The following is a 72,089-nucleotide window of genomic DNA, read 5'->3' on the forward strand; positions in this document are numbered from 1 at the left end:
AAAATCAGTCCAATCAATTATTTCACTTAAGATGCTTCCTGTCCCTGCTCAGCCGCAGCCACTTTCTCATGGTCATCTCTACGTCAGCCTCAGTGGAATTTTGTTGGGCAGGATTTCTTAACACAGCACCTAAAAAAAATTAAATAAATAAAGCAACAGGGGGGAAAAATAAGACAGTAGCACAAAGTCTATATCTTCGTTTGATTGTTTCTATAAAGACAATTCAGAAAAGGCACAAAAAAAACTTAAAAGACATTTGGTTGAGAATAGTGTGAGGACAGTATAAATATCGAGAACAACTGATATACATACAGACACCACATATGGGTTGAATAGTGACAGAATGTTGCTTCAACACATTGTAGGACTTATTCAGGAGTACCTGATGAATAGGCCGTGATTTAAGGCCTGTCTTCTAACCCCTATCGCACCAGTTTATGAATGCTGCCCGCATATTAATGAAGCTGGCATCCAATTGTTCGTTCGTAAGCTAAATGCGCCCGGCCAATAAACACAAGCCATTAAGCGTAATCCTCCTGTCGTCAAGTGGATGAAATGAGGACTCAAGTTGCGGTGAAAATGAAAAATGTATTCAGGGCCAACCTGAGACACCAAAAACAAAACAACGTGACTGGTGACAGTTTGAGGAAACTGTATGGTGGCTCCCGCTGTATCTGCACACACAACTGCAGACACACTGGTTGGAGTGTTTCAATGACTAAACACTCCAATTTCATTTATTAGATGTATGCAGAGATGCTCACAAGTCTCTGAGCTAGAGTCCAAGTCAAGTCTCAAGTCTCTGGGCTCGAGTCCAAGTCAAGACTCAAGTCTCTGGGCTCGAGTCCAAGTCAAGTCTCAAGTCTCTGGGCTCGAGTCCAAGTCAAGTCTCAAGTCTCTGGGCTCGAGTCCAAGTCAAGTCTCAAGTCTCTTTATTATAATAAGTCTCTGGATGTATGTACATCCAAGTTCACTCAACTAGTACATACTCGTAACGTCATACATCCTCACACTATCAGTGAATCGGCACAAAATAAACTCATAACAGTAAAGGATAACAATAAAGGATAACATGACACATAAATAACACTCAGCATCACCAGCAAGCACCTTTATGCTAACCATGAGCTCAGAACCGATCATTAACGCTACAGATATAACACTCACATATGCATCTTAAATCAATTCATATAGTGAACATTCTTACTTATAAAAATTATTGCATGCACGTCTTTGTAAATTTCTTACCAGTTAAGGATGATATTAACAGTGATGGAAATGACCGAAATTCTCAAGGCGGACATTTATTTTTAATGTTTTTACTGTAAAGTTTTGCAGTTTAAGGGGGATTTGTTTTTTATGTATTATTATTTATTTGCCTCAATTTGTAATAATTTAAATATATGCATTTATATAAAATGGCAACATTTTATCTAAAATCCACATTTAAAAAAGATTTACATTTTTCATTTTCATGATGATAACATGAACATGTGGTTTGGTTTAGTGGATGATTGCTACCATCTACTGGGAAACAAACACTTAAAATTAATTTTACTTAAATGGCTACTTAAATTATAATTTATTTATATATATATATATATATATATATATATATATATATATATATATATATATATATATATATATATATATATATATATATATAATATTTATGTTTAGACATTTCTAAAATCATTAATATAACAATAAAAAATGACTCATTTTTGGGGTGCTTAGTGAGATATAAGTAGCTAAACATTTATTATTTGACAACTGTTTACGATAGATGTATTCAGCGACCCACAGTAATAATACAGTGATGTAAACTGCTCATATTTTTTATGGAATTTTGCCATATTTTATTAAAATATGTTATATGATACGTTTTGCATTTTCGACATATTAGTGAATAGTAAATGTGTGCATATTTTAAATAAAATACTATTTGCAAAGAGTCTAGCCTAAACTGATTACCTCACAACTAGGATACAATTAGACTAGAACTTCTTTTACTGTTCTTATTTCTTTCTTTATTCCATTAAATCCCTTTTAATCCTGATTTTATTTTTCAGGTATCATTACATGTGTAACGCACTGCTCTGAGACAGAAGGTAGAAGATCCAAATGCAGCTTTATTTAGAGGGTAATCCACACTCGTAGTCGTCAAACAGGCAACAGGTCATACACAGGTAATCAGTCCAATCAGGCAAACAAAACAGGAGAGACAGGCAAACGGGTAATCCACGGAATAGGCAAGAAATCCAAAACCAGAGACATGAAACCAGGGAAACGCTCAGAAATGCAGTGATACAACGTACAAGACTTCGCCATTAATGACGGAGTGAACATGGTTTATATAGGCTGGGGTAATGAGGTGATGAGACACAGGTGCAAACAATGAGTGAAGATGAGTCCGGGCAAAGGATTATGGGTAATGTAGTTTATGATGAAGTGACAAGTCTGGGGTGGAGTGCCCTCAGGTGGTAATCAGGGGCACTCTCACTGGTGATTGTGACAACATGCTTGGCCTGTGTTTTCATTGCATTTACAGTTTTGACCAGGGGCCCGTTCTTCGTACCTCGCTAACTCAGTTAGCCGGATTTGATTGTTGACGATTTGGCATGATCTTGGATTGTTTGGTTCTTCGACGCTCATCCTGGACTTGCTGTCATAGCAACAGGTCCGTTAACTTAAACCTGCTCGCGAGCAGGCTTATTTCATGTAAACAGGATTAGATTGCATCTTGAGGTGATACTTAAAATCTGTCCCAGCCACTGCTACTTTATTACAAGAGTTCTTTACTGAACCAGGGGCAATACTAATCATTTTAAATAATAATAATATACAATTTTTTTAATTGTATATGTATATGAGAATGAATATAATATTTATAATTTTATTGGAGGTTTGCACACATGTTGTACAGTTCATCTGAGCCGTGCATTAATTTAAGTGATGACGGATATTATGGGATGGCGTGATGCAGCGCAGGAGATGCGGAGAATTTGATCTTGACCCTTAAAAACGTTAATACTGTCACGTTACAAATCTGCTTCAAATTGATGAATTATTACAATTAAAAATTGAATTACAACATTGAAATAAAAATGTAAAGGGTGTACAAATACTGTATAAAATCGTGAATAATTGGTAATCATGTAACAAAAAAAACATTTATCATTGATCTATTATAACTTTTATGTTGGTTTGGTCGTTTAGCCATTTCCTTATAAAGCTCCAGATATTCGTGTTTTTTTTTTGTGTAATTTGCCAAGTTTTTTGCCAGGTGGCTTTTTTAATTATATGATGTCATTACGTTGCTGTCTTGACGCCAGCCAATCGCTGCATTGCTGATCGTGGTTTCTAGTATCGATGCATCTGCCCTCTTCAGGGAAAACAAGAACGCACAGTGATCTTAGATCATTCAATCCAGATATTTAAATCCAATCCGCAAATTCGTTTGAAGAACCAAATTATCCAGACATCAGTTATCACGATTAAAAGATCTGGGATCTGTCAAATCATCTCAGATGTATTAAGCGAGGTACGAAGAACGGGCCCCAGGGGCCCGTTCTTCGTACCTCGCTAACTCAGTTAGCTGGATTTGATTGTTGACGATTTGGCATGATCTTGGATTGTTTGGTTCTTCGAAGCTCATCCTGGACTTGCTGTCATAGTAACAGGTCCGTGAGCTTAAACCTGCTCGGGAGCAGGCTTACTTAATGTAAACAGGATTAGATTGCGGCTTTATAAGCGGAGGAGATAGGGAAGTCTGTCGCAGCCATGTCTTGTCCATTTTTACGACAGCAACCTGTTGCGGAAGGTGCAAGAATAATTCGCAGAGCTTTTCGAATTAATCGCGTATTGCGGGATAGACAGGATCCTTTAGCGCAGCGCGATAGTGCAATTGTTGAGAGATATCGTTTTTCTCGTGAGGGTGTGATTTACATCATTAATTTGTTGGAACCCCACATTAAGTGTTCGACACGGAGGAGCCGGGCTTTAACAACAGCACAGACTGTGTGCATCGCCCTGAGATTCTTTGCGAGTGGCACTTTCCTTTACACTATTGGAGATGCAGAGAACTTAGTGAAAAGTGCTGTCTGTCGTGCCATTCGCAAAGTTTACCTGGCACTCAAACAGTTTTTAGGGGTTTTTGTGATATTTCCAAGCCACTTAAGACCACAGGTTGTAAAGCAGAATTTTTTTGCTATTGCAGGTACATTTATAATTGTTAATAATGACATGCAATCATGACCATGCCAATAAGTATGACTAACAGTATATTTTCTTCAGGCTTCCCTAATGTGATTGGTGCTATAGACTGCACACACGTCCCCATCAAGGCCCCACCAGGCCCCAATGAAGGGGATTTTGTGAACCGAAAGGGGGTTCACAGTGTAAATGTGCAGGTAATTTACCATTACAATTTATAATATTCCAGATTAGTAAAATTACATTAAAAAAAAGGAATGGAATCAAAAAGTATGCAGTTGACTGACTAAAATCTCTTAGATGGTGTGTGACGCTATGTTCCATATCACAAATGTGGAAGCAAAATGGCCAGGATCAGTGCATGACTCAAGAATTTTCAGAGAGTCACATTTATGCACATTATTTGAACGTGGTAAGGGAACATAAAATGTCAAGCTCACAGTATTACACACACTTATGCTGAGTCTAACAGAACTGCATTTTTCCATTATACAGGGGATTTTGACGGGATCCTGCTTGGAGACAGGGGCTATGCCTGCAGGCAGTATTTTATGACGCCCTTCCCTGACCCAAACCCTGGACCACAAACCCGTTACAATGCAGCTCTAGCCAGGACAAGGGCACGCATTGAAATGACCTTTGGGCAACTAAAGGAAAGATTTCAGTGTTTGAAAAGTCTGAGGGTTGCACCTGACAGGGCCTGTGACATAATTGTTGCATGTGCCATATTGCATAACATTGCCACCATCAGAAAGGAGAGGACCCCTGTGGTGGGGGTGCAGCCTGATGATGACCTCCAGCCAGTGCACTTGGACCAACCTAGTGGCAGAGCTGCACGGGACAGAATTGTGGAACACCATTTTTGAATGTGTAATAAAAGACAAGACAAATATGCTTAGTTCCTTGAGTTTTATTCTTTATAGATAGATACAATTCTTTATAGAGAAAAACCAGCAAGTCATCTTTTGCCTGCAATAAGAGATATTTATGTAAAGTCAGCAATACTGCCATGTGTCAAATAGTGTATTAGCACTTACTCTGAAGGTCCTTTTGAAGCAACTCTATCTCTAGTGCAATTTTTCTCTTTTTCAAGTTGTCCAGTTCAATTTCTCCTCTTAATTTGTGTTTTTTCAGCTCAAAATACTCAATTTTTTGCTGAAGATGTCTTTTATATAGGGAACGGATGTCACCCTGTCATTTTGTTGGGGGGTTGGGGGGGGGGGGGAGAGAAAGGGTCAAAACATGCCTCATGCAACAAAAGTCAAAAGTAAAAGTACAACACTTCCCACCTCTGTATCAGTTCTTTGTGCAGACTCTTCTGCAGGCCCTTCTGTAGGCCTTTCTCTAGGTGTGGACTCCTGCAACTCATATTGCAGACAGAAAGAATAGGTACACAAGTATATACAAATTAGGTTAAAGTTATTTATGCACTTACAGGTTCTTCCTCCAAAGGACAGTCATCTGAGAGGGTTTCTTCACTGTCCTGTGCAATGGAAATAAATGGGTATTACAAAGTGTTGCACTTTCTTCCCTTTTGATGTAAAAGTTAGAAAAAGTACACAACTTACTGCATATGCTTCAGCCACCACTTGCATGGGAACAGGTAAAAGTGTTGGTGTATTATGTAAAACTGTACAAAAGGGGGGGGGGGGGATAATTACAAAAAACTACACTTAAAAAATGTTTTTATATATATATATATATATATATATATATATATATATATATATATATATATATATATATATATATATATATATATATATATATATAAATAACTCCATGCCAACATTTTATATCAACTAAAAGTTTAGAAGTTTCCACTTTGACAAACGGCTGAAATGACTGCACCAGCCGTTTGGATTATACTTAATTTAATGCAGCAACAAATAATTTTACAGTGTACTAAGAGAATTGAAAGCTCATTTAGCCTACCAGTAATGAAGGTGTTGCTGCTACTGGTCCCTGGCTTTGGGTCTGAGGAAGAGCTGCCCCCAGGGATACCCTCCACAATGGTTCGGTTTTTATTTAACCCAAGGGCCAGCTCTTCCGCTGGGGTATATTGTGGGGGTGCAGGACCACCACCTGTTTTTTTTTTTTTCAGCCTTTTTCTTGGTGGCTGTTATAAACAGACAAACACATCATTTAACAGTGGCTTTTAAAAAGAGGAAAAAAGTGGCTTTTTAAAATAAAGACAGTATAAGATGTAAAGGCTACCATTTTGTAGAATATTTTTGTACTTCACTTTTACTTGTTCCCATGTTCTAGTGGGTCCCGTGGTGGCTCTGACATAAAAGAACAAAGTAAATATGAAATTATTAAAGTGCAAAAATACATACTGTATAAAGTGATAGAAACATCTAACATGGACAGCACTTACGCATTTAATTTGTCTGCTACTTTTTGCCAGCCCTCTCTCCTGGCTTTTGCAGACTTTGAGGTGTTCCCTGTCGTTTTAATTAAACATTCAAATTCGGCATAACCTTCCATTAAAAGGTCTTGTTCTGCTTGCGTGAAAAACTGAGCGCGTTCTTTGGCCATGCTGAACAGCCAATAACAGCGTTGCTGATCATTGTTTCTACTATCGATACATATCCCCTTTTAAACCAACGCATGAACGCGCAATTATCTCAGATATCTCAATCCAGCGATACTAATCATAAACAACAGGTGTGTTCGAAGAACCCAATTAGCCGGATTATGATTAGCACGATGATATCATCTTGGATGAGTCATTTGATCTCGGATGTAATAAGCAACGTACGAAGAACGGGCCCCAGCATAGGTCGCATTTGTTTGTGTTTTGTGCATATCTCATGTATTTCTGGATTACATGCTTGGCTTGCTCAGTTGGGGAAACTAAATTTTCAACTAAATATTAAAATATATTTTCTACTACATTACTGATCTGCCCACATTGTCACTATATGATAATTGAAATGAGCTGATGACGCATTAAACCATCAGATCCTCCTATCAACACTCATGAAGATGGGCATCTCAGGAAGTGCACTCCAATGGTTCAAGTCGTATCTCTCAGGTAGGTCCTTCAGGGTGATGTGGAGGGGTGAGGTGTCTAAATCACAACATCTAGCTACTGGGGTTCCCCAGGGCTCAGTGCTTGGACCACTTCTCTTTTCCATCTACGTCATCCTTAGGATCTGTCATCCAGAAACATGGCTTTTCCTATCACTGCTATGCTGATGACACTCAACTTTACTTCTCATTTTAACCAGATGATCCTACAATCGCTGTTCGTATTGCTGCCTGCCAGACAGATTTCTGGCTGGACGAAGGACCATCACCATCAACTCATCCTTGCAAAAACCGCTTGTGGTCTCAACCAACCCAGCACTTTATAACAATTTCTCCATTCAGCTAGCTAGGCTCATCAACCATAACTCCTTCCAGGACAGCCAGGAACCTTGGAGTTGTGATTGATGACCAGTTAAACTTCATTGACTACATTAACGAAACAGCCCAGTCCTGCAGATTTGTGTTATGCAACATTAGTAAGATTAGACCCTTCCTATCAGAACAGGCCACACAACTCCTGGTCCAAGCTCTTGTTCACTCCAGACTGGACTACTTTAATGCTCTTCTAGCAGGCCTTCCGGCATGCACTATCAAACCCTTGCAACTGATCCAGAATGCAGCAGTGAGGGTGGTCTTCAAAGAGCCGAAGAAAGCGCACGTCATGCCTATCTTCATCAGTTTTCACTGGCTGCCAATAGCCACTCGCATCAAATTCCATCAAAAGGCACTAGTGCTTGCCTACAAATCAACCGCAGGCTCTGCACCAATATACCTAAACTAGCTTGTTCAGACTTACGCACCCTTCAGAAGTTTGCGTTCTGCAAGTGAACAATGCCTTGTTGAGCCATCCCAAAGAGGCATGAAATCTCTCTCATATTTATATATATAAATAAAAATGTGTGTTCTGTGCTGTACTAACTGAGACTTGTTTCAGTACTTGCATGTTGTTGCCCCTTGTTTGTCTGATTGCTTCTATTGCTCTCCTAATTTGTAAGTCGCTTTGGATAAAAGCATCTGCTAAATGATTAAATGTAAATGTAAATTGTTATCTCATTAAAGTACAATATCATTATGCTCACCTGATGCTCCCCAGATTTTCTGGAACAATTTGTCATATGACTGTCTGTTCTGCATCTTGTAATGGGATAAATGCGAGAACCTTTAGAGTCAATATTACAGGCCTTGCAGAGCTTTCGGACAACACCAACCTGTTGTATAATGCATGCACATCGTCAGAGCAATCCTTTTGTCTCAATTTTATGAAGATTTCTACCTTCTGTTTCGTCAGCTCATCCACAAGATGGTCTTTTGACACATTCGTCATTTGATTTTCAGTGTCATTACAACTTTTGCATATTCTGTATTCAATACAGTGTTATCCATCCTAGTCTTGTCTAGTCCATGGAGCCCACCTTTTACAACTAGGTTGCACGGCAAATGGATTTTTGGCCCGACCTGAGGCACATGCACACATTTATCAGTCTATATGAAAACAGACAAATTTCAAAGGAAAAAGAATTACATTAAAATGGAATAAATTACACCAAAAAAGACCCCAACAAAGTTGTGGGTTAAAAGAAATAACCCTGGAAACTGATACATGATTCTGGAATAGACATAATGGGAAAGGGTGAATAATTATTGGATAGTAAGTAAGTAAAATTAATTTTTATAGCACATTTAACACAGCGTGCACTGACCAAAGTGCTGCACATAGCGCAATAATCACAGAATAATAAAATAAGATCAAATAAATACACTTGCAGATCAATGATTTTAGCTAAGATGACATCAAAAGACAAACACTTAATTACAAACATAACCGGGTAAGACAATTAAAACACGGGAAAGGCCAATGCAAATAAGTGAGTTTTGAACCTGGTTTTGAATATTGTAGTTGAAGGGGCGTTTCTGATGTCAGGTGGCAGTTGGTTCCACAGCTGAGGGCCAGCAACAGAAAAGGCTGGACGATCTAAGGGACCTGGGAGCTACATGGGGATTGATGATATCAGCTATGTAGCTGGGGGCCAGGGCGTGAAGAGCTTTAAAATCCATCAGCTGTATTTTAAATTGAATCCTAAACTAGACTTGAAGCCAGTGCAATGAGGCCAGGACAGGTGTAATGTGTTCTTGCTTTTTTTGTGTTTGTGAGCATCTTAGCTGCTGCATTTTGGACCATCTGAAGCCGTGCCACCATAGTTAGAGGGAGACCAAAGTAAAGAGATAAGAGATAGATATGCATGTCTTTAAACACTATGCAATAAAGACAAACCTGTAAACTGTCTTAGGTACAGACAAAGTTCGAGACTGAGAAGTACATGATCATCAAAATTGTGACCGTCCTGCCATTCCTGGTATCTATAAATCATATTACACCCTGGGCATCTTCTGGTGTAAGTAGAGATGTCTAAAAAGACTAAGTGTAAGTAACATTCATGAATGATTATGATACAACCTAATATGACAAATGAACATTCGTATTTGAATGTTAAATTTACTGTCAATGACACTTTCCATGGGGACAATTTTAGCTTTTGTAGTCATCAGCAGTGCAGTTTCACCACTGAAGATCATACACGTTGTCTCAACTGGAAGATTAGCTGGAATTTTCTTCTTGATATATATAAATGAAGTGAAGATGTGCTCTTCTGAGTGCTAAGGACCCAAGGTTTCACTTGATTTAGAAGCTTTGTATGTAGTGAACAAGTTCTTATTTGTTTGGAGCAAGTGCCATTTGGCAATGTTTTTGTGAGGGCAAGACATTTGTGGTTTTGAACATCGGCAGTATCAAGTGCCAGCAGTTGAAATGCAAGAAAACAAAAAAAAATATTCAGCGAAATTAAAGGATTAGTTCACTTTTAAATAAACGTTTGCTGATAATTTACTCACCCCCATGTCATCCAAGATGTCCATGTCTTTCTTTCTGCAGTCGAAAATAAATTAAGGTTTTGGATGAAAACAGTGCAGGGTTTTTCTCCATATAATGGACTTCAATGGGCTACAAACGGTTCAAGGTCCAAATGACAGTTTCAGTGCAGCTTCAAAGGGCTTTAAACGATACCAGACGATGAATAAGGGTCTTATCTAGCGAAACGATCAGTTTCTGCGAGAAACCGAGCAGTAATTATGCTATTATTTTACCTCTTAACAGAGGAACGCGATCGTCTCTGAGCTCCGCCATAACTTCCGGAGAGTGAGGTCAAATTACATCGTGGTCATAGATGTATATGTAGATGCCTCATTAGCGACTGCACGGATCAGTAGAATGAGGCATCTACTATCGATATATCTATGACCACTATCTAATTTGACCTCACTCTCCGGAAGTTATGGCTGAGCTCAGAGATGAAAAGACTTTTTAAAAAAATGTGCACTTCCAATGAAAAAAGATGAAGCGTGATTCTAGCCTGACTTAAAATTTTATTCGCCAAATATTACAGTATATCAACTGTATAAATAATATTGTAGAGCAATATTTATGATTTAGGCATGTTATGCTGTAGTTATTATATTATTATACTATTTACATTATATTTAGATATTAATCATATCTGTATTCTAAATATTTTGTAATTACTTTACAAACATTTCAAGTTTTGCACAGATAGTATTTGGATATTTCTACAATTGCATAAAAAGGATGCAAGCACGTTGTTTCAACTACATTTTGGGTTGATGTTGATTATTTCTTGCTTAGAATAAAGTTAACAAGTTTAATATAAGCAATTCAATTTAGGAGAATAATACATTTGCAATACAATTTTTGATAATCATAATACCTACCAAGCACATATAATGCTCAACTTCGATCTTCCTGTTTGCAAAAAGTGGATTATTTATATTTGCAATACTGAGATCATGAGATGTATCAGGAGTTCAAATGCAGTCCATGTCGATATTACAAAAAACATCAATGAACTACTGTGCAATGTAAATCATAAACGGTTTCATGTTTATAATAGTTTATATGTGTTTGCAGGTAATTATGTTTTAAATGATAAAAGCAAATAATTTTCCTCATGTTTATTGAAGCTACTTAAAGGGATAGTTCACCCAAAAATGAAAATTAGCCCATTATTTACTAAACCTCAAGTCATCCTAGGTGTATATGACATTCTTCTTTAGGACAAATACAACCATATTGTCATATTGAAAAAAATGTCCTGGCTCAACCAAACTTTATAATGGCTGTTTCTGTTTTAAAGTCCATAAAAGTGCTCCATCATTGGGCAGGCAATTCAAATTTTTGGGTGAACTATCCCTTTAAGTTATTCAGTCAAGATCAGGGAGTGATTTTACTTAGTCATTTGTTGTTTGTTTATCATTAATGACAAACTGCAGTAGGTTTATTAGGTTTCTGTCACTTTAAAAGCTTATGCATGGATCCAATATACTGTTACACATGTGTTTTCTTTCTCAACTGTGTATGTTTACTTTAACATAACCCACTGTGTTTAAGTGAATACTACTAATACTAGGTATTTTGACATTTCTGTGTGTACCTGTTTAGGCATGTATCTGATGCTCATTTGCTTATCCACGTTCGACTTAACAGTCAGTACGTTTACATGGACAACTATACTCCGATATTAATCTGATTAAGACCATACTCTGATTAAGAAACTACCATGTAAACAGCAATTTCTAATTACCTTAATCCGGTTAAAGCCATACTCGAATTAAACAAAAATCGAATTAAGACATGTGGAGTATGCCTATTTTAGTCGCATTATAGACTAAGTGCATTGTAGACATGTACACACCTTAATCTAACTATTAACGTCGTGTAGAAGTTTTCGTCGCATTTTGTGACAGGACACACACGCACACACACACACACACACACACACACCAGGCAAGTGCAGAGGGGAGGGCTTTGGGGGCTCGTATCAAACGTATATAAAGTGCCCCTCTAAACAATCATCAATAATGTGACAAATAAAACATTTGAATTATAATTAATATAACCGTGCGTACAAAACAGTAACAATGCGCTCAAATTCCCGTTGACCTTTTTACGTATCTTTCAGTCTGAGATGTCGTTGCCATGACGTGTTGCTATGGTGCGTGACACTGCCCATCTTGCCTCCTTCTTGACAGCCTACATTTCGAATAATAGCTTTGATTAATGATGAAAATTAAGGTTTCAAAATCGTGATTGTTCTTTTCTGCCATCGAGCCACAAGCGCTCACTGAATGGCCATATGGCTCGCGAGCCTAGAGGTTCCCGACCGCTGTTGTAAGCAGACAATTATGAATCTGGGATTACAGATACAAACTTATTGTATTTTACTTTTACAATGAGCAGAATTATTACAACACATAGAAAAAAATTATAGAGGAGGTTGTGTCCGAGTGAGCAGTCAAGCAAGACACGCAGTCACGCACCATAGCAACACGTCATGGCAACGACATTTCAGACTGACAGATACGTAAAAGATAAACGGGAATTTGAGCGCATTGTTACTGTTTTGTACGCGCGGTTATATTAATTATAATCCAAATTCTGTTTTATTTGTCACAATATTATTGATGATTGTTTAGAGGGGCACTTTATATACTTTTGATACGAGCCCCCAAAGCCCTCCCCTCTGCACTTGCCTGCTGTGTGTGTGTGTGTCCTGTCACAAAATGCGGCGAAAACTCCTACACGACATTAATAGTTAGATTAAGGTGTGTACATGTCTACAATGCACTTAGATAATGCGACTAAAATAGGCACTCCACATGTCTTAATTCGATTTTTGTTTAATTCGAGTATGGCTTTAACCGGATTAAGGTAATTAGAAATTGCTGTTTACATGGTAGTTTCTTAATCAGAGTATGGTCTTAATCAGATTAATATCGGAGTATTGTTGTCCATGTAAACGTACTGAGTGTCTCTTTTGCGGCTTAATGTGCTTTTAATATCAGTTTAATATCAAACATGTCCCACAGTTTAGCAACAATAGACTGTATTTTACAACACTCACTTATTCGGCTGATTTGGATGCAAAGTTTGGGCTTTTAGGTAGGAATGAAGGAAAGGAAAGGAAGGTGCGCTGGACGGAATGCAGCAGCTGCACAATAATCGAAAATCAAGTACGATTATTCGCACAGTCCTTGCAATTAGATACTAAAGATTGACTAAACAAACAAAGTGCAATGTTCATTATTTTTATGTTTATGCCCTTTTATTTATAGTCTTCTAGTTACATTGTGGCACTCACAGCAAGACAGAAGTGTAATATTTTGATTCCAAGGTATCCATATATGAAATGGCGTGACACCTCTAACCAATAGAAATTTGGGAGTGAAATTTGAGGACCATCTCTCAATATTTTAATCTACAGCAAAGAAGATGGCCAGGTGTGTCCACAGGAGTTCATAGGCAAAAAAAGCAAAGCAAAAGCCTAAAGTCTAAAGGAGGTGAAGGATGCTAATAAAAGTGGTCATGAAGGTGGACAATCAGGGGTCCATTCTATTTGAATGTTGTCGATTTGGCATGATCTTTGATTGTTTGGTTCTTCGACGCTCATCCTGAACTTGATGTCATAGCAACAGGTCCGGAAGCTCAAACCTGCTCGGGAGTAGGCTTATTTCATGTAAACAGGATTAGATTGAACCTTTTTACGCAATGCCAGGTGGCTTTTTTAATTATATAATGTCATTACGTTGTCTTGACGCCCGCCAATCGCTGCATTACTGATCGTGGTTTCGAGTATCAATGCATCTGCCCTCTTCAGGGAACACAAGAACGCGCAGTAATCTTAGATAACTTAATCTAGATATTTTAATCCAATCTGCAAATTCGTTTGAAGAACCAAATTAGCCAGAGATCAGTTATCACGATTAGAAGATCTGGGATCTGTCAAATCATCTCAGATGTATTAAGCGACGTACGAAGAACGGACCCCAGATGTGGCTCACATTCAGTTGCAGTGTGAACATAGTCTCAAAGGTACAGTGAGCGATTTCTGAGAAACACTGTTGATATTTGAAATCGCCACCCAAACAAAGACACCCTTCCCATCTAGAAAATATTCACAAAAATAGTTTGTTTGGGTGTTGATTTAAATTTTTGAAAGCATTTCTTAAAAATCGCTTATTGCACCAGATACATAATTATCGGTCCCATATTCTCTCACAATGAACACAAACAGGGTCTCACATTTGCAAGACTTTTTATATACATCTTTAAGTGTGATTGCTAAGTGCTCTGTTTTTTTTTTTGTTTTTTTTATCTCCTGTCACACTGAGGAACACTACAATTTCTTTCCAGAATGAGTTTGCAAATTTCAGGTCTGTGTGATATGTGAAACTCTTCTCACACTGAAGGCTTCTCTTTAGTGTGAACTCTCATGTGAATGTTAAGGCGTGTTTTGTTTGAACAAGTCTTTCCACAGTGATGGCACATGAAAGGCTTCTCTCCGATGTGAATTTCGACATGATTCTTAAGGAGATTCCTGTCTGTGAAAGTATTTTCACACTGATGACATGTAAAACAGTTCTGTCTTGAGTGAATATTCGTATGGTTTTTAAGGTTTTCTCTAAATCTGAAACTTCTTCCACACTGACCACATACAAATGGCTTCTCTCCAGTGTGAACTCTCATGTGTGCAGTAAAACTTTGATTTCTTGAAAAGCTTTTCCCACACAGCTTGCATGTGTAAGGACTCTCTCCAGTGTGACCTCTCATGTGGTCGTTGAGGTTCTTTTTGTATGTAAAACTCTTTCCACACTGAGGGCATATGAACGGCTTCTCTCTTGTGTGAACTCTCATGTGAATCTTAAGGTTTCCTCTAACTGTGAAGCTCTTTCCACATTGAGGGCAGACGAAAGACTTCTCTCCCGTGTGAACTGTTCTATGATTCTTAAGATTTGTTTTGTTTGAACAAGTCTTTCCACAGTGATGGCACATGAAAGGCTTCTCTCCGATGTGAATTTCGACATGATTCTTAAGTTGATTGCTGTCTGTGAAAGTCTTTTCACACTGATGACATATAAAACAGTCCTGTCTTGAGTGAATACTCATATGGTTTTTAAGGTTTTCTCTAAATCTGAAACTTTTTCCACACTGGTCACATACAAATGGCTTCTCTCCAGTGTGAACTCTCACGTGAGTCTTAAAACTTTCCTTTCGTGAAAAGCTTTTCCCACACAGCTTGCATGTGTAAGGACTCTCTCCAGTGTGACCTCTCATGTGGTCGTTGAGGTTCTTTTTGTGTGTAAAACTCTTTCCACACTGAGGGCATATGAACGGCTTCTCCCCAGTGTGAATCCTCATGTGAGTCTTAAGATTTCCTTTTAGTGAAAAGCTCTTTCCACACAGCTTGCAGGTGTAAGGGCTTTCTCCAGTGTGGCTTCTCATGTGGTAAGTAAGGGTTCCTTTATGTGTAAAACTCTTTCCACACTGAGGGCATATGAACAGCTTCTCTCCTGTGTGAATTCTCATGTGAGCCTTAATACTTGCTTTATGTGAGAAGCTCTTCCCACACAGTTTGCATGTGAATGGCTTCTCTCCAGTATGACCTCTCATGTGGTCATCAAGGTTCTTTTTGTATGTGAAACACTTTCCACACTCTTGGCACATGTAAGGCTTCTCTCCAGTGTGAATTCTCATGTGAGTCTTAAGATTGCTTTTATGTGCAAAACTCTTTCCACACTGTTGGCAGGTGAAACCAGGCGAGAGGCTCTCTCCAGAGTGAATTCTCATGTGGATTTTAAGATTTCTAGGTTTTGTTTGTGAGGAAATCTTTTCAATCTGTGAGTCAAAAAAAGATTTTTCTTCAGTCCTGATCTCATGATGTTTCTCATACAGATCTTTTTCTTCCTTTTCATTCAGTTCTTGACTCTCTCCATTCAGTGCAATCAGGTCTGAGGTAAAAAAAAAAAGAAGAGACAAATACAAGTTAACAACAGTTTAACGGCACTAAGCAAAGGCAGGGTTCCTACGGATCCTTAAAAAATCCTTGAGAAATCTTACATTTTACATGACACTTTGACATATCTAAATACTTTACTAAATTAAAAGTATCTAACTAACGTTATATAATTTTTTATATTTTTAGGGCATTTCACAATTGAAATAGTTTAAACATTTAACGCCTAAAACCCTTCTAAATGGAATCCTGGTTTATCTTGCTTCATGTTTCACACTGGTCATAATTTACCCGAGGTTGACAATTAATCCTGGGTATTCATAAACTGACGTTTAAAAATGTACATCCCTAAACCCTGGGTTAACATTCTAATTTGCATATTTGTGGTGTCATTGTCATTGATTGGATGAACGCAGCACCTAGCCTGCTTTCATAAAACCTCAAGCATTGAGCATCTTCGTATTGCCGTCTGTACTGTACAGAATTTATACTGAATGGACATTTTGGAATATAAAGGTAAGAATGAAATTCGAGTCTCTACTTCACTCGAATTGTCGTGTTTTCTGTCAGAATTTGACATTTCAAATGCTGAATTTATTGTTTATATACAATACAAAGTGTTTCCTTGACTGTCCAAAACACGCAAATATGAGTATGCAATTAGTTGTCTGTTGCTAGTTGTAACATTCTAACACTGCATAGTTTCACACTGTACAAGTTTGGCAATGCAAAAGCAGTGAAAGAGAGAAGCAGGAAAAAAAATGGGTTAATGTCAGTTCAATTGTAAGTTCATTCTTTATGTGCGTAGCGGTGTGCGATTTGTAGGCTACTGTGTGTAATGATATTGTAATTGTTTTAACGGTGTGTGAGCAGACATTGAGTCTCGCACCTTCACTCCATGATGTATGCAGTTATATGTCTCTAAAATTCAAGATAAACAGGTATTTTTGCCCTGATAATTTGTTGTTGTATATTTATATCATATGATGTAGTTATATTACACTATCAAACAAGCAAGAGTGCCATTTTATCCAAATATCAGTATGATTGCAAATGTGATATTTATTTTATACAACAGTTAAATAAGTTAACATTACCCCTTCTCCACCGAAGCAGTGCTGGTGCTGGTTCGGAGCCAGAGCCTAGTTTCAAATCGGTTCTTTGTCTTTCCACACCCAAAGCACCAGCTCCGAACCAGGAAAAGGGGTTCTTAAGTAGCACCAAAACATTGCTGGTCTAGAAGTAAGAACCGTTTGCGCTGGGGGCAGGGTTACCGTGACCAAGAAGACCAACACAAACTTGTGACTATCGAGCTAAAAGCTGCTCGATTGTAATCTCCGTCTATACAAATTACGGCGAGCTGCACGAATGCGTTGGATTCGCTGTGTTTTGATGCCAGTGTAGGTTCGCAAAGTCATGTGCATCAATAGTAACGCAACGTTCGCCGTTGCTGATGGAGGTCTTGTTTGAGATACATACAGACCGATCAACGTATGACAACGAGTACAACAAGAGCATATGACTCCTTATGCTTTTGAATCGCTCATGCAGTGTTTTGATAACATACGCGGATCGGTCTGCGCAGCGCCGATGCATCTCGAACAAGCCTGGTGTATTTTAGTGTTTGTGTTTCCCGCTGCCTCACTAGCGTTGCTGAGAAAATGAGACGTATACAGTGACGTAAGTACTGGCTCTGTGGTGGCTTTCTAGCCCGTGGTAAGGCAAACCGGTTCTTAGAAGCCTCGTCAGTCGAACCAACTTCGAACTGCCACTAGCACTGGGTCTGAACTAGCACCCGGTTCATTCTGGTGGAAAAGGAGTAATTCTGAGACGCAATCATATATAGGCCTAGAACTATTTACATGCAAACAAGTCAAGCCAAGCATAAGAATACTTACCTATATACCATTTGACTATTACTTTTGAAAAAGGCGTAACTGGTGCGACGTATCATTAGAACGTAGCGTAAGCATTTTGAACTGTGAGAGGTGTTACACTTTCTGCGCAAGTTGAATATGGAAGGTGGTCTAGATATTGATATGGATATTTTTGGAGTAAGTTTATGATGGATGCATGCACTTTTTTGAGATTCAAACTCAATAGTAGACCCTTACACTGCCATTATAAAGCTTGGAAGAGCCAGGATATTTATTAATATAACTAAAGAAGAAAGTCATATATACCTTGAGGGTGAGTAAATCATGGGCTAATTTTTATTTTAAAGTTAACTACTGTTTTAACAACCATTTTTGATGATGCACGTGCACTTGGCTGATGCTTGATGTGTTCACAACAAAGTTGATTCTGCACTAATTTTATCTATCTAGCATATGGGATGCTAATTAACTGGTTAACCGTTAACCAACAGTAAGAATTTTAACCGATTTAAAGCCTACTATCGTTTGATGCATGCTTAAAAAATACACTACAAATATTTATAGTTTTTTTTTGAGAGAGAGAGAGAGAGAGAGAGAGAGAGAGAGAAAGAAAAAAAACAGGTACATACAAGTTGCATTCAGAAATAATACCAGCAAATAAAGTACAATGTTCTAAAGTACTTCAAACATTATAAACACTACAAAAGCAGCTATAGGCTATTTAAGTTCCCCTCACTCCACAACAAATCCTTTAAATTTAGCGGTATTCAGAACTGAACAAATAAAAAAATATAAGTAACTATAAACAAGCCGAAATTAAATCATTTAAAGGAGCACTTTATTTTAGCGGGATCTAGCGGTGAGGTTGTGCAACCGTCCACCGCTCACCCCTCCCTTTCGAAGCACATAGAAAATCTATGGACACAGGACAAAGATGTCGTCGTCTTGAAACAGCAGGGAGTAACTAACGCTCTGTAGAGCAGTTTGTCCGTTTAGGGCTACTGTAGAAACATGGTGGCGCAAAATGACGATTTCACTGTAAGAGGACCCACGGTGTATGTAGATAGAAATGGCTCATTCTAAGGTTATAAAAACATAATGGTTCATTATGTAAGGTCTTTATACACCACCGAAAACATAGTTATGTATATTATATAGTATGTATATTATGTATTTATGTCAATAGATCCTCATAAATATTACACACTGAACCTTTAACTACTCAAACTGAAAGTTATCGCCGTTGGGCAAACCATTTTTTACTACCCAGGGTTTGAAAAACTGTGCTGTAAATTACTCAAAATCTTATGATACTTCGATTATCTCCATTCAGTTTTCAAACAATATTTGTTTTCATGACTTTTGCATAACACACTATTTCATGCTTCATGAATGAAGTCTGGTTTCACTTTAGTGTTGCACAAAGTCGGATCATATGCACGGGTCGGCGAGAAACTTTCCCTCTGGCCGAGCTGTGACATAAATGTAACACTTTTGGCTATTTTAAAAAGGGGCTTCCATTTAAGTAGACCTGGCAAACTAATTAAAAAACCTGTCTGAGATTGATACCATTTGATCTAAAAGATATGGAGAGAAAAAAAAAGGGAAAAAAATAGGAATAATATAATAATTGCATAACAATTTGGAACGCAGTATAATTTGGATGCTCATTTGATCTAAAAGATATGGAGAAAAAAAATAGGAATAATATAATAATTGCATAACAATTTGGAACGCAGTATAATTTGGATGCTCATATGACAATCTTCAAAAATATCAAAAATTTCTGTAGAGCTGGACATTTCAATAAGGATCAAATGACTTCAGCTTTGAGAATGAAACCAACCTTTTTGTTCCTCAGTATCTTCTTGTTTCACACGGAATGTTTCTTCTTCTTCAATCTTCATTTCTTCACTCTCCTCTTTAATAAACTCCATAATAGTGTCTCACATGGATCTCAGTTCCTTCACCAGGAGTTTTTCTGTGTAATAATTTGATAGTGATAATTTATCATGTTTAAGTTTAAAATAATTAACAGAAAGAAAAATAAATCCTAACATATCTGGTCGATTAGCCCTCAGATCTAGTGCTACAAATGAATAACTGGGAAAAAGAATATTTAGCTATGATTTATATTTACATTTTATCATTTGAGCGCATCGAATCAGTTTACAACACATTTGATTCAGATGTTACATTCAAAAATAGTTATATAATTTACACCGCGTGTAAAAACAACACAATGGATTGAACAGTTTGTATTGATTTAAACACTTAAAACCACAAACCTTTGTTTAGCCTAGTCAGAGATGTAGGAGCGTGGCGCCTACTTATGACGTCACAACGTCAGAACAAAACAAAAGTCCTTTTCAAATGCTGAAATCACAGAATTGCATAGAAATGTACACACACAAAAAACACAACTACAAATTATATATACATTTGTTTGTAATTTTATTCCTCTTCTATCACCATTAGTATGATCAATACGTGTAGATTTGTAAACATTTGTCCTCCATGTAGGGTAATGTAGTAATTTCAGCATAATAGCAATTTTAGTAATAGCAATTTTGTAGTAATATGTTCAGTATGTGCAGCTTGAGCTCCTTCCAGCCTTTTGTAGTGACAAGCGTTGCTTCAGACAGACATATGAACATATATCCTATCCCACTACTTGTTGGGGCGAAAAATAAATAGCCAAAACGACAAATACATTTTATTAGTTTATTAACAATATATGACAGAGGGTGCATCTCAATCAGTTCCCTAGCTCCTGAGCTCGTGAATCAGTGTATTGTGTACACGAATTTGGGCACTGTTAAGGACATTAAAGGACTGGCTCACTACACATTGGGAAACTGATGACTATATTTCTGGCAATGTGAAAACGTCCTCATTGTACAACATCACTACTGGTATTTATGAACAACATCAGAGCGGATATCTTTTTGACATCATTTGTAATGTTATTTAAAATACTTTGCTTGTTATATATACCTGCAACATTTCAGATGTAAATAAATTATAAATGTTAGCTAGATTATGTTCATTACCTTTGTATATTTATCATAAATATTGTTATTGAGAACAATGTGTATTTATCCTGAAATATAATAAAATAATGCTTTCTATTTTTAAAAACATATTGCGTGTTGTTATCTGTTTTTATGTGTACTGAGTTGGCTCATATTATTTACGTTTCCCGCTTCAAAACTTCTGTTAAGGGAACATAGTGAGCAGTGTTGCACTCTGGGTTTTGTGGTGCATTGTAGGACTTTTTAGGGAGTGAACATTTCAGTGCACTGGAAGGATTCTGCGATTGAGACAGCCCCTTAAATGTCCGACTCCCTGATCAGTGCCCTGACTACTGAACTAGGGAGCTGATTGAGACACACCCAGAGACAGACAAATAGAAAGTTATTTAAAGTCCCCCTGTGGTGAAAATCAAGTTTTTAATGTTCATAAAGTGGTGTCAAAAATGTTTGCCCCCTTCCTGATTTCTAATTTTTTTGCATGTTTGTCATACTTAAATGTTTGAGATCATCAAACAAATCTAAATATTAGTCAAAGATTACACAAGTAAACACAAAATGCAGTTTTTAAATGAAGGTTGTTATTATTAAGGGAAAATAAAATCCAAACCTTCATGGCCCCCCACATGAAAAAATACTATAGTAAAATTACTCTAGTAAATACTATAGTGTTTTTGAACCATACTATAGTAAATATACTAAATTAACAAAGTGTGGTAAATACTACAATATACTACAATTTACTGTAGTATCTTTAATATAGTATGGTTCAAAAACACTATAGTATTTACTAGAGTAATTTTACTATAATATACTATAATAACAAGTAGCTGTTAACAAGTAGCGGTAAAGTCACTAGGAGTCATGTCAAGTCAAGTCAAGTCAACTTTATTTATATAGCGCTTTTAACAATGTAGATTGTTTCAAAGCAGCTTTACAGTGTTAAACAGGAAAATAATGCAGCATAATTTTAATCAGCTGTATAGCCATTCTGGAAACATTTCAAGTATCATACAGTGACAGTGTGGGCGTTAGATCAATAATTCGATCAGTAATTTAGTTTAAATGGTTAATTTAGTTTAAATTTTTCAACTAAACATCGAAATTAATCTAAATAATAATGTCCCCAACTGAGCACGCCAAGCCAGAGGCAACATCATCATTGGCAATTTTTTTTTCCATGGAACTGGGTTACTTGCAAACTGTTGTCGCGGGTTGTTTTTTTCCCAACGATATAAAGGTTTTGTATTGTATTGAAATATCTACCAATGATAAAACGGTTAGATTAGACATAAACATAAACTGTTATTTAAAATCTTAGATTATGTTGTGTGAGGGACAGGCCTCTGAGCTTATTTATGAAAACAGATGATTACTTATACTGATTTTGAAAGTGTATATAAAGTATAACGGTGACTAAAATGTGTGAATGGCATGTGTTCAGTTTTGATATTTGGAAAGGGTCAGTGGGCTTGTATAAATGTAAAAAGTAGAAAAAAATGCAACTTATTTTGATCAGTTAAAATATTGTAAACATATGCTGTCACGACTTAGCCTATTGATTGTGTATATATATATATATATATATATATATATATATATATATATATATATATATATATATATATATATATATATATATATATATATATATATATATATATAATGTAAATGTATATAAGTTTACAATGTAGAGCTCGTTTTTTACAATGTACTCCTGAGCTCTTGTGGAGTTGGGCCAGTGTAACGTTTGACTGTAAGTGTGTACACATGTAAGAGATAACTAAGAAATGATAAGAAATGATCTTAAATCCTGACTGCATAACAGCACAGTAGGAGGCGATATGCACACGCTGCAATGCGCTAAAAAAAACCGAGAATGACTTTTATTTTGGCGTGATAGTATGACGTCACAAATCGGCGCCGGGCTGCTGCCTTGAATGTAATTCGGCTGAAGAAAGGTTTGTATTTTAGCCATTTCAACTGTTTAAATCGATACAAACTGTTCAGTCAACTTTATAATCATGTTACAAGAGCTGTAAAATTAATTATCTATAATTGAATGTAACACTGTAATGCTTTATATATCATTAAAGAACATTAGTTTTGTTGATAAAACGCATCCGCACATGGCAAACAAAACAGGCGGATATCAATTCTCTCCCTATATCATGAATTGGTCACTGACCTGTAGAGATGAGAGAAACAGAGCTTTTGGAAACTCAGGAGTCATTTGAACCAAATGTTGTGCAGAATTCAGAATTGGGACACAGAGCTGTGAATCTCTGAAGATGAAAACACAAACATGTGCAATGAGAACTTTTAACCAACTGCAAATGTTTTCATAATGCTTTAATCTGGTAAATAAAATCTCCAAATCAATAAATCCCAAATCTTAACCATATATATAGTATGAACTTTCTGTATAATTGATATATTTTGTACATTACTTTGTAGTGCTTTTGATTTGTTGTTGTTGTTGTTGTTGTTTTTGTTTTTTTAATTGGGCCATTAACTCTCACACTGACTGATTCCCCTACCAGTGTGCTCATACTGAACACAGAGATTTAGTTTGGATTTATTTTTCTTTCCGTTAATTATTCTCATCTTAAACATGACAATTATGTCTATACACACAGAAAAATTCCTGGTGAAGAAACTGAGATCCACGTGACACACTATTAAAAAGATGGCGTTTATTAAAGAGGAGAGTGAAGAAATGAAGATTGAAGAAGAAGAAATATTCAGAGTGAAACAAGAAGATACTGAGGAACAAACAGGTTGGTTTCAGTAACTATGTCATTAAAACATCACTCTGTTTTTATTGGCATTTTGAAGTATTGCATGAGAAATGAGTGACGTAAATGGCAAATTTTGCAAAAAGAGCAATCTGCCAAGGAAAGAATTAGGACATGGTAATAATACACAGCAATCAGCCCAGTCACTATGAGAGGAACACACACACACACACACACACACAAAAAAAGAAACAAGACACAATAGCTACAAACAAAGATACATCCTAATATGCCAACAGTAATGTAGTTAGTAGTGATGATCAAATGTGGCTGACGTGATTGTATTTCTTTGATCTATTAAAGGGTTAGTTCACCCAAAAATGAAAATTCTGTCATTAATTACTCCCCCTCATGTCGTTCGACACCCGTGAGACCTCCGTTCATATTCGGAACACAAATGAAGATATTTTAGTTGAAAGCTGATGGCTGAGAAAGGCTTCAGATAGGCCTCCATTGGCATTCAGTACATTAATACTCCCAAGACCCATAAAAGGCACTTAAAACGTCGTTACAAAGTCCATCTCACCACAGTGACTCTACAATAATTTTACGATGCAACGACAATAGTTTTTGTGCGCAAAAAAAAATCAAAATAACACCTTTATCCAACTTGTTATTGTCTTCCGTGTGTGCCTCCACGACGCATGCGCGAGAATATGACGTAGCGTCAGCGTTCGGGAATCCATGAAATGCACACTTAAGCCCCATTTTGAGAACTACGCCGAGACCTAAAGCACAATCAATGTAGAATCCAACAGCTTAGATACGCGCGTCTTCCTCTGCTTGTAAACAAATTCCTTCTGGGTCATATGCCCGAACGCCGGATCTGCGTCATATTCTCGCGCATGCGTTGTGGAGGCACACACGGAAGACAATAACAAGTTGGATAAAGGTGTTATTTTGATTTTTTTTTGCGCACAAAAACTATTGTCGTCGCATCGTAAAATTATTGTATTGCCACTGTGGTGAGATGGACTTTGTAACGACGTTTTAAGTGCCTTTTATGGGTCTTGGGAGTGTAAATGGACTGAATGCCAATGGAGGCCTGTCTGAAGCCTTTCTCAGCCATCAGCTTTCAACAAAAATATCTTCATTTGTGTTCCGAATATGAACGGAGGTCTTACGGGTGTCGAACGACATGAGGGTGAGTAATTAATGACAGAATTTTCATTTTTGGGTGAACTAACCCTTTAAACTTTGAACCAACTAGATCTTAATTATTGACCTTCCAAGGTGGAAGAAAGCTGTTTTACAAACATAAACCGAAGAGTGAATATCAAAAGTAGAAAACAATGCACATGTACATGCATCGAGATATAGAATCTAATATGCAGAGGTTTTTGGTCAATGCTGCTGTCTTTTCAGAGTTTAATATAAGAAAATTTCTATCAAATCATTGATAATATTAAAACTCTGCTAACTTGGGGTTGTGAGGAAATATAAAACTGAATATAATCGTCATTACAATGAAAACTAATAAAAATGTCACTCGTGGAAATATATACAAGGAGGAAAGCAGAGGACCTAATATAGAGCCCTGTGGCACCCCATTCTTTTTGTTTAATGAGACATCTTTTTATTTACACAAGCATTAGCATGGTTCAGGTCCTACCTATCTGACCACTACCACTTTGTTTGTTCACAAATGCCAACATAAAGCTCAAGTTATGCAAGATAATCATGTGGTCAATGTTGTCGAAATATCTAATAGCACTAGAAAATAGATGTAGCCATGATTGGATGTCTAAAGCAGGTAATTTGTAACTTAAAAATGCACAGTTTCTCTGTTATGATGGGACCTGCATCCTGAAATTCTTTAACTACTTTTTATTTGAGAGAACATATGTTTCTAATATTTTAGACATAAATTGCAGATTTGAGATCGATCTATACCTGACTAGGTCTTCTGGGTCAAACTTGTTTTTTTATGAGAGTGGTTTGGTAGTTGCTAGCTTGAAAGAATTTGCGACATATCATAAACAAAGCTTAGATTTAACAAGATTGGGAAGAGTTAGATTAGTGAGTATTGAATGCAATGTCTAAATTGTGTCACTTTGTGACATTAAACTGCGATTATTTGTCTTTTTTGCCTTAGATCTCATGATACCGAAAGAGGAGCGTCAAGAGGACATTAAAAAAGAAGTCAAAGATCTGTATGTGAAACATGATTTAATAACTGGAGAAAAATCCTCGAGTTGCTCACAGAATGAAAAGACTTTGTCACGAAAAAGAGCTCAAAATACAAAAACTATTAGTAATCTCACCTGTGAATATTGTGGAAAATTTTTCAAAAAACACAAAAACCTTCAAATCCACAAGAGAATTCACACAGGAGAGAAGCCATTTACTTGCCAGCAGTGTGCAAAGAGTTTCACTCAAAAAGGTAGTCTTAAATCCCACATGAGAGTTCACACTAAAGAGAGTCCTTTCACCTGCGAACAATGTGGGAAAAGTTTCTCTCAAAAAGGAAACCTGAAAGTCCATATGAGAGTTCACACTAAAGAGAGTCCTTTCACCTGTCAACAGTGTGGAAAAAGTTTCACTCAAAAAGGAAGTCTTAAAGATCACATGAGAATTCACACTGGAGAGAACCCTTATACATGCCAACAGTGTGGAAAAAGTTTCATTCGAAAAGGAAACCTGAAAGTCCATATGAGAGTTCACACTGGAGAGAGCCCTTACACATGCCAACATTGTGGAAAATGTTTTTCTCAAAAAGCAAGCCTTACCTGCCACACAAGAATTCACACTGGAGAGAAGCCTTACAAATGCCCCCACTGTGAAAAGAGTTTTACACATAAAGGAACCCTTACTAACCACATGTCAATTCACACTGGAGAGAAGCCGTTCGTATGTGATCAGTGTGGAAAGAGTTTCAGATTTTCAATAACCCTGAAGGTTCACATGAAGATTCACTCAAAAGATAACGGTTTTAAATGTCATCAGTGTGGAAGAAGTTTCACAGACAAGAAGCACCTTAAGAATCATGTAGAAATTCACATTGGAGAAAAGCCTTTCATGTGCCATCACTGTGGAAAGACTTTCAAAAACAATGCTAACCTTGAGATTCACATTAGAATTCACACTGGAGAAAAGCCTTTTACCTGTCTTAAGTGTGGAAAGAGTTTCACGGCTAAAGGAAACCTTGACATTCACTCAAGGGTTCATACTGGAGAGAGGCCTTACAAGTGTCTTCAATGTGAGAGGACTTTCAAATATCACAGAGACCTGAAATGCCATTTGCAAACACATTCTAGAAAGAAACTACAAAGATCCAAGTGTGACAATAGGATTATGAAAAAGAGCAATTTAAGAAATGAACTTAAATGTAATTTGCAAACTCATTCTAAAAAGAAATTACAAAGATCTGAGTATGACGAGAGGTTTACAAAAAAGAGCAATTTAAGAAATGACCTGCACGGAGGAAGGCAATCTAATTGTGACCAGTGTAAAAAGACATTTGTTTTGCCATTACACTTAAAGATACACATGAAAAGTCACGCAGATATGAGACCCTATTCTTGTTCTTTTTGTGGAAAGCATTTTAAATGGCCCAGCAATTTAAAATGGCACCATAAACTATCTATCTGTGTGAAATCAAAAGCTACGTTTACGCCCCAGATGAATGTGGGCTAAATTGTATTTTCTTCTCAAATCTTTTTTTTTTTTTTTTTTTTGTGAGGCTGTTCACATGACCTTTAGAATGTGGCCTGTATCAGATACTCATCTGAACAGTTGACGTTCATACAAGACTCCACAATTTTCCCTGTTTTGTCCGTGTTCAATTCTTCTATTTTTATCTGTAATATTTTTATACTTTGCCTTGATTTTCTTTTGTTTTTATCATATATGAATGACTGTGGCAATTCTCATTTTGCTATAGTTTCACATATTGAGAGTTTGTGGTAGACGGTCTATAATTTAGATTGTATAGAATTGTTCATTTCAGTATAACACTTGGAAATAAATATATTGTAAAAAAATATTTTTTTTTACATTGCATTCAGAATGAAATGTAAAAAAATATTTTTTTTACATTGCATTCAGAATGAAATCAGAACTCTCTTTTTGTTGTTGTCATTCTGTGTGCCTTTTGCCTTACCCATCATAACCAGGGTTGGGAACTACCGCATTAGAGTAGGGATGCTCCGTTACTGCCCTTCTTTGCTGTATCAGGTATCGGACACAGGACCAATCCAAATCCAACATTGTGCGTTGTTATTTTTAAGCCTCACAAAAAGGCATAAACTCATTTTAAAGCACCATAATGTTTTCGTGCACTATTCCAAGTGTTCTGAAGCCATTTGATAGCTTAATGTGATGAATTAAATTGAAGTTCACGTAAACTCCAAGATCATTCAATCTTCCAATTTGTAGATAAAGGTCTATGATTTTTGCGTAAAAGTACTTAATCTTGCTGGAGTTTATTACCCTTTCTAAATCATGTTACTTGCTACCGGGTGTCAGTTCAATCGCAACACGGTAGTAGAAAGAACAATTGTTCTTCACGCGCACAGTAATTGAAAAATGAAACTGTTCATAGAAAATGCTGAATAAACGGTTGCATAAATATAATACTCTATGCATCAATATCTCTTCCCTTTTCAATGCAAGTGATGTGTGCTGTGACTCCATGTTTCTTCAAGGGGATGTATTGGAGTCTTTCATATTAGAATACTTTTGCACAATGAAAAGGTATTCATAGAGAGAGTAGAAGTGGTACACAGTACATTTTAGTTAAATAAATTAACTTACGTTATAGTGTTACATTTTCTGAGTAAAATTAACTATTTTAAACAAAAATACTTCATAGACTACGTTTACATGGACAGCAGTAATCTAATTGTTGACCTTACTCTGAATAAGACAATAATCTGATTAAGGCGTTTACATGAGTTGCTTTTAGAATATTACGTTCATGTTCCCATTTTACATGTTACAGAACATAGCTCGATTAATAGTACGTCATTACGTACCCATGCCACGCTACGCTGTCCGGCGTCCAATCATAGCGCGACTTTCGTAGGTCTGTTCAAATCAATGGGCTCAGGCAACCCGCTGTAACTTTACCTGTTGGACAGTGTGACTTTATAAAAACGAGTGACTTTTATACTTTTTAATGTAATATATATATATATATATATATATATATATATTTATATATATATATATATATATATATATATATATAGTTTTATTTTTTGTATATATTGTGTCTTTCAGTTTTTTTAAGAGACACTGCCCATCTTGCCTCCTTCTTGACAGCCTACATTTCGAATAATAGCTTTGATTAATGATGAAAATTAAGGTTTCAAAATCGTGATTGTTTGGATTGTTTTTTTCTGCCATCGAGCCACAAGCGCTCACTGAATGGCTATATGGCTCGCGAGCCTAGAGGTTCCCGACCGCTGTTGTAAGCAGACAATATGAATCTGGGATTACAGATACAAACGTATTGTATTTTACTTTTACAATGAGCAGAATTATTACAACACAAAGAAAAAAAATATAGAGGAGGCCATGTCCGAGTGAGCAGTCAAGCAAGACACGCAGTCACGCACCATAGCAACACGTCATGGCAACGACATTTCAGACTGAAAGATACGTAAAAGATAAACGGGAATGTGAGCGCATTGTTACTGTTTTGTACGCGCGGTTATATTAATTATAATCCAAATTCTGTTTTATTTGTCACAATATTATTGATGATTGTTTAGAGGGGCACTTTATATACTTTTGATACGAGCCCCCAAAGCCCTCCCCTCTGCACTTGCCTGGTGTGTGTGCCTGGTGTGTGTGTGTCCTGTCACAAAATGCGGCGAAAACTCATACACGACGTTAATAGTTAGATTAAGGTGTGTACATGTCTACAATGCACTTGGATAATGCGACTAAAATAGGCATACTCCACATGTCTTAATTCAATTTTTGTTTAATTCGAGTATGGCTTTAACCGGATTAAGGTAATTAGAAATTGCTGTTTACATGGTAGTTTCTTAATCAGAGTATGGTCTTAATCAGATTAATATCGGAGTATTGTTGTCCATGTAAACGTACTGATAGTTTAAAGGTCCCATGGCATGGCATTTTTCTATTCTTTTATAATGTTTCCTGAGGTGTACTTATATTGTTAGTATGATTTTTACATCATAAAATGTCATAATTTAGAAATAAAAGGCATTTTTTCTATACTGCTGTTTGCCCTGTGGCTGAATGCCCTGTTTCAAGAGGCGTGTCTGCTGTGAGACTTCAGTAAAAACGCCCACTGTTGTGATTGGCTGACATCTTTGCATTTGAAATGAGCGGAGGGGGCGTGGTTTAACGAGGTCTACGAGGCACGAGCAGGCACAAACCTGCCAGAGAGACACGGATGGACCGAAGTTCACTTCACATCAGTTCTCAGCACGTCTCAGTTCAGTGAACTGTTGTAGTTACTAGAATATACTTCAGGTTATTCGTTTATTTCTAGTCGGAGGGACTGTCACTCATGTCAGAAAGTTAGTAACTTTAGTAAATTATGGATCAGCGCTGACTCGAGACGCAAACCCTTTAGAACGATTCAGTCCGATTTGGTGAACTGATTCGGTTCACTAAAAAGAACCGGTTCAAAAGAATGATTAGTTCACGAACCGGACATCACTAATGTACCAGAGACGGAGCGATTGCTAACAAAGTTATTTATATTAACTACTAAGTTATGAGAGTGCTGTCAGCGCAAGTTTATTGTGTTTGTATCTGAGAGTTCTGAATAAACACGAGTCCCAGTCATGCCGACCCGTCTTCCTCCTTATTTTACCAACTTTGTAACACATGCAATGTACCATTACAGCTGTCAAGATGAACGAGTTACGAGTAAGGGTTGATTATAGCATTATTTTTAGATATGTTCCTATCATATGAAAAGCGTCAGTGCATTGAGTACACAGCACAAACAAAGACACAACAGCAGTAATCGAATGTAATCCAGTTTATTGTGGTGATAGCTGGCTAGCCTGGAGACCCTCACGCTTACCCCCCTTCTGCTTAATCTCGTTGCTTAATTTTCTCAAAGGCAGAGAGAGACAGCCAGAACTCGTTTTACACCGATCAACATTTCTATCCACTTGGGGACAATATTCAGGCTAAGGGAACTCATATTAATGTTGAAAAACCTCATAAAATGAAAATTTCATGCCATGGGACCTTTAAATTTTAATCTCAAGATCAAGTGAACAATGATCTCATTCAGTAAAATTAAAAAACCCATTCACCCGCAGTTTCACAGGCAAGGATTAAGCCTAGTCCCAGACTAGAATACATGTTTGAGCTGAAACCAGCTATTGTTTTGTCTCAAGATGCACACCAGTAATATTTTTTAAGGCATGTTTAGAACATGATTTAGAAAGAGTAATACAGTGCCACCGCTCCCATTATGCGCATTGGGCACCAAGTGCTCAGGGGGGCACCACAAGAAAATGCTCTTTCTATATAATTCACGAACGCTGCCACCGCGGGCATCATAAAGTGATCGCGCATAGGGCATCAAAACGGCGGCACGTTTTGTTTAAAAATTACTTCAATGTCCAAACTGAACTAAGGTTTAATCTTGGCTTAATCTAAGCCCTGTATGTGAAACCAGGCCTTGGTGTTATCAAAACAATAGAAAACAACTTGAACAAAATCATATTTGAATTTTTTTTTTAAAACACTGTGGGGCTCAAGAAACACATGAACGCAAAAATACATCACATTTGGATTAAAAGATAATGTCACTATATGCAGAGCAGAATCTGTTTTTCCACCTTGCTAAGCAGCCTTGCTATAACACAAAGACCCTTTCGCTTTGCCAATGTCTATGTTGTACATAGTGATCAGAATGAAAATGTTCATGTGTAGCATGGTGTTGTAATATCCTAAAGAGTGATTTATAATCAAGGTCTTAAAGGGTTAGTTCACCAAAAAATGAAAATTATCCCATGATTTACTCACCTTTAAGTCATCGTAGGTGTATATGACATTCTTTTTTCAGACAAATAAAATCGGAGTTATATAAAAAAAATCCTGGCTCTTTCAAGCTTTATAATGGCAGTGACTTGTTTCTTTCTTTTTTTCTTTTTTTTTGGCTTCCAGAGATGAAATGGGGAATTAAGGTTAGGGTTTTTCATTTGTTTCATTCCTTTTTACTGTAACACTAAAGTTAAAGAATTATATGTTGCTTTTATTTTTATATTTTGATCAAGAGATATGCTTCTGCTTCTGACTCTTGGTCTTCATTCCTCACATCTGGTCTTGAGTCCTAAACTGTTTTCTCCAACAAACCCTTCTTGAAGACAACTGCTTGAGAGGCAGACATCTTTCCTGGTCTTTTCGGACTGTTGTGAACTTCTGTTGTTTCTTGAAGTAAAGACCAGGAGACATCGGGATCAAAACAGAAGTGATTCTTTTAAAGAGAACTCTCTTACCCCTTTTCCACCAAGGCAGTGCTAGAGCTAATTCAGAGCCAGAGCTAGTCCCAGTTCATAGTTGGTTCGACTGAGGAGCCTTCTAAGAACCGTTTGCTTTTCCACGGGCTGAGAGCCACAACAGAGCCAGGTCTTATGTCACTGTATACATCTCATCTCTCTCAGCAACGCTAGCGAGGCAGCGGCAGTGTTGCCATGTCTGCGATAATGCCGCAGGCTTTTTTTCATGACCGCGGCTTGAAGCGACCCCAATTATGTAATATTTAGCCCCGGGAATGCAAATTTTAGTAGGCAACCATGCCAAAAAACACATATTTTACCCCCAAATGTGATTTTTACTGGGGAAGCCCCCCTGAAACACGATTGGGCTTGTTTTGAGTAGCAATTGGGCGGGTTTTGTTGTGAAAACCTGGCAACTCTGGGCAGCGGAAACACACACACACCAGGCTTGTTCGAGATGCATCGGCGCTGCGCAGACCGATCCACGTATGATAAAAAACGCATGAGTGAATCAAAAGCATAAGGAGTCGTATGCTCTCGCTGGACTCGTTATCATACGCCAATCGGTCTGCACACCACCGCTGCGAACAAGCCTTCCATCAACAATGCAAACGTTGCGTTACTGTTGATTCACATGGCTTTACGATCCTACATCGGCATCAAAACACAACGAAAACACGGCGAATCCAATGCATTCATGCAGTTCGCCGTAATTTGTATAGATAGAGATTACAAACGAGCAGCAGCTGTTAGCTCCATTAGCTGCTATTTCAACAATGGCGGATCTCAAGTTTGTGTTGGTCTTGTTGACCCCGCCCCCAGCGCCTGACGTAATCGGTTCTTACTTCTAGCCCTGTTCTAGCCCAGCAATGTTTTGGTGCTACTTAAGAACCACTTTTCCTGGCTCGGAGCTGGGGCTTTGTGTGTGGAAACACAAAGAACCAATTTGAAACTAGGCTCTGGCTCCGATCTAGCTCTAGCTCTGCCTTGGTGGAAAAGGGGTATCTGTGCTGCAGGTCGTCCGAAAACAGTCTGATTTAACAGTACAAAATAATGCAATTTATCTACATTTCAGGGGGAGGGGTTATACAGCAGAGGAGGAGACACTCTGAACAATACAATGCAAATGTTGTATAGGTAAAAAGGACACACCCCACATAACTGTGTCTCTCATCCAGATTCAATCAGCATAACAGTGCCATTCAAATGCATAGATGCTAATCCAATCACTCAGGCAGTATTGCTCTAAACTTGTCATGGTAAATAGTCAGGAAATGCATACAGACAAAAGACTTAATGTTTCAACCACTTACACAGCCTGACGTAATCTCCTTAGAATTTCCTCAAGTTTACTTCAAAATGTAAAACACAAATATAGATAATGTTTTCAGTTATATTCTATTACTTTGGAACCTAGGTATAACAATGTATAAATTTGTAATCCCACAGGACCTTGGGGAGATGGTGGGATCAGATGTAACACTATTATAGAAGAGAGGTCACTGTCCCAAACAGTTTAGACACATTAGTTATGTTAGCAAAACTTGGATGAATAATGACAATTGAATAAAGAATATGAAAAAATGTATGGGGACTAAGTATTTCCTCCCACCCTCAAATTCCTTAAAATATTAATAATACTTAAAGCTGCAAGCAGTGATGAAAGGGCCCTCGCACCCGGGGCCAGCAAATACATTTTGATGTGCCACACTTCCTTCTGCCAGCAGGTGTAGAAGATTTTATTAGTTCAAAATGAGCAGTTTAAGGCTAATGAAAAGACACTATTATGTTCAAATGTGTGCTGACATCTCAAGTGTGTTCAAATGTGTGCTGACTGTGTTTAAATGTATGCTGACTTTGAGAATGCCCTTTAGAAGGACAGGAACAGAATTAGAACTTAGAATGTGGTAATATGTGAGCCAGGGGGTTGTTACCATGTTAGGAAGACAACAGTGGTTACCAAAATAGGAAGACAACTATGGTATATATATGACAGAAAATTCAAGTAGCAGAGGGCCGGTGGCTGACGGCCCTCCGGCTTCATTGCTGTGTTTGGTGTGAATAAAGCCTCTTCTGGAATCACTAATCCTTTGTGAAGAAATTTTTATAAGAAGAGAATTCTTCAACATATTTGGCACCCCAGATGGGACTGGCTCAGGAGCTGATAAAGAACCGCGGCAGGGTGTTCCTGGACGAATCAGCACAAACAAGTGGCCACGGTAAGCAGTTTTTGCTTAAAGTTTGTGTTATTCGCCAGAAATGTACCTGTTGTGGTGAGACAGCTTCTCCAAATTTAAAGAACTGAAAAGGATTTTTGATTTCAGAATAAATGCATGCTGTATAATGTCTAACAAAAAGGCCTTGGGGATTTTAAGAAAATATGTAGAAGTGTAAATTAGGTTATGTGTATTCTTGTCAAGCCAGATAGTTTTGAAAAAAAAAAAGGTTTTAATTGAGCTTTATCATGTTGGGGAAGTGTATTGATAAGGTTTTAATTGTGTTTTATCATGTTGAGGAAGTGTATTGATAAAACTTGATAAAAAGGTTTTAATTGTGCTTTATCGTGTTGAGGAAGTGTATCGATAAGGTTTTAATTGTGTTTTATCGTGTTGAGGAAGTGTATCGATAAATTTGAAAAAAAAAAAGGTTTTAATTGAGCTTTATCATGTTGGGGAAGTGTATTGATAAGGTTTTAATTGTGTTTTATCATGTTGAGGAAGTGTATTGATAAAACTTGATAAAAAGGTTTTAATTGTGCTTTATCGTGTTGAGGAAGTGTATCGATAAATTTGAAAAAAAAAAGGTTTTAATTGAGCTTTATCATGTTGGGGAAGTGTATTGATAAGGTTTTAATTGTGTTTTATCATGTTGAGGAAGTGTATTGATAAAACTTGATAAAAAGGTTTTAATTGTGCTTTATCATGTTGGGGAAGTGTATTGATAAGGTTTTAATTGTGGTTTATCATGTTGAGGAAGTGTATTGATAAATTGGACAAAAAGAGTTTTAATTGTAAGTTATTGAGTTGAGGAAGTGTATCAATAGACTTGACAATAAGAATTAGTGCATTGATTTGATTAAATTAAAAAATAAGAAAAAACAAATCGTGTTGAGGAAGTGTATCGATTTGATTAAGTTAAATAAATAAGGAAAAAATTAAGAGTAAAACAATAATTATTTTCTTAAAAGTATAGAATAGAGTGTGTTTGCTGGACTGCCTGTGGCTAAGAATAGTGTGTGTGTATGTGTGTGCAAGTTTGAGTGTCAGTGGTTAAAAATAAGCTTTTCCTCTTGTGAGGGTGTCTTCCAGCATTCTGTGTTGGAGGTACACATTTCATTTGAGAAAGAGATAAAAGAATGTCTGAATGAGCCCGAGAGACATTCAGTTAGGAAGAGTGGTGTTGCAGAATTAGAACAAAATAAAGAAGCCATATGACAATTGGTGAATAATTTTATTAATGTAAAGTAAAGTTAAATAGTAAAATTAAAAATTGGAAAATTAAAAAGTAGCTGTTGATTAGCAGATATTGTATATGATGAAAGTAAAAAGGCAAAGGTAAATAAAATAAAAGAAATAAATAAGTGATTAATTTGAAAAATATATTTGAAAACAAGTTAAAGTTAAAGAAAGTAAAGTAAAGTAAGTTAAAGAAGTGAATCAGGTCTAGAAATTGTTTATTAAAATAGTTATTGATTAAAGGACAATTATGGCCACTCCGGTGGAAATGTTAGGCTCAAAATACCCACTGTGTAAAGAATTAATAGATGAGATGTCAAATAAATGGAAAAAAAGGATATGATAACCAAATGGCCAAAGGAAGGGACATTTGATGTAACATTATGCGAAGAAATGGAAACCTTGATAAAAAATTACAAAATCAAGAACAGTTTAAAGAAATTAGAAGAGAAATTAAAAGAGAAAAGGAAAAAGCAGTGCTGGCATTGTTCAGAAAAGAAGGAGAAGAATTATTAAAAAACATAAGACAGGCAAGGAAAATTTTAAAAGAAGTAGAAAGAAAAAAGAACACATGTTTTCTAACACTCTGACAAATGTAACTCCAGAAGGGCAGTTCCCAATCCTAAATGCAAATGGAAGGACAGATGGAGTTAGAAAACGAAAAACAAACAAGACAAGATGTGAGACAAAAAGAGAAAAGTAAAACATAAGAGAAAAATGTACCGTTAGGTTATGTATTAGAGCAACTAAAAACTAAGAATGAGGTTAAACAGGCAGAAAGAAGAAGAAAAGAATAATAAAATAAAAAATAAATAAAAAGGTGAAACAGAAACACAAATAGAAGAATTAAATAAAAGCATCAAAGAAATAGAAGAATTATTAAAATGCACAGAAATACAGGCGAGTGATAGAAAAAAAATTATTATTAGAGAGTTTAAATATAGAAAATGAAGAGGAGGTAACATTTGATGAAGAAAGGTGGTCACAAGTAAGAGAAACAGGGAAGTAAAACAACTCCCTATTTTGATTATGGGTGACAAAAGATTTTGAGGGGCTTGTCAACTGCCTTCCTGACATCCAGGAGAGAGCTGGGAAATGGATAAGACAATGGGCAAATTGTGATCTGTGGGGGACATTAAAACACTTCTGGCGAAAATTCTAAGTGGATCAAAAAAAGGAAGAAATTCTTCAAGTCTCTGAACGAGACAGAACTGTGAACTCTTGCTATATGGATGAGACTGTTTTTGATGCATATCGTCCGGTAATATGACAGGAATTGCAAAAGGAGTATCCAACCAAAGTAGACAGCTGGGGGACACAGAAAGTCCAATCATATGTGTGCAAAGACAATAAAAAATAAATAAATAAAAAATGGAAGCAAAAGACTGGGAATCCAGAAGGAGACCCATTGAAGAGAAGAGTCAGACCAAATGGCAGTGCTCCTGTGAATGCTTCTGTGAATACCTCTGTAAATAACCCACTGACTTGTGCAGCTTCCCCCACCAAGGACAGAGAGGGTTGTGAACAGCCTGGATATAACAAAACCAATTGCCCAAACAATCCATGGCAACAGTCACTCAGGGGTGAAAGGTGGGGTGGTTGGCAACGACCCGCTCAAAATTTGCAAAGACGGGACAAATGCAGTTAATTCCTCTGACAACTTCAGTTTGATTACAGACTAAAAATAAAAGTGTGACCTTACCAGTTCTTGTATCAAATCAAACTCCTGTAAACTTGTTAGGAAGAGATGTATTATGTAAATTAGGACTTCAAATTTGGTGTTTTCCAAAAGGAATGTATATAGACTTACAAGGAATAGGAACTCAAATGATGATTTCTGAGCCAAAAGCAAATGTATACTGGATAGGAAAAATAGAAAATTATGTAAGACAAATCATTAATAAATGGAGAAAGTTTATTGAAGCGCAGATTTCTTAAGCTCAGTTACCAAAGTCAGGATTTCACTGTACTATGATATATGACGAAGAAAGAGATGAAAAAATAGAAAAGAAATGGCAAAAAGAAACGGACAGTCAAAAAATTGAGATTACCTCAAAATACATCATAATAGGTAAACAGGGAGCAGCAATGAATATAACTGAAAATGAATTTATAAAAAAAGTTGGTTCAATGTACCATAGTCTGTTCCACATATCTTTATACAGGAAAGAATTAGGAAGCCAAAAGATATACAGCCAATGATGAAAAAAGCTGAACAATGCCAGTGGAATTCAACAATAAATCCATTAAATTTTTACTCTATTGACAAAAATTTCATTGTCTTGTATGAAACAAAATTAATGGGGATTACTCAAGAAATAATTATAAATCAAGAGTACAAACATAAATGATAGCAAAATCCCAATCAATAGAAACTGTTGAGAGTGAGCTATTTAAGGATGTTTAGTGGCAATACTTACTCCAGTAGTTTTGATAGAACCACAACCACAACTGGAAGATATTGTTCGAATACAGCAGCAAGCAGGCCCTTATGAACATTCTAGGTGGTATCAGAGGGGGGCCAAAACAGATAGGAAAAAAAAAAAAGATGAAAACGATATTTGGCGTTCACATGAAGGACAGATTGTTGCACCAACAATGCTTTTGAACATTCTCATTTCAAATGCGCAGGGATTTGATCACTGCGCGAGGGGGGAAGTAATAAGAAAAATTAAACAACAAGGATATTGGTCTCCATATTTAAATGCGATGGTAGACAATTTTAGGCATCTGGTGATGGATTATGTGGACATGATAAAGCGAGTACAAGGTAAACGACATATGCTTGTGATAATTGATCGATAGAAGCAGTACCATCTTCGGATGAGGGTTCAGGAAAAAAAAAAACTGTAAAACAAGTATTGCAGCAACTTAGGATAAAACAAAGACTTGGTTGCATTTAAGGGCCTCACTTGCACTAATGACTTGTTGCATGCAAACTAACAGAATCATACATTTAACCCAATGGAATGCTTACGGGTCGACCCATGCCTGTACCATATTGCAGAGGTAGATTGATTAAAATTGATTGATACAAAGGACCACCTATAGAACAATTGCAAATGGAATTAAGATCTTATATGAGGAAACTAACTGCAATATGTAAAGCTATATATTTACAGGAAAAAAGAAAGCAGCCCAGTGAGGAGACAGAAACATCTTGTCCAGTTGACCCAGGTGGCCAGGTGTATCTGAGGGTATTCAGGACCATGAGAACCAATGGACAATAAAGACTGGCCTGATAAATCAAACTGGAGGTTGCAAGCATTGGAAGTTGATTCAAGTACCTCCAATGAGGACGAAGAAGATGAATGATGAGCCTAACCCCTCCCCAAAGGGCGCAAAGTATCTGGGTTGAAGAAGATGACTACAATATAAAAAGAACTTTTGATAGTATAATGTATGATTTGATGTTTGATTATTCTACATAACTGTGACAACCACAGGCAAGGCTGAACAAATTGCACACTCACGCTTATAACAATGTACTGATGTTAAGACATAGGAATTAGGGAAATTAGAATCTTTTACTCCATTCCTGAAAAAGAGAACAAAAGCAAAATCTGGAAGGAGATGTTTGGTTCTAATATTCCTCCGGAGTGTGGTTGCATAATCTAGTCATTGGTAGTGAAACTGAGTGACTTATTTTAAGTCATTAGGTAGCATAACTGAAAAAACTGGATTCTGAAACCTACACATCTGGGAAAAGGTTAGTAAAGGTGGGGCTTAGTTAAGCCCCAGAGGGGGGAATGTAGAAGATTTTATTAGTTCAAAATGAGCAGTTTAAGGCTAACGAAAAGACACTATTATGTTCAAATGTGTGCTGACATCTCAAGTGTGTTCAAATGTGTGCTGACTGTGTTTAAATGTATGCTGACTTTGAGAATGCCCTTTAGAAGGACAGGAACAGAATTAGAACTTAGAATGTGGTAATATGTGAGCCAGGGGGTTGTTACCATGTTAGGAAGACAACAGTGGTTACCAAAATAGGAAGACAACTATGGTATATATATGACAGAAAATTCAAGTAGCAGAGAGGGCCGGTGGCTGACGGCCCTCCGGCTTCATTGCTGTGTTTGGTGTGAATAAAGCCTCTTCTGGAATCACTAATCCTTTGTGAAGAAATTTTTATAAGAAGAGAATTCTTCAACATAGGTGGCACTTTGACTAGAATTGAATATTGCCGTGTAGATGTCTTCAGGTCAGGACTATTATCAAATGTGAAGTTTGGGGCAGATCGGACGTTGTATGCCTGAGTTACAACAACTTCCTGTATCGTGGCGTTAATCACATACATTTTCACTTAGCTAAGTGTTGCATGATTTATGTTTAGTACTTCATGGCATATTTAAATTTAAATTTTTTTTGCTAATTGATTACCATTTACAGTGGGGAGAACAAGTATTTGATACACTGCAGATTTTGCAGGTTTTCCTACTTACAAAGCATGTAGAGGTCTGTAATTTTTATCATAGGTACACTTCAACTATGAGAGACGGAATCTAAAACAAAAATCCAGAAAATCACATTGTATGATTTTACATATTGCATGACATAAGTATTTGATCACCTACCAACCAGTAAGAATTCCAGCTCACAAACCTGTTAGTTTTTTTTAGGAAGCCCTCCTGTTCTCTACTCATTACCTGTATTAACTAGCCTGACGTCGTCATACTCAATTCTAGTCAGAATTTGAGTCTGATACTGCTCCGTTGGGCTGTGATTATGGGGCGTGTTTCAACCGAACCAGGAAAGACTTCAATTGGATAGACCTACAACCAATCAGAGCAACGGAGCGACGCATAACGTTAGTTATCAAATGTCAACAGAACTCAACTGCACTGTGTTGCCATGTCCGCGAGTTGAAGCGACCCCAATTATTGTAAAAACTGTATTATTGACATACAGACCCAGGATTGCGATTTTTAGCTGCCAGCCCTGCCAAAATAACACATATTTTACCCCCCAAATGCTTTTTTCCCGGATAACCCCCCCTGGAAAGCTATTGGGCTTGTTTTTGGCTAGTTTTGAGGAACGTTAGCAATTGGGCGGGTTTTGTTGTAAAAGCTTGGCAACCCTGTACCTGCACGCACACTGGAATAAGTAGCCTAACGTTAGAAGAAAAAGATGAGTGTAAACAATCTTTGCCGGTGTTGTAAAAAAAGAATTTAAGGATACACAGAGTATTTACCAACACGATCATCATTTCTGAGAGAAATAGTAAAGGTGAATGCATATACGAACAATTTCTCCGTTTAGGATTAGAACAAACTCAACCCAAGCGCCTTTGATGACGTGGATGATTACGTTACTGTTTATCATCTGTCCATCATCGTCTAAAGCCCGCCCTGACAATTTCATTGGTCCGAACAGTTTCTGTTCGGGCATAATTACTTCTCTATGGATCAAGTCCAGACCGAACTGCCCGAGTAAAAATGTTGTGGGCGGGGCTAATTTCGGCTGGCATTCAGGCTATGTATTAACTGCACCTGTTTGAACTTGTTACCTGTATAAAAGACACCTGTCCACACACTCAATCAAACAGACTCCAACCTCTCCACAATGGCCAAGACCAGAGAGCTGTGTAAGGACATCAGGGATAAAATTGTAGACCTGCACAAGGCTGGGATGGGCTACAGGACAATAGGCAAGCAGCTTGGTGAGAAGGCAATAACTTTTGGCGCAATTATTAGAAAATGGAAGAAGTTCAAGATGATGGTCATCTCCCTCGGTCTGGGGCACCATCCAAGATCTCATCTCGTGGGGCATCAATGATCATAAGGAAGGTGAGGGATCAGCCCAGAACTACATGTCAGGACCTGGTCAATGACTGTAGAGGAAAATTCTATGTCTCCAATTCAGCACTTGAAGAAAAATCTCTCAGAGTCGAAGTTACAGGTCTCAGAAAATGTTAACTGTATTGCGGGAAAAACAAAGTGAGATGCCGGCCGAACATCGGACCAGCTCTGGTAAAACTTAACATCTTATACCGTTCTCTTATCGTTCTGCAGCTGGACTCCTCACAGTTTTGCCACAATTGTATGCAAACGCTATAATTTTTCAGAGCAGCAGAGTAATATTGTGCCCATTTACATACGCAAAGTCACTGGATTGACGTCAATGGTGACTGGATTGGCACAAACTGGAACATTCCACATGGTGGAAAAATCCCAAACTTCACAGTTCATGACAAGTACAATTTTCCTGTAATTTTCCATACTTTGATGGACACCAAACCTTGCTTTTTTTATGCATAGCCTATTTCTACTTTAATGAATTTCTTCAACATGACCTGAAGAGAGCTGGGACCACAATCTCAAAGAAAACCATTAGTAACACACTACGCCGTCATAGATTAAAATCCTGCAGCACACGCAAGGTCCCCCTACTCAAGCCAGCGCATGTCCAGGCAAGTCTGAAGTTTGCCAATGACCATCTGGATGATCCAGAGGAGGAATGGGAGATGGTCATGTGGTCTGATGAGACAAAAATAGAGCTTTTTGGTCTAAACGCCACTCGCTGTGTTTGGAGGAGGAAGAAGGATGAGTACAACCCCAAGAACACCATCCCAACCGTGAAGCATGGAGGTGGAAACATTCTTTGGGGATGCTTTTCTGCAAAGGGGACAGGAAGACTGCACCGTATTGAGGGGAGGATGGATGGGGCCATGTATCACAAGATCTTGGCCAATAACCTCCTTCCCTCAGTAAGAGCTTTGAAGATGGGTCGTGGCTGGATCTTCCAGCATGACGACCCGAGACACACAGCCAGGGCAACTAAGGAGTGGCTCCGTAAGAAGCATCTCAAGGTCCTGGAGTGGCCTAGTCAGTCTCCAGACCTGAACCCAATGGAAAATCTTTGGTAGGAGCTGAAAGTCCGTATTGCCCAGCGACCCGAAACCTGAAGGATCTGGAGAAGGTCTGTATGGAGGAGCAGGCCAAAATCCCTGCTGCAGTGTCTGCAAACATGGTCAAGAACTACAGGATACGTATTATCTCTGTAATTGCAAACAAAGGTTTCTGTACCAAATATTAAGTTCTGCTTTTCTGATGTATCAAATACTTAATCATGCAATAAAATGCAAATGAATTACTTAAAAATCACTCACACAAAGTCACTCACAGTTGAAGTGTACCTAGGATAAAAATTACAGACTTCTACATGCGTTGTAAGTAGAAAACCTGCAACATCGGCAGTGTATCAAATACCTTTTCTCCCCACTGTATGTAACCACAGTTTTACCCCAAATACCATGGGGGAGAAACTTTTTATGTTTCTTGAACCAATCAGAATCATCCACCTGGCAGTAATGATGTGACCTTGAAAACAGTATAACAGTATAACAGAAATTGTATGTATGATAGGCTGGTAGAGGGAGCGTGGCCTACTAACTCCTTGTGAGACTTGAAGCTGGCTTCTGCTGATGAAACTGCAAACTATTCTTCAGTACATTTTTCTTTAATTGAATACACTCCTGACTCTTGGTCTTCATTTTTCACTACTGGTCCTGTGTAGTGACTGAAGCAAATCAGACACATAATTGCCTGTTACATTTAACAAATATGTTTTAAATACTTTGTGCTTAGCAACAGACCTTCCCCCAACACAACAGAGAAAGGTCCCACAGATAAGACACGTTTTACGATGTGAAAGAATGTGCAGAGAGAGAAATTTGCAGAGCGCTGAGACTCACAGTCTTTCTGAAAAGGACAAATAAACCATCTTAAACTCATATATCCTATATATAACCACTTGAAAAATATATAAACATATATCCATCTCATGATTTGTTTTTATAGGGTTTGCTCTATGTTTTAATTCAATCTCTGTTGGATTGGTTTCAGAATTGCATACTATGGTGAAAGATGGATTCTGAAATCCACTACCGCTTCAATATAATTTTATATATCCTAATTAAATTTATAATCAAAGCCTCAATCAATAGTCATCCTCCTATATAATTATGATTTTAATGATTCTTTCCAGTTATGAGTTTGCTTATATCAATAGGACCCATGATTGTTTCTTCCTTTATAATTTCTAAAGATTGTATTTGGTCCCCTGAGTGGTGACTGAGGGTCTGTCCTGGTTGTGTGTGATGTTTCGACAAAACACTAATTTCTCGTCAAGAAAAAATGCCTACTTGTTGCGTCGTGAACTGCGAAAATCGTACCAGTTGTGGAGTCAGATTTTTCAGGATTCCTGCAGGATCTCATCCATTTAAAAAAAATAGACGACTTCTGTGGCTGCAAGCTATTAAACGGGCAGATTGGGACAATGCTACGATCAAAGAGGCTCGTGTTTGTAGTGCTCACTTCATATCAGGTAAAGTATCCTATCCCTTTCTATTAGATTAAACTCAAAAGCCTGGATTTTATGAACAGTTTTCTGTACACTAGCCTATAACGTTAAGTTATGCAGGTTAATAGTTTTGTTAATGTCATGGACCGTAAGACGTAAGTTTGCCAGCTGCTAGCAGTTAGCCGCAGGCTAGCGCCAACATTGTGACAACAACGGTAGAGTTAAGCCGTGTTAAGTAAACAAAATGTTTTCTGTAAACTGTAGACTGATTTAATAGTTTGGTGAAATCTGATATCTGGTAATAATTGTGACCTGTGGCATGCTACATACTTAGCAGACTATTGTTACATTAGCACTTTCACTATGACAACATTAATCAAATCATAGCTTTGTAATCAATGTGTGCAATTCTTTCTTTTCTTTTTTTTTTTTTTGTAGGTGAGGCATCACTTGACTCCAGTAGTCCTGACTTTGTGCCCTCCTTGTTTGTGTACACAAAACAAAGTCAGACACCTAAGACAAAAATGGAAAGGTATTAATAAAAACAAAAAAAGAGTTTCTCCTCACTAGCCCTCTCTTGAGTCACACATTTCTCTCTCCTTCTGTCTTATATGGACTGTGCACCTTGTTTGAATTCAAGCAATACTCATTCATGTAAATTCTTTGAGAACATTTCTATATCACAGCAATATTGTGCAGGCCTAGTTTAACTGGACAATGATTAAATGGTTTCACACAGCAGTAATTGTTCTTTTTGTTTTCCTTTAGGTATCACAGGAAAAGGAAGCGAGATGAACGCCCTGACATGCAACCTGCTTCTTCCATGGCTGAAATGGAACAAGACTGTACCATTGATCATTGCAGTGGTATGAATAATCTCTTAAACGCAAAGCTAAAACTAATGCAGTCTAATACACCAGCCCTGTGGTACCACAAGCTACACCTTCCAAAGATGTCATAATTTTTCACTGAACTTCTGTATGTCTTGTTTGTTTTCTGTTCAAGATGAGGAAGAAGCTGAAGGAGAACGCCCAGTGTCGAGAAAGGAGTATGATGATCTTTGCTTTAGACATCATAAACTGCAGGAAGACTACATCAACCTGGAGCAGGACTGTTCTAAATTACGCAGTGAGAATGATGAACTGAGGCATGAATTACAGCAATCCAAATTTTCATACAGCAATGTTAAGAGCAGCATTGGACAATTACTGTTTTTCACTGGATTAACCTCTGTAATTTTTGAATGGGTCCTAAAAAAATTATGTGTCAGTATTGCGATATGTCACCAAACCCTTCCTCTAGAGGACCAATTGTTGATGGTCTTAATGAAATTAAGAATGGGCCTCAGTAACATTGACCTAGCATATAGATTTCATGTAACGACAAGCACTTGGGATGAGTAAAGAAAATAAACAAAATTAACTTTGGCAAAAGGAATCTTATCTATGCTCTGTCAACTATTACATGCCTGTGGCTCTGGTGGTGGCACTAGACCTACTCCTGACCGCTTCTGGGAGCTGCCTGTCTAGCCTGCCTGTCCTCTTTGGTTTGTAGAAGCTGATTTTCTTTAATGGAGCTGGTTCAACTTCTTTCCTGCTTAAGTCTTTCCACATGCACTCTCTAGAAGTGACTGCTGGTTTCTCTGTCCATCCCATTCTAGCACAGATTTCAATTTTGAATAAAATTGCAGCTGCATGACTGCAGCATGACCCAAGCCTGAAATTAAATCACATATAATTTACATGTCAAACCATTATCCTTTATGTTATGAGTGGGTCTTTAAATTAACACTTGCTCTCAGCAAATGGGTCTGCATATAAGACATCCCACATGGAAAAAATTATATATTATAGTAAAATTACTCTAGTAAATACTATAGTGTTTTTGAACTATACTTTAGTAAATATACAACAGTAAATTAACAAAGTGTAGTAAATACTATAATATACTACAATACAATTCACTGTAGTATCTTTACTATAGTATGGTTCAAAAACACTATAGTATTTACTAGAGTAATTTTACTATGATATACTATAGTATTTTTCATGTGGGATACTACTAGACATACTGCAGATAAGACAAGCTACAGTGGGCTACTATGTTATGTAGGCTACGTGTTGCTAAGTATGCCTGTTCAAACCATGTTATGTTTCTTAATGACATGCACGAGTATTTTTTTAATGTATTTTTGTGCAATTATAAATACTTATCCTGCCATGCAGGTGCAATTTGCAGTATGGATGTAGCATTCCCTCTTGTTGATCACAACCCAGGCTTGATACATAGAGGTGTTTTTCCCTTGGCGCTGGCTCAGTAAAACCTCCGCTTTTAAAACACAAAAGTCATCGCCTATGTCGCTATATAAAACCGTCTGGACATGCCCACAGACTACGTAATTATAAGCGTCTAGGGATTTGTAGGCTCTTAGTTTTTCGCGCGTGTAAACACTCGGCTTGTCCACCAGATAGCAGTATATCGCGGGCCAGTTAATATCTGGCCACTTGCTAACGTTGTCAACCCATTCTGTTAGGAGCTCGGGATCAGGCAGACAATCGCCATTAGCTAAAACAAGTTTTCCATAGTATTGTTCCCGGTCCTGTGGCGTCAAAGACTGTGCATAGCTTGACACAATATGCCGGTCTATTAGCCCCGTCATTTTTTCTGACCCCATGCTGCGCGCGCATCCAACGATATTTACAAACATTGAAGGGGTCTATTGTCTGTATCTCTCACTGAGAGAAAAGCACATGTTATCAATATGTTTTGGAAAACTTTCTCTGGTTTGGACCAGATCTCACCAACTCCAACCTTGGAAAGACTGTGTATCTGTGTATGTGTGCAGTATTCTGTGTTACAGATCGGTATTGGAGGTGGATTACGGGCATCCTAAAATATGAGGGGCTTGTTGTTTTGGACAAGCTGGCGCCTGCTCCAGAATCTGAAAGGTCATTATGTGCCTAATTCTGGGGTGAAAGCGTCAACAAGTGATATCTGTACACGTGAATCTGATTAACTGACAATGTGTGGAAATTTACCAAGACTGTCCATCTTCTCTGAGCCAATCAGAATCATTCCACATGACGTGGTTAGACCTTGAAAACAGTATAACTGTTCAGAAATTGTATGTACGATAGGTGGAGGCGGGAGACTGATAAAGGGAGCGCGGCCTACGAACTCCTTGAGAGACTTGAAGCTGGCTTCTGCTGATGAAACTGCAAACTATTCTTCAGTAAATTTTTCTTTAATTAATCTAACTCCTGACTCTTGGTCTTCATTTTTCACTACTGGTCCTGGGTCCTAAGCTGTTACCCCAACAATGGTTAACGAAAATCATGTGTATGGCATGTTTGGTGTCTACGAAGTTGAGATTTAAAGACCTAAATGATTGTGTATATGATATGTCAATCCTTGTGCAACATATTAGTATTACAAGAGTCTTTAATAGTTCCTTCCTCTGCAATTGAATCATGCTTGAAACAAAGAGCCATATATTCTCCAGAGAAATGTCCCGCTTGGAAAACCCAAAAATCTCATTGGTCAAGTCTACCTCAGGAGAGTGTGACCACCCCCAGACTATAAAAAGAGATCTCTAGATTTCCTCCCTCTCTTTTCCTTCTGCCACGCGGACACGACACGCGGTGCCTGTGGGCTGCAGCCCAGCAGGGCGCCAACATGGCAGGCCTCCACACACACAGGGCCAACTAAATGCAAGTAATGTACGAAACAGAAATCGCTGTGTAGTTAGTAAAACAATTTTTCTGTAGCCATGAAAAATATCCTTTTCTTAGAATTAATTAATAATTTATACTGAACGTTCATAGGAGGAACTGATTGATTGATTGTAATGTTAATGTAGCTACATCAAGTTAATCTATTTAACTTATTCAAATATTCATAATTAATCATAATGAATAATCATAATGAGTTATGAATAATTAATAATATTTCCCCTCAGAGCTAATTCGCTACACCTGGGCCCTAAACTGTTACCCCAACAGTTTAACTATAATTAACTTTTAAATTATTTGTAGTAAAACCATGGTTAATTTTCGTAAGGGAAAGTAGGGCTGTAACGATTTGACCAAAAATACAAATCTCGATTAATTGAACATTGTACCTCGATTACGATTAATGAACGATTATTTTGCTCTTTTTTTTTTTTTGCTTTCCTTTTTTTGCTCTCATAGTTCACTGATAAGGTTTGTACTGTAAATATTTTCTACTATTAGCCAGGGATATTTTTTTCTAATCAAAAAGTGCATTTCTTTGTGATTTTAAAATACGGTTCACTTTCAGCAGTTATTGTCTATGGGGCAGATTTCTGTTTGTTGTACATCAGATGCAGATAAATTAGCACAGTGGGCCTATATTACATTTATTTGAAAACATTAAAGGGCATATTGCAGGTAAAAAAAAAATTGAGATTAATATATAACCTTGTATGAAAATACCATATGAAAAGGTAATGCAGGATTTAAACTGTTTTAAAAAGACATAAGAGCACACATTTAGTAGATAAAGTGCCTGTTTGGAAAAAGCGTTTTTTTTTCAACATCGCGTCAAATTACGTCACGAAAGGGAGTCCTTTGGCGCGCTCTGCGTTGGCTCAGTGCAGAGTAGGTTGGTATTCAGTAGAAGCGGTCGTGATTCAGTGTGTTTTCGGTAGTTTTTGTATTTCAATTTATCATCGTGATGGTAAATTATTGTGTTTGTGGAGGTTGCACAAACTCCAGCCTGTCAGGACATCGAGTCCACAGGTTTCCTAACAAGAAAAACGATGGAGCTGTCTTCCGTGCCTGGGTGCGTTTTGTGCAGGTGAAGAGACGGGACTTAACTTCTGCATCTGCCTCAAAAAATGCGGTGGTCTGTAGCATTCACTTTAGCGCGGAAAATTATCATCCAGGCGATATGATGGAATTCAACATGGGATGCCGAAGCAAGAACCAAGTGAGACTCAGAGCTGGCGCGGTTCCTTCGGTGCACACAACGCCTTCCATTGCGCTAGCATGTGGTTCTCCCGCCGGCGGGTCACGGATCTGTCAGGGATGCAGCTCGACGAAAACGTGAACTGTGCGCAGTGAGTATGGTTTTTTCTAACATTTGCTAAATACCAATACAGTAATTTAATAATTTAAATAATGAGAAGCAACGGGTTGTGTATATAAGTTGTTGTAAAACACTGCAGCTAGCGTGTAAGGCATACTAACTAACTGCTAGTTAGCAATATAAATATACGTTACATTATGTAAAGTTATACATTATGAAAATACCATATGAAAAGTCAATGCAGGATTTAAAATGTTTTATAAAGACATACGAGCACAAATTTAGTATATAAAGTGGCCGTTTTTTTTGGGTTCTGGTTACCTCAGATTGCAAATATTATAACCATCAAGTCTAGTTATAGCTTAGTGACTTTGTTTGCACAGCTAATTCGGTTCTGTGTTTATAAGGATTTGGAAGACATTGCAAGTAATGAATGGGGAGATGCATCTACAGCCAGTGCTGCAGTGCTTGCTGACCCTTTCTCTCCACTGGCCCCTCAATCATCAGTGCATCACTTTGGCTCACAGTGTGACCTCAGACCTTCACGTCGTTCATCAGGTAGATTTAACATTACTCATATCTATAATTAATTGTACATCTGTTTACATAATGTATGAAGGCAAACAATTAGTAAAATCTTTCTGTATGGTGCAGGCAGGTAAGTTACAACTCCAACACTATCTTTGACCTCCACTTTAACACAATTTAATTAACACATTTAGATTTTGTGACAGTTGTTGTTTGGGATTGCAGTAGGTTGGACAGGGGTAGCTAAGCAGTGACACATGCTGTTGCAAAATTGTATAAAGCTGGATCTATTTTTATTATAGCTGCATGTCCAGGCACAGCCCAAGATGGTCAGTGTGGGGACTCAGACAGAAAGGTTTGAAAAACAAACATCTACTCCCCTGCCTAGTCCTGTGCACAGTGATGATGAATCAGCTGCTGTTTTCATGGATGAATCTGGTGATGTGTCATGGATCCCAAAGGAGGAAATAAGAAGCGACTCATCTGATGAGGAACCAGTGCAGGATCCTCATCCTAACTTCAAGTAAGACTTATTCTTTTAATTTTAGATTATGTGTATGACCAAATTGTGTCAAGTCAAAATTAATGTTTTTCTTTTTTCCAGTGCTGCTGACAAGTTCATTGTGTGCCAAAGCCAGCTGATGTCTCTATTTACAATTTGCCCAGCCTGTTGTGGGGAAACCCAAGGAAATGTTGAGAAGCAGGAGGGAACTTTTGTAAAAATAAAACAAGTAAGAGGCTATTTTTTTGTGAAAATTTATAATATATTTTGTGGGGAAAAAAATTGTCCCATAACTTGTATTTTTTGTTCTATTACTTAGTTATGTACTATTTTCATATACATCTCTTAGGTCTGTGCAGCATGTGGTTATCAGCGTTTCTGGCAGAACCAGCCAATACTGCATCGAAATATGCCAGCCTGCAACCTCTTGCTGAGTGGGGCCATCCACTTTTCAGGCTGCATGGCTACCCAGACCATCAGGATGTTGAAGCTGTTTGGACTTCAGAGCATCAGCATCAGCTCCTTCTTCCGCCACCAACGCTTGTACACAATTCCTACCATCGTGCAGGCGTGGAAGAAGGAGCAGGCAGGGATCATTAGAGATCTGAATGAGATGGGGGGCGGACTGATCCTGTCTGGTGACTGCAGGTTATTTATCTTTGTTAATTTTGACATTTACTAACGCATTATTAAAATCTTCTTAACATTAGTTAATGCACTGTGAGCTAACATGAACGAACCATGACAGCTGTATTTTTATTAACTAACGTTAACAAAGATTAACAAATACAGTAACAAATGTACTGCTCATGGTTAGGTCATGTTAACTAATGCATTAACTAATGTTAACTAATACAACCTTATTGTAAAGTGTTACCACTGTATTTATAATATATTTTAATGTTAATAGGTCAGATTCTCCTGGCCATTGTGCCAAATATGGCACATACTCTTTGATTGAGGACAGAATCAACAAGGTTTTAGATCTTCAACTTGTCCAGCTAAGTTATCGAACACACATCACCTGTCTAATATTACACAGTGAGATGACCACATGTTTTTACAGAGCTCAGAGGTCCCAAGTAGCACCTGGTGCGAGTTAGAGGGTTTAAAGTGTAGTATAAGGTTTCTGACTGAGCAACATATGCAAGTGTCAACCCTCATCACAGACAGAAATCGGCAGGTAAAGACATACACATACATGTACACACACATCTTGCTGTTGACTATATTTACAGCTAAAATCAAATGTTCTTATAATCAATGTGCTGTTTTAGATTGCTAAGTGGGTGCGGGAGGAGTTGTGTCCAAAAGGAACAAGCCATTTCTTTGACATCTGGCATATTGGCAAAAGTATGTATCTTGATGAAGGTAGTTTAAAGTATTAAATTTTCCTTTTTAACATTTTATGTTTCTGTTCTGAAACAGGTATAGGGAAAGCTTTGGATGCTGCTGCAAAGGAGAGGGAGTGTGAAGATCTGAAGCTGTGGAGGCCAGCTGTTATTAACCACCTCTACTGGACTGCAGCTTCCACTCCTAATGGCGATGCAGATGTGATGGAGGCCAAGTGGAAAAGCATGGTCAACCATGTTCAGGACATCCACGAACATGGCACTCCTACGTTTCCCTGCTGTGCACATCCACCTCTGGTGGGGGAAGCAAGAGACAAGGAGTGGCTGGAACCAGGTACAACATACTGTGGTCATTATATGGCTGAAAATGTATAGTGAATAAACCCCTCATTAACTAACTCTGACAATCTTGCTCATCTAGAATATATCCGGATATTTCTCGCATACTCTAAATTCACATACTATCCAGTGTGAGCACATTGCATACTCATTTTATTTCAAACAGCCAGAGTAAAAAAAACATGAACAAGATGTGATGCAAATCACACCTCATTGTGATCGTACAATCATGCCTAATCGTAAGAACAAAATGTGTTTATGTAGGATCAACTGTTGCAGTTAAACTGGAGAGTCTAGCTACTAGAACAGCGCTGGTAAAGGATGTCCGGCAGTTGTCCCCGCAGCATCAGACCTTTTCACTTGAGGCATTTCACTCCCTCATCCTGCACTTTGCACCAAAGCACACTGGGTTCTCCTACCTTGGGATGTACAGCAGGTAAATATGTGATGCTGAAAGAATGAGCACTTTCTGAAACCAATGCAATCTAACACCGCAGCCCAATGGGTACAAATTATACTTTTTCTACAGACTTCTTTTGGCAGCACTGCATTTCAACCACAATGGCAGCAGAGAATTTGCTCGAACCAGTGATGGTGAGGCGTGTTATGCGGTTCGCTACCCAAGGTTCCGCAAAGGTGGCTGGGTAGTCCGTCCTGTTAAGGAAAAGCCATCATACGGTTAGCAGTTTCAGTCAGTTCCTAAATATCATTATGTCAGACCATGAGTCGGCAATAAATGTTATCTAAACTTTTGTTTTCTTCTCCCAGCATATGCATCAGCCCTCATGGAGTCTCTGAGAGATGAATACTCCAGGTCACCACAGGCTCTACGTGAACGCAGCAGTGTCTTGTATTCCACTGCACCTGCTCCCCTTTCCAGATCCCTCCAGAGGATCAACAAGGATGAGGCTGTTGGCGTGTATCTAGCACAGCATTCACGGTTTAACACGGTTTAACACATGTTAATATGATACCCGCACAGATGTTGAGCAAGTTGCTGAAAAGATTTGAAAAAGTTTTGAGAGGCGGTATTAACATTTAAGTGACATGGCATCTGACGCACAGAAGCCAATGGCAAGTCACTATCCGTATTGGCACATCTGGCCTTCATTGGCATGTGCCAGTGGATAGTGGCATGTGTCTCTGACATTAATGCACCTATGCCCTTTTGTTGAAGATGCATATTTTTTCTCTTTTTTTTCTTGAGGTTGACAAATGAAATGTCAATGCATTTTATTTATCTATTTGATGTATTATGTATCCTCATCCTCATGCACTAAAGGTTAATATGCAGTTTTTTATGCATGACATACTTGCATATATATTTGTTGTTAATGAGTTAAGTGCAGATAAATCATAGTTCTGTCACATTCTGTTAAACCCTTTCTGTTACTAAGTATTGTGGTGCCTTACACAAAAAACAAAAACATTAGGACTGATATTTGCCATTATAGTTAGGCCAGAGCTACTAAAATATCAGTGCATCTTAGATTTTCGTTTCTCCTGGGTACACGAACAGCAGATAATATGGAAAAAACCTAACTAACACTAGCTTACCGATAGGTCAATTGCGACCAATACGCATACTGTGTATCAGATGCCATGTCACTTAAATGTTAATACTGCTACAGGACTTTTTTTTTTTAATGGGTCAGGTTTTTCTTTCTTTCAGTAGTACATGTTTGGTATATATATATATATATATATATATATATATATATATATATATATATATATTATATATATATATATATATATATATATATATATATATATATATATATATATATGATCTAAACTTCATAAACAAGTTTTTATACAGACAATTTGTGTTTATTTCTTATTGATTGTCAACAAAATGGGGCCATTCAAATCCTTTATAAATTCCTCCTTCCTCTGGAAACTGTTTTCTAATGGCTGACACAACACATGAAGGTAAGGGCTTCCTGATGTGCCTGCCCAGAATGCCATAGGCCCAACGGACAACCTGCCTGTATGCTGTGTAGCGGTATTGCCTGGAGATATGGACAAAATATCAATATTGATTGTCTTGTACCAATGGCTTCAAAAGTGTAGTCATGAGCTAAATATAGGCAATGGAGAAACAAAATATTGTTTTAATATTCAAATCTTTAATGTATTATTTATTTAAACAGTATTCAAATATGTAATGTACTATTTATTTAAACATACAAGTATTTAGCTCTGAGTAATAAATGATCTGCCCTAAACATACTCATGTCTGCTGGCCTGGAGAGGTCCATGCTCCTGTCTGAAGTGCATATAGGCTATCTGTAGCACATATGGGTTCAGACAGCAAGCCTCAAAGCCTGGGTGCAGAGTCAGGCACTGCACATCAAGTGTGGGGGTGACATTCTCCACTAAGGCCCAGTATGCATCCACCTCCCTGCAGCACTGACTTTCCTCAGCTGTGACCATGGCCTCACATTTCCCACACAAGCACCTATGAAACAACGTGCATCAGGTAAATGTTTCTCTCACTCCCCTGCGGTGACGAGAAAGCGCTATCTCACGTAACGTTGTTGTGGACGGATATTAACGAGTGTGATCAAAGCTAATTATTTTCTGTTATTGGTAAATATCAATACTCTTAAATGAATACTAGCTTTGCTATTGCCTGATACATGATAATAATCTGTACAGTATTGTTATCTGAGCACAGCGTTACATATCGTTAGCTAACACTGGTCTCTCACTAGGGTTGCCAACTTTGTCACTATGAAATGAGGGACAAAAGGTGGGCTGGTTTTGTGCGAAAATACAGTGTATGATTTTTAGCCATTTGTCATAATGATAGCTAACTTAATAAAATATTAATACATAACTCTCGTGCCATGGCAAGTACAGTAGGTTTAATCTTAGTTTGTTCATTTACAGCAGTGTTAACACAGACAAATAGTAAAGGTAATAGGTAATGGTTCAATTAAAAGACTAAGACAAAACACTTGTGACTCCTTCACTATAGGTTAGAAAAATTCATGTTAATCTTGTATGTGACAAACTAAAAATAACATAGCGTCTGTATGCTGTATTTTTGCAGCATCAAATAGGAATCAAATAGCAGACTCAGAACATGCAACTTCTGTGCACACAAACAGTGGTGGGGAATAAATGCTTATTAATAAATGCTTCACATTCTTATTTCATTCAAACTATATATGAGTTGAAAAACAAAACTTTACAAAATAAATAATTTAAATGCAAAAGAAGAAAAGAGGGGCATGCCTCTGCTCTACTTTTTCCATGGATATTTTTGGCTGCCCTTGACCGATTCAAGCAGTCTTTTGTCCTTTTGTGCAGTCAGAGAAAAGTCCTTACATGACAGGTCACAGTTCACAGATATTTGAAGTTCATTTTTGATGAGCTCTGTGCTGCATCTGTTTCTTGAGTCTGACCATTTAATGGTCATCAGAGAGAAAATCCTCTCTACAAAGGCATTTGAGCCTGGCACACTGAGGATAAATGAGACAATCCTGAACATGTTGATCAAGTTGGCTTTCCCTAGAATTTTGGAAAACTGTGACCCACTTCTCACTGGTGGATTTTGTGGTATCCTGTGAGGCTTTCTTTATTTCTTCCTTACTAGCACAAAACTCTTCATAGAGTTGGTCCATACTCACAGTCTCTGTCATTTTGAGGGCAACCACCACCTGCTCCAGGTCAGTGAAGGAAAGCTCCTTATGTAGGCCAATTGGTTTCAGTTTCATCATTACATTTTCTGGTGAGAAATCAAACCATTTGTCAATATATGCAATGACAGAGTCATAAAACTTCAGAAAGTCACATTTTTGCTTTGATCTCTGTGCTGCTGACACTTGTTTGTCCATCAGCTGCTTGGTCTGGTATCCAAAAAAGCTGTCTTCTTTCCGCTGAAGCATCTTCAATTTGAATTTTTCCACCTCCTCGTAAACATCTGTGATGCAGAGCTTTGTTTCTTCCAGCTTTCTAACGAGTGTGTCAAACACACACCCCACGTTGTGGAAAAAGCACAGATAAATCTCAGCAGCTGCAGTTTTTTCTTCGTCCTCAAAAGTCCTCCTCAGTGCCAAAGGACAGGTCTCCCCAAGGGACCTGAAGTATGAGGTGAGAGCTGGCCAGCTCTGCAGGAGACGATCAACAGCTGGATGAAGAGACAACCATCGCGTGCACACATGACGCAGAATTTCACGCCACTCAATGTCAACAAAGGCAAAAAATGCACGCAGTTCCTCTCTTCTGGAAGCAGATACTGAGAAGTGGCTGTAGACCTTTAAAACCAGTGACTCAATGTCCACTGAGAGCTGATCACAGGCGTGCTTGCAGGCGTTATGAGCTATATGAGCCGGGCAATTAGCTTTCAAAATGCGACTGTTGGCACTGCTCAATAACTGGTAAACAGAGTGGTGTTTTCCAAAGTTAACATTCGCATTATATGCTGTGATGTTTTTTATATCCAGTTCATACATTTCCAGGCAGTTCATCAGAGCTCGATGAATACCATTTGCAGTTTCATCACTATCTTCGTAAAAGTCAAGTAACTTGCACTGCACTCCATCAGAGACAGAAAAATATCTCACGCACACAGGAAACATTTTTCTATTTCCCTTGTTTGAGGCATCGGTGGCAACAGAGTAAAACACAGGCTCACCTTCAGATGGAGACAGATCATTCAGGATATCCCGCACAGTCTTTGGTCCTAAAACATTCATTGTGATCATCTCTGCTTTCGTTCTCCCCAAGCGCATCTTCTTCACAACATTTGAGTCTTGAAACAAAGCACCATTTAGCTTAACAAGACAGTCGTTGCTGTTGTAACTGAGTCCATGTTTGACGGTGTGATACACGTATGAGGCTTCGCTTGCCGCTATTTTGTCAGTTTCCACAGTAGTTACCCCGAAGAATCCACAGATATTGCTTGCACCTTTAGCTAGTGTGGCCTTCTTGTGCATTTCTGTGGAAGCATGTTTAGTCAAGTCATTCTCACCTCCATGGGCAACTGAAAATTCCCTGAGACATAAAGTACAGAAGGCTTTTGTTGAGTCACCGCTGACTGGCTTAATCCATATATTTTTTACCTCCCAATTTTTATTGTAGCTGCACAGTCTTTTCTTTTTTGCAGGTTTATCCATATTTTATCCACATGCCAAATCGATTATCGACTTTTTTTGTGTGTGTGTGGAGGAATTGGCGCATTTACAACGTATACTGATGCGCGTGAGAGGAGGGGGGCTGTGATTGGATGATCATGATAGGTTAGGTGTGACGTGTGAGGTGTTGGGTGTGTGTGTCTGTCAGCGACGGTGATCATTCTCAAGTGTCGTGATCAGCCCTGCTCGCTGCTGTTGTATCAGTGGTTAGATCAGCGTAGTAGTAAAAAACGGGACAAGTGAGGTCCCGTACGGGACAAATCAATTAGGCTCAAAATACGGGACGTCCCGCCTAATTCGGGACAGTTGGCAACCCTATCTCTCACCAAGACACCTGCCCTGTTCTCCACTGGTTTTCCTCACACCATAACTCAATGTGCCTCCTCTGACTGTTGTTCTGTCTCATCCTGGCTTGTCCATGCTCTCTTGGCAGCATAGCAGGCTCTTAATTGTATGGTTGTGGTCCGTCATACGAGTATAAATGAACAATTTCCTCAGCGTCCTCATTGCGATCCATTGTCTCACATTGCCCGGACTCCCTCTCGTTACGTCACGTCCGGTTTAGCGGTTTTCAGATGCGGAAGTAAAATTAGCGTGTTTATAACTATATTTTAAAGAAAATCTAGTTCCTACATTAGTTTTCTATACATTGACCCACTGGGGTCTCTAACCTGCAATATGCCCTTTAATGAGAGAGTTATTGTGTGAGTTTGAGTTAATCATACTGTCTCTATTAATTATGAAGCTGTGGTTTGTACTTATTCCAAAGGTATTAAAATCTATGCTATAACGGTTGAGTTTCTAAGCTACTTTAGTGATAAATCACAGGACAGCGTTGACAATGAGTTTCTGCGCTCCTCTCTGTGCGCAATCTTCATGTGATGTGCGAGCTACTGTCTGTGAGTGTTCGTGTGTCACAATATATCAGGCATTAGTTCAACATAATACACATCTGATGGACTCACGGCTCGGCTCTCTGTCTCACAGAAAACAGCTCATGAGCACTGAACGGAGAAGTTTTCCATAACGTTGTTCTTGAATAGTGCACAATCGCTTTAATGTTCAAACTGACAAGCCTTTAAATTAATTTAATTCACAAACTTCATGAGGACGCAAGTGAAAGTGATCTGGCTTCGGGGCTTGCGCGCGCCGTCTCTGTGTGTGTATCAGCATATATAAGAACGGCGATTAACTTACGTGTATTAACTGTGTAAAACATGCAATTACCACAGTAATTCTGAGCATCTATAAACAAAGATAACTTCTCCTGAGTCCTGCATCTTTCCTTGTGCCTGCAAACTGCACTTGATGTGACTGAGGGGACGGAGTCACGTGAAAACCGAAATAACCGACATGGGAAAATTACGTCGGTTAGAGGTTCTAAATTTCGGTTTCGATTAGTTTTCGTTTAATCGTCCAGCCCTAAGGGAAAGCATGCCATTTCCTGTTGCCAGCATGTGGTGCTATGACTAACTGAATATTGGCATGTAGATGTCTTCAGGCCAGGACTCTTGTCAAACGTGAAGTTTGGGGCAGATCGGAAATTGTATGTTTGAGTTACAACAACTTCCTGTTTCATTGGCGAAAAATCGAACTTTGTCAGGCCACCAAGGACACGCCCTTCAGGGAAAACTCAAGATCTTCGCAATTTAACATCGCTTAAGGCCTTTAGATTAAACTGACCAAATATGATGTTGATCTGATTAAATATCTAGGAGGAATTAGTTAAAGTACAATGTCTGGAAATTGCTAAATTTCCAACAATTTTGCAAAGGAAATTCAAAATATGTTGGTCTTCAGATTTCGTACCAGGAGACTTTTTTGTAGGTATTGGGCTGTTACATGTGTCTACCGAATTTCATACCTGTACCTGAAACGTAGCGGGTGGGGCACTTTGTTGAAATGTTGTAGGTGATTAACTGGCGCTATCTAGCCATTTTGCCATGCCTAATTCAGAAACTCATATGTAGATGTCTTCAGACCAGGACTCTTATCAAACATATGAAGTTTGGGTCAGGTGGGACATTGTATGCCTGACTTACAACAGCTTCCAGTGTCACGGCGAAACATCCGATTTGGTCAGGACGCCACGCCCTTCAGCTAAAACTCAAGATCTTCTCAATTTAACATCACCAAGGCCTTTAGATTAGACTGTGCAAATATGTTGATCTGATTAAACCTCTAGGAGGAGTTTGTTAAAGTACAGTGTCTGGAAATGGCAAAAACGGCAAAACATTTGCTGAGAAAATTCTAAATATCTCACTTCCTGTTGGGTTTTCAGATTTTACACCCAAGGTCTTTTTTTGTAGGTATTGGGTTGTTACATGTGTCTACAGAATTTCATACTTGTATGTGAAAATTAGCTCGACCGGCGCTTAAAGGTCCCATGGCATGGCATTTTTCTATTATTTTATAATGTTTCCTGAGGTGTACTTATATTGTTAGTATGACTTTTACATCATAAAATGTCATAATTTAGAAATAAAAGGCATTTTTTCTATACTCCCTTACAGAAAAAACACATGAATTTCACATGTGATCTCATGGGTTTCACATGGGAATTTATGGGTTTCACATGGGAAGTTATGGGGTTTCACATGGGAATTTATGGGGTTTCACATGGGAAGTTATGGGTTTTCACATGTGATCTCATGGGTTTCACATGTGATCTCATGGGATCTCATGGGTTTCACATGTGATCTCATGGGTTTCACATGGGAATTTATGGGTTTCACATGTGATCTCATGGGTTTCACATGGTAATTTATGGGGTTTCACATGTGATCTCATGGGTTTCACATGGTAATTTATGGGGTTTCACATGTGATCTCATGGGTTTCACATGGGAATTTATGGGGTTTCACATGTGATCTCATGGGTGTCACATGTGATCTCATGGGTTTCACATGTGATCTCATGGGTTTCACATGGGAAGTTATGGGTTTCACATGTGATCTCATGGGTTTCACATGGGAATTTATGGGGTTTCACATGTGATCTCATGGGTTTCACATGGGAAGTCATGGGTTTCACATGTGATCTCATGGGTTTCACATGGGAATTTATGGGTGTTTCACATGTTATCACATGGGTTTCACATGTTATCACATGTGTTTCACATGTGCAAATGTTCCAAAAGCACACATTTCCCATGTGAAACAAATGTGATCCACATATTTCACATGTGCTTTTAACATGTTAAATTTCACATGTGCGTGTGATCACATGTGACCACATGTGCTTTTAACATGTTAAATTTCACATGTGCGCGTGATCACATGTGATCACATGTGACCACATGTGCTTTTAACATGTTAAATTTCACATGTGTGCGTGATCACATGTGACCACATGTGCTTTTAACATGTTAAATTTCACATGTGCATGTGATCACATGTGACCACATGTGCTTTTAACATGCATTTACATGTTAAATTTCACATGTGCAAAATCACATGTACATGTGGTCACATGAGACCACATGTGTTTTTTCTGTAAGGGCTGCTGTTTGCCCTGTGGCTGAATGCCCTGCTTCAAGAGGCGTGTCTGCTGTGAGACTTCAGTAAAAACGCCCACTGTTGTGATTGGCTGACGTCTTTGCATTTTAAATGAGCGGAGGGGGCGTGGTTTAACGAGGTCTACGATGCACGAGCAGGCACGAGCTGCTGCCAGAGAGACGGATGGACCTGAGTTCACTTCACATCAGTTCTCAGCATGTCTAAACTGTTTTAGTTACAGCATATACTTCAGGTTATTAGTCTATTTCTAGTCGGAGGGGCTGTCACTCATGTCAGAAAGTTAGTAACTTTAGTAAATTATGGATCAGCGCTGACTGGAGACACGAACCATTTAGAACGATTCAGTCCGATTTGGTGAACTGGTTCGGTTCACTAAAAAGAACTGGTTCAAAAGAAAGATCGTTCGCGAACCGGACATCAGTGATGGTGCTCAGCGATTGCTAACAAAGTTATTTATAGTAACTACTGAGTTATGAGAGCGCTGTCAGTCAGCGCGAGTTTATTGTGTTTGTATCTGAGAGTTCTGAATAAAGAGTCCCAGTCACACCGAGCCCGTCTTCATCATTATTCTACCAACTTTGTAACACATGCAAAGTACCATTACAGCTGTCGAGATGAACGAGTTAAAAGTAAGTGTTGATAATAGCATTATTTTTCAAATAAAATAAAAGCGTCAGTGACGCGCGTTGGGTACACAGCGCAAACAAAGACACAACAGCAGTAATCGAATGTAATCCAGTTTATTGTGGGGCTAGGCTGGCTAGCCCGGATATGCTCACGCTTACCCCCCTTCTGCTTAATCTCACGCTGCGTTTGGTGCCTCCGCTGTGGGCCAGATGCAGTACTGGGGGTCTGGGATGTTGAAGGCCACCGGCCAGTGCAGCCCGAGCTTCGGCGTTTGTGAGGTTTATCTCTAAATGTGAGCTCTGCTGATGTTGAGCAGAAACGACTGTATGCACATTCTAGAACCGATAGACGCGACGAGGACGTACAAAAACACTGACTCACAAGATAGAAAACACCGTTCTGTCTGGAGAGAGAGAAGCCGCATTGTGTGCACGAATAATAAATAATTAGCTACACATCAGAAATCACTGATCACAGATCAGAAGGAACTGAAGAAAGACTTCTGTTTTCATTTGTACATCCAAACACTGAGAAACTGCCAGCGTTCACTCGTTCACAAGCCGAGGACAATAATATGGCGCTCGCATGGGTGTGCCAGATTCTCTGGGTGGAGGAAAGGGAGGTAACCGTTCCTGCTTGGACGTCAAACCAGGAGACTTCAGGATTGGCTCGTCTGGCCTGTCATTTTCTCAAAGGCAGAGAAAGACAGCCAGAACTCGGGTTTACACCGATCAACATTTCTATCCACTTGGGGACAATATTCAGGCTAGGGGAACTCATATTAATGTTGAAAAACCTCATAAAATGAAAATTTCATGCCATGGGACCTTTAATTTAACATTGTAGGTGGTGCTATCGTGCCATTTGCCGCGCCTAATTCTGAAATCCATATCAGATGTAAATTTTCACCACTTTTGACACGTCGTCCCCTTGGAATTATAAGGTTCTATCTGCGTTCTGAGCAGTTTTGAGATATTGAGCTTCAAAGTTTTTGCATTACATATAGGAAAATGTATATGGGGAACAAGTTTCTTTCAAACATGAAAATAACAGGGACCCTAAATGTATTCTAAATATACAATATCAAAATCCTCTCAAAATTGTAAATGGGGATTTTTGGAATGGGTCAAATGCAGATAGAACCTTCTAATTCTAAAAAAACACTTTTCGCTTAGAATTATAAGGTTCTATCTGCCAAACCATTATTTGAACATTAAATATAAAAAATAATGTTGTAACAATGTCTCAACATGTGTTGGAATGTAAAATTTTATCCTTTCTTATGACATTTATTTCATATTTTTAGCACTTCCACGTATTTAGGACATTTCAAATTAAGCAAAGTAGGTCTAAATATTTTGTCCAGTGCAGATGTAAATTTTTGGTACCAATTTGGTGGGTAATTAAACACATTATTGCAGAAATTGTTCATCTTTCTTTTGTTTAGAAAGAAAGCAGCTACTGTAATACATCTGAGCAGGATTTTATCCACCTAAAGTGGGCCAGGTAAAATGTCTTTCTCTCTAGACATCAGTATGGCTGAAATAACATGCTAACGTTTATTGTTGTAATTAAGACCCCATCAATTAAACTTTTTACTATTTGACCTTTAAGGCTTAATATTGTAAAAATTAAGACATTTTAAGACTTTAAAAACTGCAAGAAAACAGACATGCTTCAGCAAATTAATTCATAAAGTTTAATAATCATTGAAAAATGATTCACTGACTATATGTGATGCCTGGAATTCGGGCTGCTGTCCTTGACAAGATCGTCAATAAAATTGTCGATCTTGAGGTTTCTTAAAAACTTTGCATTGTGTGCCATAATCCTCACAGATATTGTGTGTCTGCGATCTTTCCTGTCAAGGAAAAAGCCGGCGACACAACCTATAAAGTTGATCCTGATTGGTCCCCTTCTGTGCATTCGAAGTGCTGATTGGCTCACGCAGATAGAACCTTATAGAGCCAAGTCAGAGTTCGACTTTGTAGATAGAACCTTTTTGTTTTTCAATAAAAAGTCCCAAAATGTACACAACTTTAAAAAAAAACATCACATAATGTAAATAAGTTGTCACAGAATAAGAATATGTGAATAACTCAATTTTGACAAAAACGTCAGATAGAACCTTATAATTCCAAGGGGACGACGTGTGCAAAGTTTCATGAGTTTTCGAGCATGTTTAGGCCCTCAAAAATGCGATTCATTTGGGAAAAGAAGAATAATAGGCTGAGCAATTCCAATAGAGTCCTCCTCACACCATCAGTGCTCTGGCCCTAAATATGAACAAACTAATGCCGATGGAGGGCAGGAAGCAAATTTTTTATTTATTTTTTAACATAGGAAGCACTAGCGTTTTAGTCAATACCACCTAATCCAAGACAAGATGAAGACCAAAGCAGGGCGAGACCGAGTCAAGACCAAGACCAGACCAGCACTCCTTAAATTCATAAAGATCCACATTACCACTTGAGAAATTACCTATTCTAATAATTATATTTATTGATTAAAATAAGACACCATTATAGCCATTACCAATTACATGAAATCATTATTCCGGCCTAAACCTACCCTTCACAGGGGATTAGGACTAAAATTCTAAATATAGATTTCTTAAACATACCTAAACTTACCATTTACAAGGGAAATGGGGGGACTAAGAATTTAAAGGGCAATTAGGAAGATGTTTGATGGCAAGGTTAGTTCTAATTTAAGGATTAGTGGGGTTAATTAAGGAAGGGGGGAAGATGGATTGTTTGGCTCTGTGGTTAACGTGAGTGGTTGGGGAACAGGCAGGGGCGCAGATAGGAGTTTTTAACTGGGGGGGACCAAGCTGTCAGCAAATGATTTAAATTCAATTTGTTATTTGGCATAATTTGGGCTTTAACTAGTGCTCAAGTAGTTACTTTGCGTAATTTGGGCTAATAATTTGCACTTAAAAGCCATTGGGGGATTCTTATTTGAAATCATGGTTAAACAACAATGAACAAAGGTAAACAAAGGCCTACCTGATCACCACTAGCAATGCATGATCAGACTGTTATTTGACTAGTATGCCAATCACCCACCAAAACTTCATTTGTCTTCAGCAAAGTATGTTTTATTTAAACATTTGCTTATCTCAGCATACAAAGTCTATCATTATGAACAAAAAAGCAAAGAACCTATGTGCAAAACAACAATAATAATAATAATAATAACAATAACAACAACAACATATTTACATAAATAAAATTAAGTATGTATACGGAGTATGAGAAATTCCGTCTAAGAATAACTAAAAATGTGAAATTTAAGTGTTAATTACAAGTTTGTTGCAATTTACAGATTAGAAATATCTTTCAAATGATGTAGGACATATTAAGATTTTTTTTTTCATCCTAGCCCATAATTTAAGAATCTATATCCTCCGTTGCTCCGTACAATAAAAAAAACATGATTTCCTGCTATAAGAGGATGTCAAAAGTTTATGTAGGCCTTTATTTGTTGTTTGCATAAACCTTGCACCACACAAATGTACTTTTTATAATTATTTTTATAGTGGCTTACACGACAGTGAACTCAATTTATACAGTACAATGGGTTAAATGATAAGATAAAACATTATTTCCTGACGACGATAAATTGTTTGATTTATCCAAACATTCTTTTTGTGTTCATTCATTATTTGCCTCTGTCCACTCACCTAAATGCATAGTTATAGTCTCCACATTTTGCTGTGTTTGCCAGTGTTGCCACAGTTACTTTGAAAAAGTAACTTAGTTACTTTACAGATTACTTGATTTTAAAAGTAACTAAGTTACTTTACAGATTACTTGATTTTAAAAGTAACTAAGTTAGATTACAAGTTACTTTATTAGTTACATTCATCAGTTGCCGACAACACCTCTGCAGCCTCAACATAAAAATGACAACCGTTTTTGCCAACACTAAACATAAAACATGTTACACTACACTAAACATAAAACACTAAACATAAAACCCTAAACATGTTAATGAAAAGGTACAAATTACTTTGCGTTTTTATTAAATACATTTATGAAAAACAATTTATATTTAATTTTTAATTTATATTTATATATGAATGTAAATAATTATATGGGCCTACACAAATAAAATAAAATTACAAGATTTATATTTTATTGTAAACGTAATGTGCAGCTCTGTAAAGGGACAACAAATATATGATCGATCCGTGAGAACAATATATTTTTTAATAATCTTTAAGTGCACAAAACTATGAAAATATATGAAACGCTTCAAAACAGAGCGGCAACAAAGCGCTTATGCGCATCCCGGGTGCAGAATGATGCGCTTAAAGCAACATGGAATCAGAGTGTGCAGTGCAGCGCGAGTGCACATTGAAAAGTCCACGGCATAAAGAGAAGATGAGCGTTGAGCCCACATATCCTAGTCTACTATGTAGCCTATCGGTCCAAACATTCACTGATTATTTGTTTCTTCACAGTTTTTAATTCTGGTTATTGTGCGTGTGATGCTAATTAATAGTCCTTGTGTTGTCACCTGAGTAGCGAGCACAACATCTTTCAGAAACCGCAAGATAAACTCCAGGAAGATAAATTATTTTATCAACATATCAAGTATTATAACGGGAATATATCATATGGAGTGAGCTTTACCGCTGACTGCTGACTGGAACCGAACGACGCGCAGTTTGAATGCTGAACGGAGAATGATTGAGCTACAGCGGAGGAAAGACATTCAGCTATGGAATGGCTTTAGATGACTTTGTAGGCTACTAGCAAATAATAATATACTAATAATGATTGCTGAAGGATAATGTGACAATATATATTTCTGATGATTATTTAATTATCACGACATGCCTAATCTGAGCAAGTGACTGCCTGTCTTGAGTTTTGTCGACAGACGGAGGCGGCAAGAAATTTGACGGAGCGGCCACCTCGTAATTCTCTATGCAGGAAAACCCCTGCTGAGACTAAACAAGAAAGCAAAAATATATATTTTTACTAAGGAAAATGACAAAAAAAGTAACTCACTGTGACTTGGATAAGTTACTTTAATCTGATTACTGGTTTGGAAATAGTAACGCGTTAGATTACTCGTTACTGGAAAAAGTGGTCAAATTAGAGTAACGCGTTACTAAGTAACGCGTTACTGGCATCACTGGTGTTTGCTAAGTGCAAAAGCCTTCAGACGAGCTATTCCCCTTAAAAAAATCTAACCTGACACATCTGGGAAAGTCAACAGGCACAGGATACTTACATTGTTTGGTTTTTGAAAAAACGAGGTGATTGTTTTTTTTGTCTCTTCATTGTCTTTATGTGGCATTTATACAGTCGTTTTTTTTTCAGTTCAGAAAATCACTACGCTCAGTCATAGATGGTATATGATCACTATGGTTACCGCTCCAAGTCCTATAGGCACGCCTCGATCGCCCCCGGTGGCCGGTCCCAGTATAGCTCCTAAACCCCACCCCTCCATGTATTAGAATGGACGCGAGACACACTAAACAATTCAATTACACTTCAAATAATTGTTTCCTAAAGATGGTTTCTGTCATTTTAGGTAGTTTTTATTACGATGATTTCATTTCAAGTGTTTGTTTTATAAATAAGTTTAGTTTTAGTAAGTAATTTGATGCTATAAAAACGGGGGGTGTGACGTCATGATTGACAGCTGAGATTGACGGCTTCTCTGAGTGAAGTTGTCACTGAGGCACTAACAGACTTTTTTTCTGGATTTTTGGGAGGAGATTGGAGCTTTAGCTTTAATTTCTACATTTCTATAACTGTTTATCTCACACCAACATAATGAATTGTTCTTCATCTGTGCGAGTGTGGGCGGGCTTTTGATAATCGCGTCTCTACTTCCTGCTCTCTACTGCGCAGACTCCGGTCCCGAGATCGCTACTGCGCAGACTCTGTCCCAAGATGTCAGCGCCGTGAGCGGGCCTACGAAAGCTTCAACTCTGGTCAGCGGAAGTCAATGAAGATGCGACGTCCATATTTCTTTACGGTCTATGTAGCAAGTACACACAGAGAGAGAGTGAGAGAGTGTAAACATCGGTGGCATCGTGTGTTTATTGACAACAGATCAGCGTGTAGTGAGAACGTTGGTACAAAGTAATAGTGACCAGTGTAGATTATTATTGTGTGTCACCCTGCGTCTGCCCCGTTCGTAGGTATAGAGAGGGCGGGGGACGGATCGGGTCACTATGAATCTGGGGTGGTTATGTCCCCCCGTCCCTAGTGCCATCTGCGCGCCTGAGAACAGGGTTCGAGACCGGCTCCGGATAATAATTTGGTTGGATAAGATATCCATAGAATTAATAGGTTTAGGGGATGGTGGAGGGTCAGATGCATGTGCCAGGCTAGCGGTTAAGATGGGCATACAAAGGCGAGGAAGAAAAGAAAGGGTGAAATGTAACTTTTGGAGATATTCCTTCCTTAGCATATGTCTTGTGATAACTTTCCCGGTTTCTTCTTGTGGGAAAATCACGCATTTACATTCCACAGTTTTCTATTGCAGGTGCTCACCAAGACCGGGGTTCGAATCCAGCTAAAGACAACTTTTTGTAATATTTATATTTTAATTAAATAAACACATTTTTGAATGCATACTGTTACAGTGTTAATAAAGTATACATATGTAATTAGTGTTTTTTTTTCTTTAATGAAAAATTAAATTACCAATGGAACAGTGTTATTATTATTTAGTAGTTGTATTATTTTTGATCTGATTAAGCATTTTTAGGTTATATTCAAACAAGACACTTGCAAATCTGTTATTTGTAATGAACAAAGATGCAACCCATTAGATAGTAACCAATATACTGAAAAATGTATGTCACAAGAATAAGAAAATGTACAAATTATCTTTTAATATACAAAGGTTTTTTTGTTGCAGAGTTATATGAAAGTAAAATACAAATCACAAAAGATTACAATTATGCAAACGAATATTATGAATATTAAATAAAATAAAATGTTAAATAAGTTTTCAAAAATAAAAGGTAAATTCAATTGTAAAATGTTACATTGTAAAAAGTTTAAAAATCAATAAATATGTTTTCAAAAACAAGAAATAAAAAGTTAAAATGTTAAATAACATTTAAAAACTAAATTAAAATGTTAAATATTATTGAATGGTTCTCCGCATTTCCTCTAACCACACCTCTTTTGTAACAGTCTAAGTCTGTGGGCAATACACCCTGCCCCTTTACTGGCTTTGTCCTGTTGCACTTGTTTTAAATTGCCTGCATTTTTTTTTTTTCAGAACCCAGTGTCCGTGTGGAGGAGGATGGTGACAGAACAGCTTCCGGATCTGTAATAGTTTGATCCTCGCTGATGTCACAGAAGCCCTCATCTTCATCTCGCTCCTCCACACTGAGGTCCTCAATGAGCTCTGCGGTCAGCTCAGAGTCTGGATTCATGTCCTGCAGTGACTGACCAGTCTGCTGGAACAGATACTGCACTCCAATGAGCTCACCTGAAACAAACACCATAAACAAGCAGAAATTAAATACAATGTTGTGTATGATATTTGATAAATTGGGCTTTTGTACTAGTAACTCATATAGTGTGATATTGTGAGAATATAAAGCTCATAGTTGAGGAGAAGAAAAAAAAAATTATTCAGAGGCCCAAAACTTTTAATTGTGGGTGGCAAAACATAATGCAATGCAATAGACCAATTTACACCCTACGTCACACTGACGTCACCAGGTTCAACTGCGCATGTCTGTTGCAAAAGACGTTCTGGAAAGTGTTATAATGTATGAAACACACTGGTTTAAATTGTGCTTTAGGCTATACATATAACAACATTTGAATGATTTCAGGAAATAAGCAGTTAAATTTGATTAAATGTTTGATTAAATAGCTGACACTGAATGAAAATAATGAAAATTTGAAAGAAAATTGAGATTAGGTAAGTTTAAGTGTAAGTTAGTTGTTATATATATATATATATATATATATATATATATATATATATATATATATATATATATATATATATATATATATATATATATATATATATATATATATATATATATATATATAATGTTGTTTTGTTTTGTTTTTGTACAATGTATTCCTGAGCTCTTGAGGATAGTTGGGGCAGTGTAACGCAACGGGTATGTAAGTGTGTACACCTGTAAGAGATAATTGTTTAATTATCATTAATCCTCACTGCATAACAGCACAGCAGGAGGAGAATATATGCACACACGCTGCAATGCGCTAAAAAAACACAAGAAGAAGAATGAGGACTTTTATTTTGGCGTGATAATGTGACGTCACAAATCAGCGCCGCGCTGTTGCATCCCGATGGTTGCATCGGATGTAATTCGGCTGAAGAAAGGTTTGTATTTCATACATTTAAACTGTTTAAATCGATACAAACTTTTCAGTCAATTGTACAATCATTTTACAAGAGCTGTAAAATTAATGTTATCTATTATTGAATGTAACACTGTAATGTTTTATATATCATTAAAGAACATTATTTTTGTTGATAAAACGCATCCGCACATGGCAAACAAAACAGGCAGTTATTAATTCTCTCCCTATATCATGAATTGATCACTGACCTGTAGAGATGAGAGAAACAGAGCTTTTGGAAACTCAGGAGTCATTTGAACCAAATGTTGTGCAGAATTCAGAATTGGGACACAAAGCTGTGAATCTCTGAAGATGAAAACACAAACATGTGTAATGAGAACTTTTAACCAACTGCAAATATTTTCATAATGCTTTAATCTGGTAAATAAAATCTCCAAATCAATAAATACCCAATCTTAACTATATATATATATATATATATATATATATATATATATATATATATACACACACACACACATTAGGGCTGTCAAAAGATTAATCGCATCCAAAATAAAAGTTTGTGTTTACATAATATATTTGTGTGTACTCTGTTAATTAATATTTATATATAAATACACACACATTCATGTATATATTTAAGAAATATTTGCATGTATATACTGTATATACATTTATATAATCTATAATATATATATACATATAAATGTTTTATATATAAAATATTTTTTTCTTAAATATATACATGCTTGTGTGTGTATTTATATATAAATAATAATTAACAGAGTACACACACACAGTGCGCCGCTGGATTTTCAGCGCCACTGCAAAATCTTCACATGATCAGTAATATCACACTTACACACTGTAAAGGAGAGAGAGAGATTGACGATGGCCAGAGAACTAAACAAAAATGTAGTCTGCTTACACTTTCACAATATCACAGGGCTGTGATATTAATCTTATTTTATTTTCGCTTCCAAGGATTAAAAAAAGATGATATGAGGTAAAACTATTATAAACTATGCTCGCGCATCGTCTAGCACAACTTCCTTCCCTTCACAGCGCGCGCTGTCATTTCTCCCCAAACATGCATTTAACGTCAGATTCAGCACAATCCGTGATTGTTGTCAAATGCACTCTCCACTTTGGCTAAATTGCAGAACGTGTTTGATTAAATGAAAAGCACAATAATCCGCGCAATAGACGCTGTTTCCAAGTTCAAGGCGGGGGTGTGTGTGTGTGCGCGCGTACGCTGCGAAACGGACAGACTTGCACTTCGTGTGCGCAACTAAACCATCAAATACACAACAAAATAGCCTATATCTCAAAATGACAGGCTTGAAGAGTATTCACTTAAACACAGTTTAGCTTAAATGGTCATAAAAAGGAGAATGATATTAGATCTGCGTATTAAAGGGGCAGCATCTAATAAAATTGGTGACGATTGAGCCATTAATGTGAATCAAACAACAAAAGGCAAAGAGAAAATTACTTGCAGTTTTTTTTTACACATATATATATATATATATATATATATATATATATATATATATATATATATATATATATATATATATATATATATATATATATATATATATATACACATGCATACATACATATGATTAATAAAAAGGTTAAAAAATACATCATGTAATAATATATTCACAATATTACGCTACTGTTTTTTTCCGGTATTTTTGATTAAATAAATGCAGTCTTGATAAGCATGAGACTTTTTGCAAAAACATAAAATAGTATCCAAACACTTTTTTATTTTTTTTTTTATTTTTTTTTACATTTTTCTTACATTTGAGCCCTTGCCCCTTAGGAACTTTCTGCACGTCCCTGCAGGTTATTGAAGTAAAATAGGCTATAAGCTAGTCACCTTTTAAACTAATGAAAAGCTTAATTTGGATTTTAATGTTCAAAATATCTATTTCTATCCACAAAACTTGCCAGAAGTCATGGTTAAAGTTTTTTTTTTTAATTATTTATTCCGGAGGTGCATGCCCCCCCCCCCATGCACATTATGTAAACACAAACTTTTATTTTGGATGCGATTAATCTTTTGACAGCCCTAATATATATATATATATAATATGAACTTTCTATATAATTGGTATATTTTGTACATTACTTTGTAGTGCTTTTGAGTTGTTGGTTTTTTATTGGGCCATTAACTCTCACACTGACTGATTCCCCTACCAGTGTGCTGATACTGAACACAGAGATTTAATTTGGATTTATTTTTCTTTCCGTTAATTATTCTCATCTTAAACATGACAATTATGTCTATATACAGAGAAAAACTCCTGGTGAAGGAACTGAGATCCATGTGACACACTATTATTAAGATGGCGTTTATTAAAGAGGAGAGTGAAGAAATGAAGATTGAAGAAGAAGAAACATTCAGAATGAAACAAGAAGATACTGAGGAACAAACAGGTTGGTTTCAGTAGCTATGTCATAAAAACATCACCCTGTTTTTATGTGCATTTTGAAGAATTGCATTAGAAACTAGATAAAAAAGTTCGTCGAGACAAACTTTAAGTTGGCTTGGAAAAGCTAGACCAGAAAGTTTGAAATAGTTTGAAAAGTTTGAAATAAATAGTTTGAAATAGTTTGAAAAGTTTAAAGTTTGAAATAGTTTGAGTTTTAGTAGTTTAGAT

General features: G+C 37.5%; 3 protein-coding genes across 4 annotated transcripts in view; 2 read left to right on the top strand and 1 right to left on the bottom strand.

Annotated features, from left to right (window-relative positions):
• Nucleotides 1–13,419: 13,419 nt before the first annotated feature.
• Nucleotides 13,420–20,345, bottom strand: LOC307126293 (uncharacterized protein). 2 transcript variants are annotated; one of them, XM_079816757.1, is made up of 3 exons: nucleotides 20,281–20,345; nucleotides 19,839–19,973; nucleotides 13,420–16,110 (listed from the first exon to the last, which is right to left on the bottom strand). In XM_079816757.1, the coding sequence occupies exons 2-3, from the start codon at nucleotides 19,927–19,929 to the stop codon at nucleotides 14,561–14,563; spliced, it is 1,641 nt and encodes a 546-aa protein (XP_079672883.1). In that variant the 5' UTR covers nucleotides 19,930–19,973; nucleotides 20,281–20,345; the 3' UTR covers nucleotides 13,420–14,560. The 2 variants fall into 2 exon arrangements, with proteins under 2 accessions (XP_079672883.1, XP_079672884.1); XM_079816758.1 differs by lacking the exon at nucleotides 20,281–20,345 and having other exon boundaries at nucleotides 19,839–20,276.
• Nucleotides 20,346–22,920: 2,575 nt separating this feature from the next.
• LOC307126713 (uncharacterized protein) lies at nucleotides 22,921–28,383 on the top strand. The gene is made up of 3 exons (XM_079817366.1): nucleotides 22,921–22,985; nucleotides 23,664–23,804; nucleotides 25,918–28,383. The coding sequence occupies exons 2-3, from the start codon at nucleotides 23,714–23,716 to the stop codon at nucleotides 27,456–27,458; spliced, it is 1,632 nt and encodes a 543-aa protein (XP_079673492.1). The 5' UTR covers nucleotides 22,921–22,985; nucleotides 23,664–23,713; the 3' UTR covers nucleotides 27,459–28,383.
• Nucleotides 28,384–69,395: 41,012 nt separating this feature from the next.
• LOC307127226 (uncharacterized protein) overlaps nucleotides 69,396–72,089 on the top strand; it is an 11,419-nt gene continuing 8,725 nt past the window's right edge. The window contains exons 1-2 of the mRNA XM_079818345.1: nucleotides 69,396–69,433; nucleotides 71,723–71,865. Of these exons, the coding sequence (XP_079674471.1) occupies nucleotides 71,775–71,865 (91 nt within the window). The 5' untranslated portion in view covers nucleotides 69,396–69,433; nucleotides 71,723–71,774. The remainder of the gene's footprint in view (nucleotides 69,434–71,722; nucleotides 71,866–72,089) is intronic.

The sequence above is a fragment of the Gobio gobio genome, assembly GCF_949357685.1.
Source record: "Gobio gobio genome assembly, chromosome: 5".
NCBI classification, from domain to species: domain Eukaryota; kingdom Metazoa; phylum Chordata; class Actinopteri; order Cypriniformes; family Gobionidae; genus Gobio; species Gobio gobio.

Excerpts from the sequence above, each read along its gene's own strand:
- LOC307126293 (XM_079816757.1), bottom strand. The coding sequence starts at position 19,929 with ATGGAGTTTATTAAAGAGGAGAGTGAAGAAATGAAGATTGAAGAAGAA. Across the intron at positions 16,111-19,838 it reads AGATACTGAGGAACAAAAAG|ACCTGATTGCACTGAATGGA; the intron begins GTTGGTTTCATT and ends TTTTTACCTCAG.
- LOC307126713 (XM_079817366.1), top strand. The coding sequence starts at position 23,714 with ATGGCGTTTATTAAAGAGGAGAGTGAAGAAATGAAGATTGAAGAAGAA. Across the intron at positions 23,805-25,917 it reads AGATACTGAGGAACAAACAG|ATCTCATGATACCGAAAGAG; the intron begins GTTGGTTTCAGT and ends TTTTTGCCTTAG.